General features: G+C 37.6%; 1 protein-coding gene and 1 pseudogene across 2 annotated transcripts; both read right to left on the bottom strand.

The window, feature by feature from the left end:
- Nucleotides 1-33,403: 33,403 nt before the first annotated feature.
- On the bottom strand, nucleotides 33,404-35,945 carry LOC113756589 (WAT1-related protein At2g39510-like). Of its 2 annotated transcripts, XM_027300223.1 has the most exons (7): nucleotides 35,703-35,945; nucleotides 35,554-35,616; nucleotides 35,343-35,459; nucleotides 34,966-35,203; nucleotides 34,162-34,323; nucleotides 33,914-34,065; nucleotides 33,404-33,822 (listed from the first exon to the last, which is right to left on the bottom strand). In XM_027300223.1, exons 1-7 carry the CDS (start codon nucleotides 35,882-35,884, stop codon nucleotides 33,609-33,611), a joined length of 1,128 nt encoding a protein of 375 aa, XP_027156024.1. In that variant the 5' UTR covers nucleotides 35,885-35,945; the 3' UTR covers nucleotides 33,404-33,608. The 2 variants fall into 2 exon arrangements, with proteins under 2 accessions (XP_027156024.1, XP_027156025.1); XM_027300224.1 differs by lacking the exon at nucleotides 34,162-34,323.
- A 24,165-nt stretch (nucleotides 35,946-60,110) lies between these two features.
- On the bottom strand, nucleotides 60,111-60,971 carry LOC113756558 (annotated as a pseudogene).
- Nucleotides 60,972-72,089: the final 11,118 nt, after the last annotated feature.

The raw sequence follows: 72,089 nt of genomic DNA, 5'->3' as shown, positions 1-72,089 counted from the left end.
CCAATTAACTATAATAAAAAGTTACAGCAATACTTATCTCTAGATGAATTATCTCTTGTCCCTCATGATTAGTCCCATTAATTTTCTTGTTTGGAACATAAGGGGCGCTACCCGGGCAAATTCTCAACATTATCTTCATAAACTATGTTACCAAAATCATATTCGTCTACTAGTATTGTTGGAGCCTATGGCGAATATTGATACATTGCCGTTACTTGGAAGAAAGTTGAATTACTCTAATGCTCAGTCATTCCTAGAAGGCAAAATCTGGGTCTTCTGGAATGATGATTTATCATTGGTATTTCACGAGCTTGGTGACCAGCTGGTTCATATGGTGATGTCATGGGTGGGTTTCTCTCTACATGTGTCGGCAATTTATGCCAAGTGTACAAGAGTGGATCAACGGGATTTATGGCAAGCAATAGAGGAAGTCCAGGGGAGGTTTTCCGGTCCATGGCTAGTAGCGGGAGACTTTAATGTGGTTTCCAATACTAGTGAACGATTTGGTGGGGCCCCGTCAAACGGGCGTAATATGGAAGAATTTAATGAGGCCATTTTCGCTTGTGAGCTTTGGGATGTTGGCTTTGATGGCCCGCTTTTCACCTAGACTAATGGAGTTGTGTTAGCAATATTTGGATAGGGTTTTAGCAAATAAAGCTTGGGCAGACATATTTGAGCTGACAAAGGTGTCCCATCTGTTACGGGGTAGATCTGATCATGCTCTGTTGTTAATCAAATGCGGATTGAATACGGTGCGAAGTTCATCGTTCCGCTTCCTCAATGGCTGGACTAAACACTCGAACTTCATGGGAGTGGTGCAAGACGCTTGGCTCTTACCTGTCCATGCAAGGGGCATGCTCAATTTCTTTCAACGATTGATGCATGTTAAAAGTAAACTTTGGGACTGGAGCAGGCAGTCGTTTGGAGATATCTTCCAGGTAGTGAAAGATACTGAGGAAAACTTACGGCAACGATAAGAGGAGTTTGACGCGGCCCGTGATGACTTGTCCAGGATGAAGCTCAGGAAGGCTCTGGCAAAATATGCACATGCACTAGGCGTCGAATGTGATTCCTGGAAGTAAAAATCAGCAATTAAATGGATTCAGTAGGGAGATGCCAATACCAAATTCTTCCACTCGTTCGTTAAGCAACGGCGAAGTGTCAATTTTATATCGAGGATTAAGGATGATGTGGATCACTGGCTTGAAGATGAGAAGGAGATCAAAGCGTCGGCAGAGCAGTTCTTTGCAAAGTTGTTTATGGCGGAACAGGAGGGCCGGGCTGCTCCATGCTTGGACTTCTCGCTCCCCTCACTGACTACTGAGGACAATATGAAGCTCCAACAGTTGCCATTCCTACAGGAATTGAAAGAGGTGGTTTTCTCAATGTCCAAAGATAGTACTCCAAGACCGGATGGATTTGAGGCGGGTTTCTACCAAGCCTGTTGGCCAACAATTCAAAATGAGTTATTAGAAGCGGTTCAAGAATTCTTCAAGGGGGCTCCTCAACCCAGGGGCTTTTCCAGTGCACTACTAGTGTTAATCCCAAAGGTGCTAGGGGCGACCAAATGGCAAGAGTTTAGACCGATCAGCTTGTGTAACCAAAGCTCCAAATTTATTGCTAAAATTCTGATGAATCGACTCAATCATCTGCTCCCCAAACTGATCTCGCCTTGGCAATCAGCCTTTGTCCCGGGCAGGAGTATTGCTGACAACATTCTCGTAGCATAGGAACTGGAAATGGATATTGATAGGAAGTTGCGATACCCGAACTTGATGTTGAAGTTGGACATAGAGAAGGCATATGACAGGGTAGAATGGAATTTTCTTATTTTTATGCTCCGACAATTTGGGTTTTAGGAGTGGGTGGTGGATCTAATCTTCCGAACTTTGTCAAACAATTGGTTTTTGATGCTAATCAATGGTTCTCCAACGGATTCTTCAAATCTTCAATGGGGGTTCGCCAAGGCGAACCGCTTTCTCCAACTTTGTTTCTACTAGTGGCAGAATTCTTGGGTCGGGGACTGCATCATTTGTTTGTCAAGATGAGAGTCGGTTCTTTGTCTTCTCTGGGCCGCGTATTCCTTATTTGGCATTTGTGGATGATACCTTAATCTTCACTCGCTGCTCCGAGGATGGGTTGGCCTCTTTGAAGTTGTTCTTCGACTCCTACCAGACTTTTTCGAGTCAGAAAATCAATACTCACAAAAGCTCCTTCATTTTGTCTACTCGAGCTTCTGCTGAACATAGGCCAGTGGTGGTCTCGAAGTTACACTCCAATCCAATTGCCCTTCTAAACATAGATGGTCTAACAATAGATTGCCCTTCTAAAAGTAAAGCAATATTGGTTGCCATATTGACTTCTAAATCGATTGAGATTAATTTCTAGGAAACCAAACTCTGATACCAATTGTAAAATTCAAAGACAACTTAAGAGGAGTGTAACAGCCCCACCTCCCCCTAAGGCGAACCAAAGGGTTCGGCGGACCACCTGCCCAGCTCTCGCCGGGACTCAGTCAGTCACTATAAGAAAAGACAATAAAACCCACAAAACAATCGAAATAACAATAATTCCAAACTTAAACGTAAACTTATATACATATCCATCCCAAAAGCAATACAACTTATGTACAAAGGTTCTCCATTCTCCATACAACCAGCCCACCAAACATTGGGGCGAGAACCATAACAAAAGAATCAAAAGTACTAGATCGGCTAGTCTATACGTAGCTTCCGTCCTTGCACGACTTCCCCTGCTAAGGAAAACAAAAAAACTAAAGGAATGAGCTGGAAAGCTCAGTGAGGTTCCGTACACATAGGCAACAAGAGAATCAATGCATTCAATACATATAAACAACAATTCAAGATACAAGTACCAATAAAGCGATAAACACATTCATTAAAAGGATACGGGCTCACAAGGAGCCATTCGTTCATTCGTTCATTCATTCATTCTCCTTTCATTCCCCTACCTTCAATCATTTGAAAATGCATTTTGTATAAATAAAATCCCTTGTTCATTCATTCATTCATTCATTCACCCCGTCCCTGGCTTTTGGCCAGGCTCCACCAACCTACAAGGTAATACTCGAGTATACCGAAACGTTCACCCAGGGCCCTAATCGCCCGATCGAGTCCGCTTCTGGCTCGAGAATACCGGTAACAAGGGGCAATGGCCAGTTCAGCCCAAAAGTCTTACATTCATGCACAAGTAACATTTCAATCGCCCAATCAATAAAATTTCACAATCATTTAGGCTAAGTGCGATAAAGTACACACTCACCTCGAAAACTCGTTTTAGCAATCACTGAAAGCATTTAACATGTTATCAATCATTCATACAAGCCATATAATCATGAAACATAACAAACAAGGAACACTCACCTATACACGCAAAATAACGTCCACTTCTCAATCACCAATGAAACCTAAAATTAAACAAAGAACACATTACAATCCATCTAGCATGATTTGAATGAAATTAAGAATTACCCGACTACTCACGAGTAAACGTATAAATGACTTTTAAAGTGTAAAGGGAACATTTGGATCCGTGGATGGGAATAACTAGGGTTCATAAACCAACCGTGAAACCAAACTCAAAAAGGTTATGAAATTTCCGGCAGAAAACACTTTAACCAACGACAAATCGAAATCCAATAAGTTAAGCTAAGAAGTATTGTTTCCGGAATCGTTTATGTAGCTCAAAATCAATAGACCATATGCCTTGATGAAAATCATGAAACGGTGGCAAAACTATCTCACTTTCACTCTTAAAACTTCACTTAAAAGTTATTCCCTTGTGGCCAAGATATTTTGGTATTAGGTTTTCGAATGGTAAAATAATCATTTTATTTGTCAAGCGGAAATATACAGGTTCAAATAGAAATTTAACCCTCGGCCACTCGTTGAAAGAGTCGGTAACATTTTCAGTAAATACGTCCAATTTGACACAAAATACATTCGCAAAATCACTTTAACTTGCTCACATTACAAGAAGATAAACGGACGGCATGTCCCTTGTGTTTACCTATTTTCCAGCCATTAACGGCTTCATTATTTTCTCAAATCAGTCCCAACAGCTCATATAGAATAATCTCATTTCCAAAAGCCGTTCACTAGGCTTAAAGTCATATAAATACAAAATAAATACGAAAAGCAAGCTAGAAACATTTTCGGATAAAAACAGTTTTGACATCATTTTGCGGTTTTGGCACCATTGGCGCTACGATTATCGGATGAAGGTGTAAGATATACCGTTTTGAAGCTAAGAGACAGGGCTACAACAATGTAGAAGGTCACTCAGTCCATCTTTGAGTGCAAATAGGTCAAAACTACAAGATACTTCATCAACAACATAAAACAGATTCACCAAAACGCATTCTAGCGGAAACATCATAACTCAGACTCTACAAGTCCAAATCCAGAAATTCCAAAACCAGATGAAAGCTAAGAAACAGAGCTAAATTTCACCAGAAGGCCTCAACATCCAATTGGGAAGCAATTCCAGCCAAAACAATCAATTTCAGACGCAGTTCTTACATTCGGAAGAATCCAGAACAGCAACAGTAAGTTCGACTTATCTCATTCTACACTACTCAGATTGACCTGAAATTTACAAGCACCTCTAACACATCAATACCTACAACTTTCATGTTTTAATCCAAGGCTAATTTGGCCTCTAACCATGAGATAAAAAACCGGCCAGAATTGGGGATATAAAACCCTAACTTTCTCAAATTCCTTCCAAACCAGAAATTGGTTACAATTATCTATCATATACACCTACTAGAGTCATTACCCTACATTTCCAACTATCATAGATAGCCACAACATCATGATCACATTAAACCAGAAAAATCATAATTAAATATAAAACTTCACCATAAATCAACCCAAATCAAGATATAACTCACTAAATGACATATCCAACCCTTACAATTCACAATTTAACCATTATCAATGCAAGAGAGAACTTTCTTAATCATCTTACCTCACAACTCAAGAAGACTAGCAATTCAAAGCTTCCCTTTAAAAATCACTCCACCCAAAAGCTTTAACCTTCCAAGAAGCTCACTTGTACGGAGTGGTTTCAAAATCTATCGGTGAAATTCCAAGATTGAAGCAAAAATCAAAGATGAAGATTGAAGGGTTTTTTCTCTCTTTGCTCTCAAAGCTCACGGCTGAACAAGAAGAGGAAATGAAGATATTTTGGTGATCAAAAGTGATAAGAAGGAAGAAAAAATGCTGGTCAAACCAGCTGTCCTGTCACAATCCGGCCGGATTCCTGGCCGGATATGAGGCAGAGACCAATCACATTTTTTTTCAAAACTGCACCACAATCCGACCAACAATCCGGCCAAGAACTGGCCGGATTTCCGGCCGGATTCGGCCCCTTCAGCATTTTCGAAAATTTTTTCCTCTTTTCCAAGTTTGATTGCCACGCTCAATTGTACTTCTAACACGTACACATACATACATATCTCATACATAATTGCACATAACAACAAGGCCTTCCTGTTTTTGAAACGATTAGTGAACAATACTTCAATTAAACGGGAAACGGGAATAAACCAAAACTCTTAGAAAGTATGAAAGGTTTAGGGTTCTCACAAGGAGGGTGGATTAATTTGATCACACAAACCAAGCAAATAAAATCAGTTTTCACCCAATAAAAGTACTCCAATTATTTGCAAAAAATTACAATTATAAAACAAATGTAAATCAAAAAAGATTGAACAATTAAGTACACAAAATCAAAAAGAAAGAGGTAGAAATCCAAACCAAAACTTTCAAATTGTTTTCAAATTTGAAGTCAACTCCAATCCAATTGCCTTTTCAATTAATGATATTGCAAACCACCTTGTACATAAGAAGAATCACTCTTTACTCATCCTAAACACTCTTTAGTTGAGTCAAAGAGTTTTACAACTCTCTTAGTTAACCCTTACTATGTTATAATTGATTGCCAACTAACCAACCAATCAAGAGCTATTATACAAGTGAGACTCACCTTCACAAGGTTTTAGTTCTCCTCATCAGAAACTTCACAAACCCAACTTTTTCACACCTATACAATAATCAAAGTATTTTTCTTTCCAAATATAACTCTTGAAAGCTTGTATTTTGTGTAGGCAAAAGTCTCTTTCTTCTCAAATTTGGGGGTATTTATAGATGGTGAAACTTTGCCTCAAAAGCTTCTCCAATGGTCAAAAAACTAACTGTTAAAAAACTAGCTGTTAGGAGTATCAGATGTCTGATCCTCCGATGCGTGCGTCCAATAGTATGCTCTCAGTTATTATCGGACGGCTGATGAAATTTTTGTGTTCGACAGGTCTTGCATCCAATAGAGATCATAATGTTGAGACATTCCCTTAAAATTTATCGGCTGGTCAATCCAAGAAATTTGCGTCGGATATGACTGTCCAAAATGTTCTCATTGATTATCGGATGTCCAGTACTTCCGCTACAAGTATCTGATAGCCTCAACAATTTTTGATCCATTTGATTCAAATATTTTCTTCATTCTTTTGGACTTGTCACCTGCCCTAGACACTTTCTCATATGAAACCATTAGCCTATATCATTATTTTGTTTTGTTATCATCAAAATCAATGATTGATTAACCTAAATCTTCACTTCCAATGAAATTCTTTTCAACAGAATCATACAGTTTATAGCCTAAATCTTCAAATCTATAACCCAAGAAAATACACTATTTTGATTTCACATCAAGTTTTGACCTCACATCTTGAGGAATAGGAACAAATGTATAGCAATAAAAAAAACTTTCAAGTGTTTAAAGGACACGTCTTTCTTTGTCCATACTGTCTTTGGGTTATTAACATCCAAAGGAGCTGACGAAGAAAGATTAATCAAATTGACTATAGTCCTCATTGCCTCACTCCAAAAGGATTTTGGCAGCTTAACTGATACGAGCGTCGCCAACCTGTGACGAAACCCGCACGAGACTAGTGCTCAGGATCTAGAGAGACGGAACATGCTTGGAGGTTGATGGAACCTTGACCCGTTAATCACGTGGCTAACGAACCTTGGTATGGTGTAGAAGACGCCACAATCTAGTGTGATTCTAGATTGATAAGTCAACTTGAAGATCCTAGGGAATTAATCTAAGAACTTCAAGAAAAGCTCACAAGAAGCCAATGAGAGAACTCTCAAGTTTTGTATTAAACGAAATCTGTCCCCAATTACCAATAATTGCCCTACTTATAATAATACTACTAGATGGCCGAAAATCCACAAAGGGCTAGGCCCATGCTCCTAGCTAAGATTGGCCAAATGGGCTTCCAAAGAGCCTTCTACTCGGTCCAAGGCTCAACATGAGCTTTATTGTTCTAAACTAATACTACCAACGAAATATGAAAAAAACTCTAATAACTATATGATTGATCACAATACTCCAAGAGGTGTCATGGCCTTCAAGCAAGGCCCTCTTCATCGTCCAAGGCCTCCACCAAGGTGATTTGTCTTTCATCCTCACATGCAAGGCCTTCTATGGTCCGCGGCCTCCCAACATGGGCTTGGACAGCCTGGACTAGGAGTTGGAGCGCTTCCTTCATTCCCTTGGCACGCACTCGTGTGACAGGGCCGAGAGGGACCTTCACTTGTTCGATTTGCACGGTTTGCTCGCTATCCTCCTTTGCATCATTCTCCTCCTCTTGAAAAGGATTTGCCCTCAAATCTGGTTCATCATCTGCAAGAAAAGGACTAAGGTCAGTGACATTGAATGTAGCACTTATAGCTCCATACTCGCCTAGGAGGTCCAATTTGTAAGCGTTGCTGTTCACACGCTCGAGAATCTGGAAGGGACCATCGCTTGAAGGGAGTAGCTTATTGCGCCGTTGGACGGGAAACCTTTCCTTGCGAAGGTGCAACCAAACCCAATCACCCGGTTCGAAGATCATCTGGCGCCTTCCTTTGTTTGCCTGCTTCTCATATTGACTCGTACGTTGCTCAATGTTGAGTCGTACCTTGTCATGAAGTGCTTTTACAAAATCGGCCTTTTTCTTCCCATCTAGGTTCACACGCTCAGACAAAAGTAAAGGTGACAAATCCAAGGGAGTTAAAGGATTAAAACCATACACAACTTCAAAAGGTGAGAATTGTGTAGCACTATGCACTGTTCGGTTATAGGCAAACTCGACATGAGGAAGACATTCCTCCCAAGACTTGATATTCTTTTTAATGATGGCATGCAACAAGATGGATAATGTCCTGTTAACAACCTCCGTTTGGCCATCAGTTTGTGGGTGACTAGAAGTAGAAAATAACAGCTTAGTACCCAATTTACCCCACAAAGTTTTTCAAAAATAGCTAAGAAACTTAACATCCCTGTCAGAAACAATGGTCCTAGGCATGCCATGTAATCTAACTATTTCACGAAAAAACAAATCAGCAATATAAGATGCATCATTCATTTTGTGACAAGCAATGAAGTGAGTCATTTTAGAAAATTTGTCAACTACAACGAATATGCTATCATGACCTTTCCTAGACCTAGGCAAACCAAGTACAAAATCCATGGAAATATCGATCCAAGGTGTCGTAGGAATAGGTAAGGGGGTATACAAACCGAATAGTTGAGTCTTAGACTTAGCTTTGTGGCACACAATGCATCGACTAACCACGCGTTCCATATCTCTCCGCATCTTTGGCCAATAGAAATGTTCCTGCAAAACAGCCAAAGTCTTTGTAACGCCAAAGTGCCCCATTAAACCTCCTGAATGTGCTTCGTTAACGAGCAATAGTCGAATGGAAGACTGAGGGATGCAAAGTTTATCAACTCAAAACAAGTAACCATCGTGTATGAAGAAGTGACCCAGCTTACATTTTAAGCATTATGCGTAGCATTCATTAAAGTCTGGATCTCATGCATATAACTCTTTGATGGTTGCAAAACCAAGTAGCTTAGTATCGAGTGAGGTAACTAAGGAGTACCTGCGTGACAAAGCATCAGCTACAACGTTGGTTTTACCTGTCTTATACTTGATCACGTAGGGGAAGGTCTCAACAAAAGCAATCCAGCGTGCATGCCTTTTATTCAACTTTTGTTGTGACTTCAAGTGCTTGAGGGACTCGTGATCAGTATGAATGACGAACTCCCTTGCTCGCAGATAATGTTGCCATGTCTCGACAGCCCTAATGAGGGAGTATAGCTCTTTGTCGTAGGTGGAGTAGTTCAAGGCTGCTCCACTCAATTTCTCGCTAAAATAAGCAATTGGCCTACCCTCTTGCATTAACACAGCTCCAATGCCAATACCTGATGCATCACATTCGATTTCAAACTTTTTATCAAAGCTAGGTAAAGAAAGTACAGGTGTGTGTGTGTGAGCCTATGTTTAAGCAATTGAAACACCTTATCTTGGTCGGCCCGCCATTGAAAAGCGACATTCTTCTTGATTACGGTAGTCAAGGGGGCGGCAATTGTGCTGAAGTCTCGCACAAACCTCCGGTAGAAGCTAGCCAATCCATGAAAGCTCCTTACTTCGCTCACCGTCTTTGGTGTAGGCCATTCTTGGATGGTTTTCACCTTGCTTTCATCTACCTGTATTCCCTGCGCACTAATAACGTATCCTAGAAAGACCAACTGATTAGTGCAAAAGGAACACTTTTTCAAATTAGCATACAAGCTGGCTTGGCGTAAGGCATTTAAAACAGCTCATAAATGCTCCATATGCTCATCAAGATTGCGACTATAGACCAAGATATCATCAAAATAGACTACCATGAATTTACCAAGAAAAGGGCATAACACATGATTCATTAGCCTCATGAATGTGCTAGGGGCATTAGATAGACCAAAGGGCATGACTAGCCATTCATACAATCCATAAGTAGTCTTAAAGGCCGTTTTCCATTCATCACCCTCTTTCATTCGAATTTGGTGGTATCCACTTTTTAAATCAATTTTTGTGAAAATCACAGCTCCATCTAGTTCATCTAGCATGTCATCTAACCTAGGTATAGGATGGCGATATGTGACAGCCCCACCTCCCCCTAAGGCGAACCAGAGGGTTCGGCGGGCCGCCTGCCCAGCTCTCGCCGGGACTCAGTCGTTCACTAAAGTCCTCAAACGAATTACAAGAATAAACCTCAAATATACATCACATGGTCCACAAATATACATCCAAGTCTCCAATAATTACATGTCACAATTGCAGCGGAAACAATTCCCAACTATACATAAAATGATTCCAAATCCAAATTGTACAACATAAAGGCCATCCATTCATGTGAATAAGCACAACAAGCCCTTCCTTCGCCTTGAGCCCTGTGGAGGGGAATAAAATATTTTTGGGGTGAGCTAGAAGCTCAGCGAGTAACCAGCAAAATCATTAAGCAAATATATTTCACAATGTTGCATTTCGATGATTTCGATGATGTCATGATTCAGAGATCAAATGTCCGTTTAGTGCTCTCGTGAGCCAGGGAAATCATAGCACTTGAACACCCAACGCTCAAATAGATCATTTAACATTAACAGAGAGGGAGCCCCTTTTTGAGCTCCAGATAAACATGAACATGAACCATAAACAAGGTGGAGACGTTGGTGTCCAGCACAAGACTTTCCCAGAACTCATTGAAGCCAAAATCATGTCATGAATTCACATGCAAGCACGCATGATATGCAATCGAATAAATAATGCAAGAAACATTTCACAAGTACTTTGGAAATAGTTTGGGGTCACTCACCTCAATGGCTCAGAAATCATCCATCATATAACATTGCCTTGCTCAAACCCAAGTCTTAGATCACAAACTCAATGCAATCAAGTCCTTTCAAAGTTCGGACAGCACTTCCCCTGAATTTGCTTACTTTTCCAGCCATCATGGCTTCATTATATCCTCAGCCAGTCCCAAAGGTACACACACAACAACAAGTTCATCCAATAGCCATTCAGCAAGCTCCAAGTAGTACTAGTACAAGTCAAGCTAGGGAAAAGTCTGGAAATGAAAGTTTAGCTCAAAATCAGAAAAACAGTTTTGACGTCATTTTACGGTAATGGTGCCAAAAGCACTACGATGGTCGGATGAAGGTACAAGATCCACCGTTTCGAAGCTAAGAGATAGGGCTACAATATTACAGAAGGTCACTCAACCCAGTTTCGAGTGTAACCAGGTCAAAAATGCAAGATACTACACCAGAATCACAAAAACAGATTCACAGAACGCATTCTAGCGGAAACATCATAACTCAGGCTCTCCAAGTCCAAATCCAGAAATTCCAAAACCAGCTGAAAGGTAAGAAACAGGGATAAATGTCATCAGAAGGTCTCAACAACCAATTCGGAAGAAATTCCAGCCAAAACAACCAATTACAGTCGCAAATCCCAATTTCGGGTAAACCAGAACAACAATAGTAATTTCGACTTATCTCACTCTACACAACTCCGATTGACCTGAAATTTTGTAGACACCTTTAAAATGTCATTCCATACAACTTTTATGTTTTAAGTAAAGGCCAATTCGCCCTCTATCTAGGACCTAAAAATTCGGACAGAATGAAGAACCAAGAACCCTAATTTTCCAGATTTCTTCCAAAACAGAAATTAATTGCAATCTTCAACTTTTTCCACCTCATAGAGTCCTTAAACATCATTTTCAATCATCATAGATAGCCACACAATCATGCTTATATTAAAACAGAAAATTCCCCAAAAATAATAAAACTTCATTATTTCAACCACAAATCAAGAATCAATCCATAAACTTGCATCTTATACAACCACTAAGCATGCTTTAAGCATCAATTAAAGGAGGAGGGTGGTTCTTCACAACTTACCTTTAAAACAAGAGAGAGAGAGAGCTATGGGTCACCTTAACTTTCCAAACAACTTCACACACCAACTCACAATCACTACTTGAAGAGGTTTTATGGAAGGAATTCAAGATTAAACGGTTAATTTGTGAGATTGGACAAGATTGGAGCAAGAAACTTGGAAGCTTTTCTTTCTTTTCTTGTAAGAAGAGGTTCAGCCAAGCTTGAAGGAAAAATGGAAGATTTTTGGTCAATTTTGATATTAATTTGGTAAAGGCATGAATAGTGGTCAAATGGCAAGACTAACTCTTATGGTGACACTTGTCACCTTTAGGTTTAAAACTTATCTTTTTGTCTCTCCAATACAAATATCTTAACACTTTGTAAAATAATATCACTTAATACAAAATTCCAACAAGTTGTCAAAAATATAATGCATTTACCGCACTTGCGGGTCCCATGTTCAAAATACGCTTTTAATTTCTCAAAAACTAACCGATACTAGAAAAATCATTTTCAAACTATCTTTGCTCATAAACTTTATCTGGGGAATTTTTCTAATAAAGAAAATGTAGAAAGGCGGGCAAGTAAATAAAATAAACCCTAGAAAATTAGAAAATTTCCGGGTTCTCAAACTCATTTTTTTCTTCGGGGCGTCACACGATACTTTACCGTTATCGAATTGATGGCTCTGCAACCTACACACATGCTTGAGCTCCCATCCTTCTTTGGCACCAAGATGACGGGGACGGCACAAGGACTTAAGCTTTCACGCGCCCAACCTTTCTTGAGTAATTCGTCCACTTGCCTTTGAAGTTCCTTTGTTTCTTCGGGACTCATACGATATGCGACTTTATTGGGCAACGGTGCACCTAGAACGAGGTCTATTTGGTGTTTAATTCCACGGATGGGGGGTAGCCCGTCCGGGATCTCCTCGGGAAATACATCTTCAAATTCCTGCAACAATGATAGCACATGAGGGTGTAAAGAGTTAGTAGAATCATTAGAAGGGAGCATTACCTCTTTACATACTAACATAAGCAGAGGTTGGTGAGAAAGTAAAGCTCGTTTTACTTCCCTAGCTTTCGCAAACATGCTTTGCTTCCTCTCGACTTTTTTCTCAAGGGCCGACTCATTTAAGGCCATTTTTCCTTCCTTCTTCTTGGCTCCTTTCACCCTTCTTTGCTCTTCACTTTCTTGATGTAGCCGCATTTGATCCTCATGCACTTGTTTGGGAGTGAGAGGAACAAGTGTAACCTTCCTATTGTCGTGCATGAATGAGTATTTATTGGTGAAACCATCATGACTAGTTCTTTTGTCATATTGCCATGGTCTCTCCAACAGCACATGTGTAGCTTGCATTGGCACTACATCACAGAGGACTTCATCCTCATAGCGACCAATGCGGAAAGGGATCATGACTTGCTTCGTGACCCGCATATCTACACTATCGTTCAACCACTGAAGCCTATAGGGTGAGGATGCCTGATTGTAGGAAGGGCGATCTTCTCCACTAGTGTCACACTTGCCATGTTTGTGCAACTCCCGGGGTCAATAATGAGACTACATACCTTGCCTTTTATGTGACAACGTGTGTAAAAGATGTTTTCCCTTTGTTGGCCATCCTCCTCCTTAACTTGCGTATTTAGCACCCTTCAAACTACCAAGCCGAGTTGTTCATTCGTTGGTAGTTCCTCACTAGAATCGGCATCGTTCTCCACTAAGGAAGGCATTCCTTCATAGTTATCCTCTTCGTCGTCCGTAACAACCTCCCCATTGTCAAGTAAGAGCATGGTTCGTCGGTTTGGACACTGAGATGCAATGTGACCAAACCCTTGGCATTTGAAGCATTTGGTCTCACGGTTACGGGTCTTAGAAATGTCATGCACCGCCTTGGGGTCCTTTTTGAAGCCTTCGGCCTTAGCTTCAGTTCGTTGGGCTCCACTTGAGACTCCCGTAGTCGGTTTCTCCTCTTTCCTAGGGCCATAAGACCTCCAATTTGATCCACTGGTGTGCTAGTTGGCCGTGTAAAACCCCTCCTCTTGAGGCGGCGTTCCACTTTTGAAGCTTTGTCCACTAACTCGCGAAGATCCACATAAGTCTGTAGCTCTACCACTTCGGCTATCTTGGGTCTCAACCCACTAAGAAACCGGGCCATGGTTGTCTCACGATCCTCAACAATGTCCGCACGAAGCATGATAATCTCAAGCCCCTTGTAATAATCATCTACGCTCCGGTTGCCTTGGGTGAAGGTTTGTAACTTTTGATAGAGATCGCGGTAGTAGTGACTAGGCACGAATCTCTTGCTCATGACAGCCTTCAACTCATCCCAAGAACCAATTTGCCTCTCTCTATTCCTCCTACGGCTGGTCTTATCCTGCTCCCCACCATACGATTGCCTAATCAGTGAACTCAAGGGTAGCAAGCTTAACCTTTTGTTCCTCTGTGTAGCTTTGGCAGTCAAATACCATCTCAAGACGTTCCCACTCCAAGTACCCCCCCCGGGTCTGATTTACCTTGAAAGGAAGGTATTTTGATCTTTACTCCCTTGAACGAGTCATCGGGCCTCTTGGTCTCATATCGGGGGCGTCAAACAACTACCTCCTCATCACTATTCGAGTCATACTCTTCATGTAACGGAGTTCTTCCCCGAACAGATTTGGAGCGACTTTGAGCACTTGAATTGGTCAATCCGTTCATGAACGGCCTCCAAAGATTGTGTCAACATGCGCTGGAATTGTCCAATCAGATCAGCGTTGTTAAGTTTTGGGTCCAAATGTGATGATTCGCCTCCGTTTGACATGCTTGGGTAACCTACAATAGTTAGTGTAGAAAAGAAAAAAAAAAGAAAGGTATATGTAACCTCACACGCTCCTCACGTGTTTTCACTCACTCTCGTGTATCACTCAAGATTGCTCACTCTAATGATCTCACGAATAGCTCTTATTGGCCTTTGTTTGCCTCCCTTGAAGAAATCAGAAAATTTCCTCCAAGAAGCTCCAATGTCGACGTTCAACCACGAATCAAGAAATGAATGAGGCAACAGTAAACTGGAATAATTTCAGATTTATGACACACCTGAGATGCTGGTAAGGACCCAAGTAATGTAGGAAAACAGTCCTAAGATCTTTGACACTAGACGCGACTCAAATCTCAAAGCTGAAATTTGGAATCCTAGAAAACTCCTACCCGCAAGACTGGAATTTTGAGCTGCTGTTGTGCCGAATTCTGGTCAGTGTTTTGGAGAGAGAAAGGTGCTTTTAGGATGTTCAATTAATGTCAGAAAGGGTCCCTGAAATTCAGTCCAATCGGTTTACAATAATCAGTCCAACCGTCCTTGGAGATCAATGAATCCTAACGCAACTTGGACAAGGACTTGTGGCGGTTTTAGGAGACTGATTTGGGGCTGTTCAATGTCGGTTGGGTATTGGCAATCAATCAAGAATCAAAACTCAAGATATGGAAGCCAATTGGGATTAGAAGCCAACCGTGAATTGGAATCTCAAATTTGGAAACCAATCAATGTTAGGAAACCTGATTGCCTTTGGAGAGCCGAATCCTTTCTTCCTTTTTTTTTTGTTTTTTTGTTTTTTTTTTTGTTCCTTTTCGTTTCTTTCCCTTTTTTTTGTGCTTTTGATCAAGATTTCAGTTCTTCAAGGGACACAAATTCAGGTTGCTCCAATCAGATCAATAAACGACGGCAAGTTATGCAAGCTGTCAAGAACCCCTACTTCTTGATTTATGCCTTCAAGAACTTTCAAAACAAGTTTTCATTTTTTGTGGTCCAAGAACGTGAAGAATCTGGTTCAAGAAATTCAAGAACTTCCCCAATTATGTTATGGCATCCAAGGTTTGCACTAACATCAACCAAAACTCACGACAATAGGCGAACAGAAATTCAACAATACACAAAGCGAAATTCCAGCAACTTGACACGGAAACAAAACTAAGGTGCGTGACTTTTTTTTTTTACTCTGATGATTGGAACACAACACCAACAGACTTATGGACGAAACTTGGACAGAAACAACTCACGAAAATACTGAAACAATTCTGGAAACTTGCGGACAGGAATCGAACAAGACAAAATAGAATTTGCGACTTCACAAGCACCTACCAACGAGTTGACGCAAACCCTAGGACCTAGAACGAATTTTGATGTATAAAACTGACTCGAAACAATAAGAACAAGGGATATAACGTGATACCTCTAACTAGCTCTGATACCAACTGATACGAACGTCACCAACCTGTGACGAAACCCGCACGAGACTAGTGCTCAGGATCTAGAGGGACGGAACACGCTTGGAGGTTGATGGAACCTTGACCCGTTAATCACGTGGCTAACGAACCTTGGTGCCGCGCCCCATTTTTGATAAGAAAAATAAAAAGACGAGTTTAGAAAAATGGCTTTTGATTCAATTTTTTGATTGAAAATGAATTTTTGATTTAAAAAGAAAATGAAAAAATATGGGTCTAAATGGGACTTGAAAATGCGACGATTTGACCCAAAATATAGTTTAAAAAGGGTTTTTCGAATGAAAAATGGAGTCGCCACTTGGTATAGAGTTAAGGTGTACCAAATCACTTAAAAATGAATTTTCAAAGAAAAAAGTAGAAAACCCTTTTTAAACGACTCCAAGTCTACGAAAATCAGAGAAAAAGATTCGGGAGTCACATTTGAAGAAAGGGAAGGCAAGGATAAGAATCCAAGGCACCCTTTCAACCTAGCCAAAGCTAGTTGCGCGATTTAGTCAAAGATTTTCTTATTTTAACCTAAAGATTTATCACATTTGGATGTACTATATGAATGCAAACCCTAGACCTAAGAGGGTATCGAGGGTCGAAATTTCTCTTCAAAGCTCAATTGATGCCAATCACATTAATTGTGATGCCTAATGTGGACTCTTCGAAAAAGTCACGAATAATGCAGGAATATGAGACTCTAAGAAAAGAAATAAAATAATTATACAAATATACATGTCTTAAAGGAGTGCATCATGTCAGGTACGGGGGGCTAATGTTCGTGATGTTCGTGACTCAATTTTTCCTTTAATAGAGGGAATACGAGCGTGCTAAGACTAGGAGGCCAAACTCGTCCATATCGCATATGCCAAACTCGTCCATATCCCATATTCAGGGGGTTATCCCTAATCTAATCAAACAAATGTACTATCCTAATTCTAATTCTTAAATGAAATGCAAATCTAATGTTATGTATCACACATAGGGGGAAGGAATATACATATAAGGGAAAATATGGGATAAGGGCTATACATATAAGCGGAATGTCATGCAAAAATGATAAAAAACCCTAAAAGTAGAAAAACATGCATGAGATGAAGTGATTTTATCACACAATCATGATCTAACGCTCGAAGGGCTCCTAAGGGCCTAGTGTTGGACTAGCCCTTATTTCTATTTTCTCGCTAGCGTTGGACTAGTGAGAAATCGGACAAGGGAACCACAACTAGCGTTGGACTAGTGTAGTATCGAGAAATGGATCACAACTAGCGTAGGACTAGTGTGATAACGTCACACATGAATTAAAACTAACTAATCATGTGAAATATAATAAAAGCATGTAAACACAAAAAACACATAGCAAATAGGCATGATATCTAGATGCACGTCCTAAGAAAGCGGTAACACATAGCACATAAGCATGCAAATCACATCAAACAAAGAAAGCAAACAAAACCTATCTATTACATTAGGGGGACGCCCTACTACAATCTAATGGGAGATGAATAAAAAGAAAATAATAAGTGAATAAACCCCTAACTATTACAACTTGGCAGCGAAATGCCTTTCAAATAATTACATTAGAAGGCAATGAAAATTAAAGGAAAGCAAAGTAAATAACTAAATCAAATCAAGAAAAAATAAAAACAAAATAAAATATAATAAACAAAAACGAAGTAAAACATATAAAATTCACGAAAAACACATAGGAGCACGTTGGAAAAATAAAATCAAGAAGATAGAGGGTTACCTCCCTTGAGTTGTGACTCTAATGGAATGAGATACACTTATTTCCCCTCCAAAATCAAAGAAAAGGTCAAGGCCTCACAGATAGTTATGAAATTGAACCATTAAAACATTGAAACAACTAAACAGTTCATGTTCACTAAATAAAGACCCAATTGGAAGCATTAACCAATCGTTCAAGTCCAATTAAAACACTTAGGAAGCCTCAAAGGTCCATAAGTAATGAAAAAGTCAAGCAATGATTCAAAATGCAATTACTTTAGGACCTAATTGCAAGAAATCAACATATAATTGGGCCTTTGTAAGATAAAGGGAAACTTAGAGGGTTAAAGTGTAATTTTTAGAATTACTTTCCATGCATGCTACGAAGAAACAAATTCTCATCTCTGGTTTCCCTTTCTCTGCAGCCTACTGTGTTTCATTACCAACCCAAACATTACCAACAAACATCAACTTTTGAATCAAACGATCACAAGACACTCCCCCAATCATCAACCAAGCCAAATATTACATTTTTGTTGCAAGATCAAATAAGAAAAATCTGGTTCGGTGACTGCTGGCAAAACAAAGTGCAGCAGTGGTTTTCATAACAGTAAAACAAAGGTGCAGCCAAATATTTTTATGCCCTTGAAAAACTAGAATCTGATCATGATGAAACAATCATCCGCCAACTGATAAACTTTGATGCTATAAATGCGAGACATGAAAGCATGAAGAACAGAAATGTGGACATACATGTATCGGGAAAAATGAGAGACATATCAGCGAATTCAAATGTGAATGAGCAGCTTTTGCTGTAGGCACTTTGGACCTGACTCTCATTCATCCAATACAGATAACACTACTTTCATCAAAACAGATCAGCTTGTCTCAAATTAATGCTTGAATGGTTTTGTGCTAACATGACTTGAGAAAACAACGGAACCGCAGGTTCCTTTCAAATTTTCTGGTTAAACTTTTGCAAGCCAAGAAAAAATCATATTTTGACATTATAAACTTGTTCAAAGCTGAAACATTAGCCGAACACAGATGCACATATAGAGCAAGGATCAACCAATCATGCTCACAAATTTCAGCAAATGCATACAATTGCCGAACCATGACAATAAACCAGATTCGTTCAACAAGATTTCCACCCATTTTATTATCAAACATGCGTATCCAAAGAATCAAACTCCAAGCAGACAGCCAAAACTTACCATTTACTTCATTTAACATTGAAACCCAAACACAAACAACAAGAAACAAAGAAGCAACAGCCAAAGAAACATCAAAACAGACCTGTCTGCAATTTTAAGCCATTTTTCTGGGTTTGCCTATTCAAATTCGCAAAGACTGATTGTAAACATTGAGCAGAAACTCATGGATTCATCGGGTGACTACTATAAAAAAACTCTAAACCCTTGTTCTTGATCATACCCATCTTATAGACTCCTACTGAATCATATCTTAGCAAATGAGCAACATGGCAGAATCACAGAATCAGCGAGAGCTTGAACCAGTAGCAAACATCAGAAAAATGACATCCGATGGCTTCATCTTTTGTGAAAACATGTTAAAATCCACAAAATAAGAAAACATCTTTACCTGAAAATGTTAGCACGTTTGATTGACCTTGAAGTCTGCCCAGATACGCATAAGGGTTCCAAGAAAACACGCTCGGACACTTTTGCTGCAGAAATGGGTGATTTGTCGAGCGATCCTCCTCCTCCCGTTCTCAGCTTCGAAGTCTTTCTCAAAATTTTTCCAGATTTCCTTTGCTTGTTCTCAGATCCTCCCTTTCTCTCTTCTTTTCTTTGCCGAGCCTGAAACTCCTTCCTTTTCTAGCCGTTAGCTCACTCATTTTTCTCAGCTCCCCGCTGTGTTTCTTTCTGCGTTGTCACCCATCTGTTCCCTTTTCTCTGTTTCTGGCTTTTTCATCTCCGGTCCTCTGTTTTCCTTTCCTCTCTAGCCGCCAGAGCCTAAAACCCTCTTTAGCCTTCACCCTTCTTGTTTGTGGTCTCAGCCCGTTCACTCTATTCTCTCTCCTCTCTCGGATCCCAACTCTGTCCAAAAACCCTAGCCGTCCCTCGAAGCTCCCTTCCAAGAACCCTAGCCGCCGTTTCCTCCCTCTTTTCCCTCTTGATCAAAAACCCTCAGCCCCCTTTTTAGATTTTTTCTCCCCGTTTCTCTTAGCTCTCACGTAGCTTGCTTTTTCTTCCCCCTTGTTCCAGCCACGCCATTCATTTCCCAATCCTTTTCTTTTTTGATTTTTCTTTTCCTAAAAATTCCTTAAGCCACCAAGTGTTTAGACACCTAATCCCTTAGGTGTTGTGTTGTCCAAAATACAAAGGGACACTTGTCCCAATGCATGCCCCCCACTTGCCATTTTTATTGTTTTTCCCTTTTTCTTTTTTTCTTCTTTTTCTTTTAAAATTTAGTATGAAGGCAAAATAAAATAAAATAAAGTAAAATAAACCTAAAATTGAAACAAATAAAGTTAAAATTAAATTAATTAAATAAATAAAGTTTAAAATCAAAAATTTGGTGTCTACAGTTTGTCCCTCTTTGTCTGAGTTTTGGAATTTGTTTCTTCGTAGCATGCATGGAAAGTAATTCTAAACATTACACTTTAACCCTCTAAGTTTCCCTTTATCTTACAAAGGCCCAATTATATGTTGATTTCTTGCAATTAGGTCCTAAAGTAATTGCATTTTGAATCATTGCTTGACTTTTTCATTACTTATGGACCTTTGAGGTTTCCTAAGTGTTTTAATTGGACTTGAACGATTGGTTAATGCTTCCAATTGGGTCTTTATTTAGTGAACATGAACTGTTTAGTTGTTTCAACGTTTTAATGGTTCAATTTCATAACTATCTGTGAGGCCTTGACCTTTTCTTTGATTTTGGAGGGGAAATAAGTGTATCTCATTCCATTAGAGTCACAACTCAAGGGAGGTAACCCTCTATCTTCTTGATTTTATTTTTCCAACGTGCTCCTATGTGTTTTTCGTGAATTTTATATGTTTTACTTCGTTTTTGTTTATTATATTTTATTTTGTTTTTATTTTTCTTGATTTGATTTAGTTATTTACTTTGCTTTCCTTTAATTTTCATTGCCTTCTAATGTAATTATTTGAAAGGCATTTCGCTGCCAAGTTGTAATAGTTAGGGGTTTATTCGCTTATTATTTTCTTTTTATTCATCCCCCATTAGATTGTAGTAGGGTGTCCCCCTAATGTAATAGATAGGTTTTGTTTGCTTTCTTTGTTTGATGTGATTTGCATGCTTATGTGCTATGTGTTACCGCTTTCTTAGGACGTGCATCTAGATATCATGCCTATGTGCTATGTGTTTTTTGTGTTTACATGCTTTTATTATATTTCACATGATTAGTTAGTTATGATTCATGTGTGACGTTATCACACTAGTCCAACGCTAGTTGTGATCCATTTCTCGATACTACACTAGTCCAACGCTAGTTGTGGTTCCCTTGTCCGATTTCTCACTAGTCCAACGGCAGAAAAAGCACGAAAACTATGGGACTGACCCCATAGTTTTATCACGGCAGGCTCGGGTTTCATCCCACTGACCGATTGTCAAAGCATTTCATTTACACCGCCACTAGCCGTTGGGTCAGTCCCACTAGTGAGCCTTTCATTTACACTGCCACTAGCCGTTGGGTCAGTCCCACTAGTGAGCCTTTCATTTACATTGCATTTCATGTTTTATTGCCGCTAAACATGGGTCAATCCCACTAGCGTGCATTTTATTTTTCACCGCCACTGAACATGGGTTAGTCCCACCAGTGTGCATTTCATTTTCATTGCCGCTAAACATGGGTCAGTCCCACTAGCGTGCATTTCATTTACACCGCCACTGAACATGGGTTAGTCCCACCAGTGTACATTTCATTTACATTGCCACTAAACATGGGTCAATCCCATTAGTGTGCATTTCATTTTCATTGCCACTAAATATGGGTCAGTCCTACTAGTGAGCATTTCATTTACATCGACACTAAACATGAGTGAGCCCCATTTTAAAATTTCTTGTTGGGGTCAGTCCCCTTTTAAATAAAACAAAATAAAAACCCTAGAATTGAAACAAATAAAGCAAAAAATTAAATTAATTAAACCAATAAAGTTAAAAAATCAAAAATTTGGTGTCTACGTCTTTGTCTCAAGTTTCTTCGAAACTCAGACAAAGAGGGGCAAACTGTAGACACCAAATTTTTTATTTTTTAACTTTATTGGTTTAATTAATTTAATTTTTTGCTTTATTTGTTTCAATTCTAGGGTTTTTATTTTGTTTTATTTTATTTTATTTAGTTCTAGTTCATTTTATTTTATTATTTATTTTTGTCTTCATACTAAATTTAAAAAAAAAAGAGAAAAAGAAAAAAGCAAAAAATGACAAGTGGAGGGGGCATGCATGGGGACAAGTGTCCCCTTGAGTATTAGACAACAAAACACCTAAGGGCTTAGGTGTTAGAGACACTTGGAGGCCCAAGATTTTGTGGAATGAAAAACAAAAAATCAGAAAAAAAAAGAAAGGGGAGATAGAGTGAGCCGACAGAAGAGAGAACGGAGGGGAAAAAGAAAAAAGAAGGAAAAAGAGGAGCGGCGGTCTGAGAGTGGAGGAAAAAAAACAAAAAACAGAACAAAGGAGAGAAAAACAGAGGAGGCGGACGGATGAAAATGGACAGAGGACAAGAGAGCAAAGGGAGCTACCGGGGAAAAAGAAAATCAGAGCGGAGAACCAAAGAAAAGCAGAGGGGGGGAAGGAAAAACAGAGAGAGTAGGAACGGCTGGGGTTTGGAGGGGAGTAAGGTAGCAACGGGTAAAAGAAAAAGAGAAGAAAAAGAGATAGAGTGAGCTTGGGAGGCAACGGCGGAGGAAGAAAACCAAAGGGTGACGGCTGATGAAGCAAGATTGAGGGGCTGGCGGCTGGGAGAATGTTGGCAGCTGAGAGTTTTGTGACGGCTGAAGAGATACAACGGCAGGGCTAGAGAGAAAAAAAAACAACAGAGAGAGTAAGGAAGTTGGATGGCGGCTAGGTTTTGAGGGAAAAAAGAAACAGAGGAAAACCGAGAGCTGGAAGGAGAAGAGCAGAGGAGCGGCTGGAAAAGGCTGGAGCTGGCAGGAATCAACGACCATCGTCGCCGTCAATCATCACCTGCATAGCTTTGTAAGTTATCTTCTTCCTTCAAATTTCAGTTTTTAAGCATGGACGCTTGAAGCTCTGTTGTTTTTTTTGTCACAATTTCTTGGTGGATTTGCCTACGTTTTCTGAAAGATTACTGCTTGATTTGTTAACTGGGTTGAAATTTCTGGTTTTGCTGTCAGTTTTGGGGCCAACCGAGACCTCATTTGAGTAGGGAATTGCTGAAATTTTCATGCCCATTTAGTGTTTGATAAAATGCCAATTGAGAATTCCACGTGAAGATGATTTTGCCTATGTTTTACGTGTGAGAAAATGAACATTCGGTTGGCTCATTGTTTGTCCGAACATAATAGCTAATTTTTCCTAATAAAAAAATAGTGTTTTGAGAGGCTTTGACGCGTTGGTTCTTTGTACCTTTTCTGTCTTTATTTTCTCTCTATGCTTCTCTATGTTTGAATCCGAATTGATGTCATGAGAGGGAGTGTTGTGAGTTCATTGTCTGTTGGGAATTGTTGGAATTGAAACCAAATTCCTGGTATTGTCGATCGAAAGAAAGCTGAGATAATAACTGATGTTTAGCTCGGTGGAGAAGATGATTATTTGTCCACATTGCCAAAATTTTTTGCTGCTTTCGTTCTTGTTTTTGCATCCTTTCGATGGGTCTCTGTAGCTTGCATCTTGGTTAAATTTCAATGATTAGAGTTGTAAGGTCTTGTTGTTTTGGTTTGAATGTTTGATGTGTGCTTGGATGTTGTTTGCGTCTGGCATGAATATCATAAGAAGTATTGTTGCAGAAAACGTCCTGACTGCATGCTCTTCCATTTTTGTTCTTTGATTGACCTTCAAGGGTTTGTCACCTGCCTGTCGTGTTGTGTTTTGGAGCTTAATGGAATGGGTTAATGAATTTGATGATTTGGTTTGAGATGGCCTAAGTTGCCTTGGTTGTATATGCTGCAAAAATTATAGAAATCAGTGATGAAGAAGAGTTTTTGTGGAAAAATGCTTTCCGCGAAGAGCATGCATGAATAAATCTGAAAAATTGCACTTTGGTCCCCCAAGCCTCCCCTTGTTTCGCTATAGCCCAAACAATTGGAAAAATCAATCAAATTGACCCCTCAAATTTCTTTAGTTTTTGCAATCAAGTCACTACTTGTTTTAATTTTTACATGGGTTGTTCACCTTCCTTTAAATGCCTTGGATTGATTCAATTTCATGCTCATCCCCATTCCATGTGATTATTTCTTGATTAAAGTGATGCCTTGACTCTTTTATTATTTTGGAGGGTAAATAAGTGATTTCACTCCATTAGGGCTCCATCTCCAGGGAGGTACACTCTATCCCTTATTTTGGTCTTTTCATGATCCTACGTGCCCTATGTGACTTTACGTGTTTAATTGCATGCCTCTTAAATGTTTATTTATTTATTTCATTTATTTATTTGCTTTATTGGCTTTAGTTTTGTATATTTATCTTAGTTCAATTTTGATCATTTGAAAGGCACTTGAATGCCAGATTTGTAATAGTTAGGTATTTATTTTAATTATTTATTTTCACTTCCCCCTTTAGATTGTAGTAGGGCTCCCCGAATGTAATAGTTAGGGCTTATTGGTTTTATTTTGTTTTGTGTGGTTTGCATGCTTACGTGTTATGTGTTACCGCTTTCTTAGGGTCTTGCATCTAGATACCATGCTTATGTGTTATGTGCTATATGTGATTTATGTGTTTATTTGCTTTATTATGCTTTACATGATTTACTTGATTGTAATGAACGTGTGACGTCACCATGCTAGTCCAACGCTAGTTGTGGTCCATTTCCCGAATCCACGCTAGTCCAACGCTAGTTGTGGCCTTTTGCCTCGATTTCCCACTAGTCCAATGCTAGTGAGAATTCATAGACATGGGTAAGTCGAACGCTAGACCCTTAAGACTTCCCGCACGTTAGACCATGATTGTGTGATAAAATCATTACATGTCATGCATATTTTTCCATTTTTTAGGATCCTTATCATTTTCACATAATATTCCCTCTAATAAAATATCCTTTACCCCTATGTATATAGCATTTAGATTTTCATCTCATTTAGGAAATTAGGGGTAGATTAGTGCATTTTGCTTGATTAGATTAGGGATAACCCCTTGAATATGGGATATGGACGAGTTTGGCTTTCTAGCCTTAGCACGCTCGTATTCCCTCTATTAAAAGGAAAATTGAGTCACGAACATTAGTCTCCCGTGCCCGACATGATGCACTCCTTTAAGACATGTATATTTGTATAATTATTTTATTCCTTTTTCTTTTCTTAGAGTCTCATATTTTTGCATTATTCGTGGCTTCTTCGAAGAGTCTTCATTGGGCGTCACAATTAATGTGATTGGTACCAAATAAGTTTTGAAGATACATTTCGACTCCCCGACACCCTCCTAGGTCTAGGGTTTCCATTCATACAGTACATCCAAATGTGATAAATTTTTAGGTTAAGAATAAGAAAATCTTTGACTAAATCACGCAACTAGCCTTGGCTAGGTCGAAAGGGTGCCTCGGATTTTTATCCTTGCCTTCCCTTTCTTCAAATGTCACTCCCAAACCTTTTTCTTTGATTTACGTAGACTTGGAGTCGTTTAAAAAGGGTTTTTCTATTTTTTTCTTTAAAAAATTCATTTTTAGGTGACTTGGTACACCTTAACTCAATATCAAGTGGCGACTCCGATTTTTATTTCAAAAACCCTTTTTAAACTATAATTTGGGCCCAAATCGTCGCATTACAAACCCCATTTAGGCCCATTTTCTTTTTAAATCAAAAATTCATTTTTCAATCAAAAAATCAATCAAAAATCCATTTTCCTAAACTACTTTATTTTTCTTATAAAAAATGGGGCGCGACAGTTGGCGACTCCACTGGTGATCAATTGATAGCTGTTGCGCCCCATTTTTGATAAGAAAAATAAAAAGACGAGTTTAGAAAAATGGCTTTTGATTCAATTTTTTAATTGAAAATGAATTTTTGATTTAAAAAGAAAATGAAAAAACATGGGTCTAAATGGGACTTGAAAATGCGACGATTTGACCCAAAATATAGTTTAAAAAGGGTTTTTCGAATGTAAAATGGAGTCGCCATTTGGTATAGAGTTAAGGTGTACCAAGTCACTTAAAAATGAATTTTTAAAGAAAAAAGTAGAAAACCCTTTTTAAACGACTCCAAGTCTACGAAAATCAGAGAAAAAGATTCGGGAGTCACATTTGAAGAAAGGGAAGGCAAGGATAAGAATCCAATGCACCCTTTCAACCTAACCAAGGCTAGTTGCGCGATTTAGTCAAAGATTTTCTTATTTTAACCTAAAGATTTATCACATTTGGATGTACTATATGAATGCAAACCCTAGACCTAAGAGAGTATCTGGGGTCGAAATTTCTCTTCAAAGCTCAATTGATGCCAATCACATTAATTGTGACGCCCAATGTGGACTCTTCGAAGAAGTCACGAATAATGCAGGAATATGAGACTCTAAGAAAAGAAATAAAATAATTATACAAATATACATGTCTTAAAGGAGTGCATCATATCGGGTACGGGAGGCTAATGTTCGTGACTCAATTTTCCCTTTAATAGAGGGAATACGAGCGTGCTAAGGCTAGGAGGCCAAACTCGTCCATATCCCATATTCAAGGGGTTATCCCTAATCTAATCAAACAAATGTACTATCCTAATTCTAATTCTTAAATGAAATGCAAATCTAATGTTATGTATCACACATAGGGGGAAGGAATATACATATAAGGGAAAATATGGGATAAGGGCTATACATATAAGGGGAATGTCATGCAAAAATGATAAAAAAAACCCTAAAAGTAGAAAAACATGCATGAGATAAAGTGATTTTATCACACAATCATGATCTAACGCTCGAAGGGCTCCTAAGGGTCTAGTGTTGGACTAGCCCTTATTTCTATTTTCTCGCTAGCGTTGGACTAGTGAGAAATCGGACAAGGGAACCACAACTAGCGTTGGACTAGCGTAATATCGAGAAATGGATCACAACTAGCGTTGGACTAGTGTGATAACGTCACACATGAATTAAAACTAACTAATCATGTGAAATATAATAAAAGCATGTAAACACATAAAACACATAGCACATAGGCATGATATCTAGATGCACGTCCTAAGAAAGCGGTAACACATAGCACATAAGCATGCAAATCACATATCTATTACATTAGGGGGACGCCCTACTACAATTTAATGGGGGATGAATAAAAAGAAAATAATAAACGAATAAACCCCTAACTATTACAACTTGGCAGTGAAATGCCTTTCAACTAATTACATTAGAAGGCAATGAAAATTAAAGGAAAGCAAAGTAAATAACTAAATCAAATCAAGAAAAAATAAAAACAAAACAAAATATAATAAACAAAAACGAAGTAAAACATATAAAATTCACGAAAAACACATAGGAGCACGTTGGAAAAATAAAATCAAGAAGATAGAGGGTTACCTCCCTTGAGTTGTGACTCTAATGGAATGAGATACACTTATTTCCCCTCCAAAATCAAAGAAAAGGTCAAGGCCTCACAGATAGTTATGAAATTGAACCATTAAAACATTGAAACAACTAAACAGTTCATGTTCACTAAATAAAGACCCAATTGGAAGCATTAACCAATCGTTCAAGTCCAATTAAAACACTTAGGAAGCCTCAAAGGTCCATAAGTAATGAAAAAGTCAAGCAATGATTCAAAATGCAATTACTTTAGGACCTAATTGCAAGAAATCAACATATAATTGGGCCTTTGTAAGATAAAGGGAAACTTAGAGGGTTAAAGTGTAATTTTTAGAATTACTTTCCATGCATGCTACGAAGAAACAAATTCTCATCTCTGGTTTCCCTTTCTCTGCAGCCTACTGTGTTTCATTACCAAACCAAACATTACCAACAAACATCAACTTTTGAATCAAACGATCACAAGACACTCCCCCAATCATCAACCAAGCCAAATATTACATTTTTGTTGCAAGATCAAATAAGAAAAATCTGGTTCGGTGACTGCTGGCAAAACAAAGTGCAGCAGTGGTTTTCATAACAGCAAAACAAAGGTGCAGCCAAATATTTTTATGCCCTTGAAAAACTAGAATCTGATCATGATGAAACAATCATCCGCCAACTGATAAACTTTGATGCTATAAATGCGAGACATGAAAGCATGAAGAACAGAAATGTGGACATACATGTATCGGGAAAAATGAGAGACATATCAGCGAATTCAAATGTGAATGAGCAGCTTTTGCCGTAGGCACTTTGGACCTGAGTCTCATTCATCCAATACAGATAACACTACTTTCATCAAAACAGATCAGCTTGTCTCAAATTAATGCTTGAATGGTTTTGTGCTAACATGACTTGAGAAAACAACGGAACCGCAGGTTCCTTTCAAATTTTCTGGTTAAACTTTTGCAAGCCAAGAAAAAATCATTTTTTGACATTATAAACTTGTTCAAAGCTGAAACATTAGCCGAACACAGATGCACATATAGAGCAAGGATCAACCAATCATGCTCACAAATTTCAGCAAATGCATACAATTGCCGAACCATGACAATAAACCAGATTCGTTCAACAAGATTTCCACCCATTTTATTATCAAACATGCGTATCCAAAGAATCAAACTCCAAGCAGACAGCCAAAACTTACCATTTACTTCGTTTAACATTGAAACCCAAACACAAACAACAAGAAACAAAGAAGCAACAGCCAAAGAAACATCAAAACAGACCTGTCTGCAATTTTAAGCCATTTTTCTGGGTTTGCCTATTCAAATTCGCAAAGACTGATTGTAAACATTGAGCAGAAACTCATGGATTCATCGGGTGACTACTATAAAAAAACTCTAAACCCTTGTTCTTGATCATACCCATCTTATAGACTCCTACTGAAACATATCTTAGCAAATGAGCAACATGGCAGAATCACAGAATCAGCGAGAGCTTGAACTAGTAGCAAACATCAGAAAAATGACATCCGATGGCTTCATCTTTTGTGAAAACATGTTAAAATCCACAAAATAAGAAAACATCTTTACCTGAAAATGTTAGCACGTTTGATTGACCTTGAAGTCTGCCCAGATACGCATAAGGGTTCCAAGAAAACACGCTCGGACATTTTTGTTGCAGAAATGGCTGATTTGTCGAGCGATCCTCCTCCTCCCGTTCTCAGCTTCGAAGTCTTTCTCAAAATTTTTGCAGATTTCCTTTGCTTTTTCTCAGATCCTCCCTTTCTCTCTTCTTTTCTTTTCCGAGCCTGAAACTCCTTCATTTTTCTCAGCTTCCCGCTGTGTTTCTTTCTGCGTCGTCACCCATTTGTTCCCTTTTCTCTGTTTCTGGCTTTTTCGTCTCCGGTCCTCTGCTTTCCTTTCCTCTCCAGCCGCCAGAGCCTAAAACCCTCTTTAGCCTTCACCCTCCTTGTTTGTGGTCTCAGCCCGTTCACTCTATTCTCTCCCCTCTCTCGGATCCCAACTCTGTCCAAAAACCCTAGCCGTCCCTCGAAGCTCCCTTCCGAGAACCCTAGCCGCCGTTTCTTCCCTCTTTGCCCTCCTGATGAAAAACCCTCAGCCCCTTTTTTAGATTTTTTCTCCCCGTTTCTCTTAGCTCTCACGTAGCTTGCTTTTTCTTCTCCCTTGTTCCAGCCGCGCCATTCATTTCCCAATCCTTTTCTTTTTTGATTTTTCTTTTTCTAAAAATTCCTTAAGCCACCAAGTGTTTAGACACCTAATCCCTTAGGTGTTGTGTTGTCCAAAATACAAAGGGACACTTGTCCCAATGCATGCCCCCCACTTGCCATTTTTATTGTTTTTTCCTTTTTCTTTTTTTCTTCTTTTTCTTTTAAAATTTAGTATGAAGGCAAAATAAAATAAAATAAAGTAAAATAAACCTAAAATTGAAACAAATAAAGCTAAAATTAAATTAATTAATTAAATAAAGTTTAAAATCAAAAATTTGGTGTCTACACTTGGTATGGTGTAGAAGACGCCACAATCTAGTGTGATTCTAGATTGATAAGTCAACTTGAAGATCCTAGGGAATTAATCTAAGAACTTCAAGAAAAGCTCACAAGAAGCCAATGAGAGAACTCTCAAGTTTTGTATTAAACGAAATCTGTCCCCAATTACCAATAATTGCCCTACTTATAATAATACTACTAGATGGCCGAAAATCCACAAAGGGCTAGGCCCGTGCTCCTAGCTAAGGTCGGCCAAATGGGCTTCCAAAGAGCCTTCTACTCGGTCCAAGGCTCAACATGAGCTTTATTGTTCTAAACTAATACTACCAACGAAATATGAAAAAAACTCTAATAACTATATGATTGATCACGATACTCCAAGAGGTGTCGTGGCCTTCAAGCAAGGCCCTCTTCATCGTCCAAGGCCTCCACCAAGGTGATTTGTCTTTCATCCTCACATGCAAGGCCTTCTATGGTCCGCGGCCTCCCAACTTGGGCTTGGATAGCCTGGACTAGGAGTTGGAGCGCTTCCTTCATTCCCTTGGCACGCGCTCGTGTGACAGGGCCGAGAGGGACCTTCACTTGTTCGATTTGCACGGTTTGCTCGCTATCCTCCTTCGCATCATTAACATTAGAGAGCATACATCTAACCTACTCAGTGATGGATCTATTCACCCTCTCTGCTATTCAATTCTCTTGAAGAGTTTTTCATATTGTCTTCTCTAGTCTAATCCCATGGGACTTGCAGTAACTTTCAAATGATCTCCTGTACTCACCATCATTGTCAGTACGAGCACATTTTAGCTACTTGCCAATCTCTCTGTTAACTTTGCTATGAAAGTCTTCAAACACCTCCAAAACTTGATCTTTAGATTTCAAAGCAAAACACTAAACTTTTCTAACAAAGTCATCAATAAAAGTTACAAAGTAAACAACACCATCAATAAACTTATCTTTCATATAGCAAACATCAGTGTGCACTAACTCTAATGGATTCAATTTTCTAGATGGAGAAATATTTTGAAATGCAACTTTGTATTGTTTCTCATAAATGCAGTTAACACAAGATTTAAGTGCATTACCTCTAAAGTCAAGTAGGAACTGCTTGCGAACAAATGTCTAAAGGGAGGAATCATGAACTGCATTCACATCTTCCTTCCCCAATTTGGCTTGCATCAAGTAAAGGGTACTCTACTTCTTTCCTCTGGCAATAATAAGATTCCCTTTACTGTGCTTCCATTTGCCTTCACCTTGCAAGTTTTGATAACCCTTATCATCAAGCATTCCTGTGGAAACAAGATTATGACGAATAATAAGAACATGTTGAGCATTTCTCAAGTCTAGCTGGCACCTAATATATGTGTCCAAATATATGTGTCTCATGCCAACAATTTTGCATGAGACATCATTTTCCATCCTAACATAGTTAGAGTCTCCTTCAGTGTAGGTTGAAAAGAGATGCCTATGAGGGGTAACATGGTAGAATGCACCCAAGTCAACTACTCAATCACTGACATGATAGGTAATTCACATAACCATCATCAAGAACATGAACATGTCATCATGGACTGTCACAACTACTATAGTCTCCTTTTCGTCTCATTGTTCTCGTTTCAAGATTCCGCACTCCTTCATGTAATGCCCCCTTCTTTTTGCAATAGTAGCATGCATCATTTTTCTACGACTCAGACTTACCTCTAGATTTGTCATTCTTGTTATGGAGTCCTCCACTTTTGCTTCTCCCCCTTTCTTCTTTCTTTTCTGTCACGAGGGTCTAGGATTCATTTACAACTTTTTGTTCATTCCTCCTAAACTCTTCATTCATTACAATCTCTTTTGTTATATCCATGGTCAACACATGATTTGAAATTGAATTACTAACAAAATCCATCATTGTCTCCCAATTATCTAACAGCGAACTGAACAACAACAAAGCCTACACCTCATCATCCAACTTCAAATTCAACATAGCTGCTTGATTTATCAAGCCCTGAAAATTACTCAAGTATTCAATCATATCTACACCATCTTTATATCTCATACGAGTAATTTGCTTCGGACAAAAGGCCTTATTTAAACCAGTTTACCTTTCTTACATACTTTCTAGCTTTCTTCACATTACATACTTTCTAACTTTTTTCACAGTACATCACCTATAGTTTCATCAGCAAAGTGTTGGAAAATACTCTAACCAATCTACTTTTTAAATTTTCAGTAGTTTTTTTGTGCATAACAACCTATTTTTCATAACTCATATCACTTGGTCTACTATTATCCCATAAAACAAGTTCAAACAAATCTCTACAATACAAGTAATTTTTCATTCTAAACTTTCAAATCGAAAAATTAGTTACATTCAATTTTATCATACAATCACTATCTGAGTCATCTATTTTAACTAGCACAAATGAGCACTTGGAAAAAGGGTACCAGTGCGTGCACACAATATCAGAATTAATCCAGATTAAACTACACTTTTTTCAAGTACCAATTAAAATAGGAACAAACCAAAACACCAAGCAATGATATCAACAAAAATAATAAAATGCAGAAAAGTAAAAGGCACAAGATACCAAGATTTTTAACATGAAAAATCCAAATTGAGAAAAATCACGGAACCTAGTCCAGTTAAAATCTCAGAACATCCGAATTATACAAGTCTACTCAGAAGATTCGGATGACAACAACATCATTAACATCAATCAAGTGAAATTGCTATAAATTTATCTCCCAAAAACTATAATGGTCAAAAAAATGGGTTTGGAAGGAGTGTTACTGAGTAAAGAGGAATCTAAAATCGGGATGAGTAGATAGGTAGAGTTTGACGAGAGGATCGCATGGTTAAATTTTGGTTTCAATCAGGTTTCAAATCACCATCCAATCAACTTGGCCTTGTTTGGCAGGCAAGTTTTTTGCCAAGTTTGTCTGCTACAAGTTTTTTAAAAACTTTAACTACAGTAATCTCAAAAAGTTTTTCAAAATTTTTAAACTATATACTTCAAAATATTCAAAAATTTACACACTTCAAAATTTTTTTAAAAAACTTCTGTAGTAAATTACAGTAAAGTTTTAAATACATATCTAAAAAATTCACGTGCCAAATGGGACCCTAGTTTTGAAGCTACAAACTTCTCTTTCTCTCTCTAGCTTCTTTTTCTCCCAAACACTCTTTTTTCTCTCTCCTCATTTCACACAAGGTTGGCGGCTGAAGCTTTTAACTTATTTCACAGTTGAAACCATCAAGTCATGAGACTTGGAAATCATTTGGTCAATTTGACCTACTTAAATGTGTGGGCTTTGGGTTTGTGATTTGGCCCAACAAATGGGCTAAACACAAGCCCAATGTAATCGACTTATGGTTCCGGTGGTATATTCTACACCGCATATAACGGCGACAGGGATCGAAACTCACACAAATTTTTGTTTACCAAAAAAGAAAGAAAAGAAAAGAAAAAGCTAGCTCAAGCACGATAACAGTGATTTACGCTTGTGTACTAATGCTCCCTCTTCTTTTTGAAGCCAATACGAAAGTATTAACAAAGGACGGAATTGCAATTAAGTACAAGCTCCAAATCAGCTAGATTAAAAATATTGTAGAAGAATATTCCCCTTCGTTTGCTACACTTAATCCTTGTTCCAAATTCCCAGCATTAATTTATTCATCACTTGCCTAACTTTATTTATATTGCTCTGCATATCATACAGCATTGTCTCCTCCAGCAATATCTCCTTTGGTTGCATCATTTTTCTCATCATTTGAGGATTTTGTTGTGAGATTTTTGTCGGGTAATTGTTCATCAATGGGGTCTGTCTCATCAACATTGGTCGATTTAGATGGTGAAATTTGGTCCTTGCACTTGCCCCATATCACCAAGTATAGCCCTGTTACGATGCTAATGGCACCAAAAACCCTACAAGAAGCAAATATACGTGCGATTCCATTAGATAATGCACCTAAATTTTGCTTATTTGAAGACATAGGACGGGTTTCAAGTTGTCAACCTTCCGAAAGTTAATCGCTCAGCTAAAATGAATGTGCTCATGAAAGCCACAATAACCATGCTTAGAGGACTAAATGCAGTGACAAAAACAGGCCCTTTAGCCCTCATTATGATTCCAGAAATACAATAACCAACTCCTGAAGTGACCACTCCCTGAAATGCGTAACAAAGAAATTCAGTAAGAAGCATCAATTTTCAACTTAGACGAAATAAAGAATTATTGTAGATTAGAAAAAATAATCATCTTACAGAGTAAACATAAGACAAGAGGATAGTGTCAAAATGGATAGACCAGACGCTGGGATTGCCCCTTTCGGCAACTAAGGTTACTATAGTGCCCTGAAGAGCTCCTGCCGTGCATATCATACTCGTGAGTGAGAGGCAAGCAGGGTATGATTTCACTGTCATGGCCTAGACAAATTTAGTAGCAAAACCGTTAATCAATGTAAGATGTGGCAAGAACTTAAATCGATGGAGGCGGGAAGGAGTGGACAAGGCAGTCTTTATATCAAGGCTTCGTGAAATTGCGCTTTTTTTTAAGGGTAGACTCCAAATATTAAGGAAGAAGGGTGAAAGGAATGGCATGTTTCTTTTTCCAATGAAATTGGAAATGTTTTCATCAATGATTTTAAACTCAAACGATTAAGTCAGTCAGATGAATTTAGTTCAATCCAGTTCAAATTTTTTTCTTTTTTTATTCTTTTATTTATTACATAAATTGGATGACTCAATACTTGAGAGAGAGAGAGAATTTAGCATGAACTGGTTGAAGAATCCGATTTTTTATTGATTATCATCAATTCGACCAATTCTTGATTCAATTCGACTAATTCAATTGATTTTCTGAATTTATCAGTGAACTGGACCGAAGTCATGACCGGTGGTCAGTCCAGACCAATTTTCATCTCATGGAAAACAGACTCCGTTCAAAGTATTGTATAAAGGTATACATTGCTGGTCCCCAGCGAGACCTTAATATGAATTAATTTTCTCTCAACGGTACAATTCTTGTCTATTTATACGCGGACACCGTAAAATGCATCTTACTCTTACCTGAAGGATGTGAAAGCTAGCCCAACAAAAGCAACCTGCTGATATCATGAGAGCCCCTTTGATGGGATCCTGTGGGTTCGCAGCAGCTGGAGATTGGACGTTTGCATCGGCTCTGGTCCACGGCAAATTAATGGCGGGCCCTCTGACCAGGGTCATGATCATAGCTCCCCCAACAGTGATTATTGTTCCAGCAATTTTTATCTGGCTGTGTAGTCTTCTTGTGCTCACCTCCTCAAGCCTACAGTACAATAAGGATTGAAACAGTTGGTATGGTAGCAATGAATATAAATCTCGAATATATCTGAAACTGTATATTAGATGTAAGTTGATGGAAAGATATCCCTACAGATACACACAAAAAGATAATCCAGTGGAACCTTAAAATCCAAGCCAATAAAAAGGTCAGGGCGGGAAGCATGTTTGTCATGGAGACGGCAAATGTTGCTGTTGTGTATTTCATTGCTGCATAGTACAAGTTCTGGTCAATAACGGGCCTGTAGATCCAAAGTTTACCAGTTAGTTGGATTTGAAAACAAAATTATGATAGACAGGTGATAGTAGTACTACTTGATATATTAGCAAGCTTACTCCAACAATCCCAGTAATATTATCTTCCATAGAACAGAGATCGTCATTCTTGGCCTCACTTTCCTGTTGAATCTCATTATTGTTTTGGATGAAAGCCAAAAAATTATTATCAAGACAGGGAGTGAAGAGAAAGATTAAAGACTACGAACCTCTCTAAGACAACGGCAAAAGGAGCAAATACAGCTGCAGCAAAGAGGTTTCTATAAATAGCAAATGCATAGTGGCTCATTCCTTTGTTTAGAGCAGACTTGGAAATAATAGCGGAACCTGCATAGCCAAACTGCATGAATATGACTGCTAAGTATGGTTTTGCTTGCTTGAACAACTCCATTACCTAGTTCTACCACGAAATATCCTGTTTTTATCTGTTCTTTGTTCCTGTATTACTGATATTAAAAATGGACATATCAGAGGCAGTGATGAGTATTTGAATGGTTTTTCTCGCAATCATGCATATATATATATATGTATATATAGATATAGATGTGGATATAGATTCTTCTCACGAAGGAATATCCTTTTAAAGTTTAAACACGTCAAACCTACGGTCTCCACCGTATGCAACAACTTTGATGCAACAACGTTGATGCATTTACGCAAATGTTCAATTGAAGCAGGCTTTTTGGATTCCAGGACGGTACGTGCTCATATATAAAAGGTTGGCGCCAAAATAAAATTTATACTCCCTCCGTCCTACTTTGATAGTCCTGTTTTCCTTAAAATTTATACTCCTACATCCCACTTTGATAGTCCTGTTTTCCTTTTTCATCTGTCCCAAATTGTAGTCCACTTTCCAATTGAAGAATGTAGTTGTATTTTAATTTTCCTAAAATACCCTTATTCAATGTAAACTGTTGTTACTATAAACCTACCCCATTTAATGAGAGTTGATTCTTTTTTTACCATCAATTCAAGTTCCCATAAAGTTGTACTCTATTTAATGTGAGGGTATTTGAGGAAAATAGCAATCTAAATTTACTTTTCTAACAAAGTTAACTACTTTTTCTTAAACTATGTGAAAAAAGAAACAGGACTATCAAAGTGGGATGGAGGGAGTATATACTAAAAGTCTAAAACTTATAAAGTTAACTACTACGACATATACGCTTTTTTTTTTTTTTTGCACTGGCCTTATATTAGTACGTGAACTTTGTAAGTCATTGCCTAAAAAAAAAGAGTAAAACTTATATATACTGACGGTGCATACACTATCATCATTGGATCCATGACACATGTGCAAAAATTGAATTTTAAATTCAAATTTTGTATAGTTGTCATTCATCCAACGCTGACAATATATACAATGTCGGTTTAGAAAATATTAATTCAAAAAAAAAATTATAAGTCTTTAATTTAATATTTATGGCATGTTACTGGTTAATGATGGCAAGAGACTTGAACAGTCATAAAACCAAAATAATTTTTCCATTGAAGATAGATTTATGTGTGGCATTTTCAACATAAAAAAACTGGGATTACTGTTATGGACCTAGGATGTTGAAGAAAAAGGCACTCCACTAATAATACGTTTTTACAAATGTGGAGTCCAGGTCGGGCTGAGCTCTCATTGGAAAACAATACAATTGTTGTTGGCTAATGACCAAATTGTAATACTGAGCACTTTCCTGTTTTAGCTAGCGTACTGATTTTAGTTTCTATGATACAATTTTTTCATGTCATTTTGCGTGGATATGCGCTTAGGTAAAGTCCACCGGGAATGAACTTTAATTCGTGAAGTGTACAATGTACTCCACTTCGCCCCTTTTTCTCAAGTGGGTGAAAAATAGTGAAGGACAAGTGCAAACTCTAGGCCGTTTTGTAGTTTGAAGAGGGTAAAAAGTAGTGGAGGGCGTCTCTTGTTAACAGTCACTGAGCTTTGCCTCAGTGGCTCCCAAAAATCGACTAAGTTCTTTTTTGGATGGTAGGTCAAGGGATTCAAATCTCACAAACAGTGAAAAAGATTTAAAAGAAGTGTTAGAGTACTTATTTGATTTAGTCAAATCTACATACCTGCTAACACTATATAATAAATTAAGTTATACGAATGTTATCATTGCGAGAAAAAAAAAAGTGTCACCTGCTTGACACTTAAAGCAACGGGTGTACATCAACCATAATGGAAATGGTATAAATATTAAATCCTACTAATGGTAAAGAATCTTTTTTGGGATACCTTATTCACTCAAACTCATTGAGAAAATATTTACCTCCTTCATTTCAGTTCTTCCTGAATAGACTGTTGGAGCTTCTTTTGGAGGAATTAGCCCCGTTCTATTTTTTTTCTTTAGGTAAAAACTGGAGAAGCTTCCAGGAGTCGACTGGAAACCTACTCCAGCCAATATTCAGACTTAATTGCTGATTCTAGCCTCTGCATAGTTTATTTTCCCATGATGTTAAAAAAATTTGACAAATTTTGGTTTGAATCATTAGTGCAGAATAAATAATCGCCCGGAGCCATTTCGGACAAGTAAATTGCATAGATATCACATTTTGGAAATTTTGAAAAAAAACATGAACCGGCTTGCATCATGTATTTCAGAAAGTTTTTCTACTATTATGTGTATTTTATATAATGTGATTTGTGTGAGATAAAAAAATAAAAATGTATTAAAGAAAAATTCATTCATCCTTTTAGTTATCATCCCAAAAATAAGTCATGATTTCACATGTCAGTTTACATTTTTAAGGTAATAGATAATCCCAATGAATGCCCTGATTTCGAAGGTACAGTCAAAGGCAACACGCAACCACATATTACAGAGCAAAATCTGTTAATAAGGAATTAAATTTCTTTATTGAAAGAACAAGTGTGTCTGAACTGAAGACTATTTTTTAAAAAAATTAAAATAATATTATAGTACTTTTGTGATATGATATATGTAAAATAATAAGGTATTTAAAAAATAAAAAATAATAATTAAAGAACATATTTTTATGCAATCAACAATTTTCCCAAAAAAAAAAAACCTATCAAAAAATGACATACGTCCGCTATTAAGAGCTCAAAACACCTAACAATGTGAAAATGGAGAACGACAATATATAAGTCGTATTGAGTGCAAGGGCACTTACACGTGATACATCATAATATGTGATAAAATAACAAATTAAACGCTAGAAACTTTAAATTAAGTTTGTGTTCTGAGATTGGAACTTGTTATTTGATTACTAATGTTCGTTTATTTCATTCGACAACAACGTGCACATTTTTTAAAATTTTTTCATCTAGCGATAAATGAAATTTAAGAAGTGTGGAGCAGACAGGGAATTGGACACCAAGATCTCTAATTCCTCCGCATTTAAACCACAGCAGGGGAGCCGTGACCTATGACCAGCAGGAGCAATATTGTACACCTAAATGATGTTATTGTGGAAAGAAAATTATGGGGTTATTGTGAGGTTTTTGTGTTGTGAATGTATTGAAGTTATTTCTTATTCAAGTAGTAATCAATTTTATTCAGTAGCTTTAAAATATTTGTACCGTAAAAGAGACTGTTTGAAAGAAATTGGTTGTTTAGGGAGACCATGTAAGGAGAATGAGGATTTGTTGTAATTTACAGGGCAATGTAAAGGAAAAAGGATAGTTTTCAAAATTGAGGGGATGCAACTACGATAAAAGCATAAAAAAAATTTAAATAGTTTCAAGGTTATATTTTTAATTTTGTAAAGTTGAAGGGGGCAAGTGCCCATCTTCAGCCTCACGTGGCTCCGCCACTAACCAATCTATTCTCTGGAGCAGGACATTATACGCAAGTTCGGCGCGAAATGATTAAGCATGTGAATAAATTTTTTGAGCAGTCGTCAATGGTATCGTGTGATAAGCACATGAATAAAACTAAAGAAACATCTGTAAGTTTTGGCTGGCCTAATCTTATTTCAGTAACGTCATTAGGATTTCGTTAAATTAATAATCAACCCACGGTAATTATTCAAGACATCAATTAGCACCAGTTAGAAATAAAACCTTGTTTGAAAAGCTATTTTACTCTAAAAAAAATTTATATTTTTTATAAATATATTTTTAAATTATTATTTTATTTCACATATATTAAATTATTAATGTATTTTTTTTTTACAGAAACTCCGAAAAATGGTAATCCACAAGGACTATAGTTTGTGCGCTGACTCGTTAAAGTACGAATGACAAATGCCATCCAGAAATTATGACTTTTGGGTTTTGACGTCTAAGCTTTTTCTGGTGGCAGGTGGAGTTGAGTCATCCGATTTAATATTGGAGATTGAGCAACATACTCAGATAGGCAGAAGCAATTATCATTTAAAAAAAAAAGGAAGCAATTATTATGGATAATTGGTGGCCAAAAATTAAAGTTGAGAAAAAAACGGGAGAAAAAGATAGAAGCCATATGGGTTGAGTATTTGATTTTCTTAGCCACTAATGACTTCCATCTCATACTTCACAAAATCATTCTTATCCTCCGATTCGTCAAGCTCCTTTTCTGACGTTGCTTGATTTGTTAGGCACAAGTCCATATCCAAAAAGAAACGGACAGAAAATAATTTTTAAAAAAATGGAGATAGATTCGGGGTGGGTAGTTAAATTAATCCGTTTGCAGGTGTGTATTTTCGGAGTTTATATAAAATTCTACTATAACTTACTGCAGAATTGGTATTGTAAACCGTGCTATGCACGGATTTACGTTTAATGTAATAATAATAGTAAATGAATTATTTAAATTAGTTACATGAAAAAAATGTTTAAATTTTTTTTTTAAAATGCCATTTTAATATCTAGTTTATATTATATTTATGTATCTTATCTAGAACCTTAAAGCATATTAAAAAATGAGTAAATTTTATATATATTGACGGTATATACACTATCACGGTTGAATATATGACATATGCAAAATTTGAGTTTCAAATTCAAATTTGGATTATGTGTCATGCATCTAATAGTGAAAATGTATACTGATGCGAGACGCGGAAGCTACTTCGGATCTAGAGGAACACGATGAAGATTTGATAGAGTTGAACCCGAACTTGGACCACTCAAGAACAGATTTAACGGTAGAGGACGCCACAATCAAGTGTGTGTGCTTGATTGATAAGTCAAGAACAGCCTAGGATCAACTCTAGGATGTTCAACTTAACTTTCACAAGCTAAGGGAATTTGCCACAACGAATGGACGAAATTCTGGAAATTTTATTCAATACTCTCAAAAACTGACCCGTACGGCTCAGCGAGGGTACTTAACTGCGGCTCAGCCCGCCGTTTGGAGCTTGAACACTTGCATCTTCAATTGTAAGCAGCATTTTAGTAGTCGTGCAAGGATATTCCAACTCAATTCCTTCAATGGCCGGTTTTTCTTAGGCTTGGACGGCACGGACCAAGGCTTGGAGGGACTCCTTGAATCTCTTAACTCGTGCTCGTGTCACTGGGCCTTGAGCCACCTTCACAGGGTCTACTTGAACACTTTGGGCCTCGTGCTCAACCGCATCATATACACTGTCAGTGTATAGAAGATTAATTTTTAAAAGATATGAACAAAGATCACAAACATACCTAAAGAAATACTAAAAGCACACCAAATACAACATTATTATCGTTCCCTTCCACATTATCTCTTTTTGCACCACTTCCCCTCAACATTGCTCTACTATTCATTGCTCTCTTCTTCACCTTCCTAACCCAAACTTTCCACATCTCTCCAACTCTTTTCCCTCTCACAACCTCTACCTTTCTTTCACCTACTTTACTTCTATCAAATTGCGCAATCTCTTACTCAATTTCGCAACTTATTTATCTTCTATTCTACTACTCTTTCAACCCATTTATAGTTGTAAATAATGACCAATTTTCAACTCGTTCTTTAACAAATGAGTATGGATATGCAATTTTATTAATTTCAAATAGGTAACCCAATTAAATCTATTAATTAGTGGCTATTAAATGGACGTAGAGTCAAATTCATTAGTAAGTAAATTTAAATCACTGCCAATACAATAATCATATTCTACTTTTAGCAAAGGCATATTTAACGTTCTTTTCCTATTCTTTAATTTTCATTTTTTTTAATTTTTGTTAAAGTTCATTGTACTTCTTCCCTCTCTTCCATCAAAGTTTTCATTAACTCATGGACTATTAATTGAATTATTGCATTCATACCTAAATTATTTTGAGATTCTTGTAGAATGTAAAATTTGAAACTCACCATTATTGGTTCTCTGTGTAATTTTTTTAGGTAAAAATTCATTTATCAATATAATGTGTTTTTATTTTTTGTTGATTACAATGATATCTTATTTTGTTGCTCAAAGAATATGGGAGAAAAAATAAATAAATTTTGTAGTGAATCATCAGTGGGTAAGATAACCAAAACCATGTAAAACTATATTCATTTAACCCACATAAATCCACGTCCTTAGTGTCCAGAACTGCACCCCGAGGGTATTCATCTCCAAATAACTCTGAGTGCAAAGCACGAGTGTCCAGAATAGCTTTGAAGTCTCAGAGCTGCCCCATGTCGACATCCACATCGCGAAGATCAGAAGTCGAAAGCCGCCTGCGGAAGCAAGCATCCTGCTTATGTGGAGACTAGGCTAGGGTTGCCCCCGCAGAGTGACTAAGCCTTTTTCCTGTCGTGAGAACAACGTCATTGCCCGCTGCAGCCAAACTTCCCAGAGTAGCAAAAGAACTAACGAGGACCAGCGCGCCAGCTCCCAGCCCAGAGCTGGAAGAAGCGATCCCACCTTGATCTCCCTTGCTGCTGCCGAGGTCCAATTCGGCCAGTTGTCCAGAATGCACAGCCGAAGAGGAGAGCATGGGCGGATCTAGCATTGCCTCCAACGACCTGGAGCACTGCATCGATGGGTCGACGCGGCTCCTTCCTTCCGAGGGGACCCCTTTGATGAACTTGTCTTGGCTGGGTTCTATTGGGTCGGGATCGCTGAATCACATTCGTACGGTTATGCCAGCGATTGTCGTTTGGTTTCTCTGGAAAGCGCGTAATTGTGCGCGGCATGAGTGTAGACACCAAATTTTTGGTGTAATTTCATTTTTAGTTTTTTTATTTGTCGTGTTCGTTTTTTAGTTTTAGTTTCTAGTTTTATTTTTATTTTTAAGTTTTATCATAGAATTTCTTGGAAAAAGGGAAAGAGAGAAAGAAAAGCATTCAAAAATATGTTCAGTTGTTTGGGATTTAATTTCAATGTTTTCTTGAAAAAAGAAGGGAAAAAGAAAAATAAAGAAAAAGAAAGAAAATTAGCATTTCGTTAGCATTTCTGCGTTTATTTTTTTTAGTAGGTAATTAGTTATCTATATTAATTAGTTATTATTAAAAAAAAAATGGTGCGGCATGCACGCTGCAATTTTTTTGCAGCGTGCAAAGGACAGCCACGAAGCTACTTTGGAGGGCTGGATTTTGAGACCAAGCAGGCCTTTCATCCTCACCATTGGGGTGAGGGTTTAGAAGGTTGAGAGCTGGATATAAAAGGCAAAGGAAGGAGTAGCCGCAAAAAAGAAAAAAAGGCGGAGAGAGTTTCTGGGAGAAGGGGAGAGAGGATTAAGAGATGACGGCTGCTGGAGGAAGAAAAGACTGAGAAGCAAGAAAGAAGAGGGTCGGGGGGGAGTGAAATAACAGCAAAGGAAAAGAAAACAAGAGGGAGAGCTGGGGTTTTGACAAAGGGCAGGGGATAGAGAGATTGAAAGGGACGGCTAGAATCTTTGAAGGAGAGAGGTTTTGGTGTGAGCCGAGAGCAAGAAGGAGAGACCGAGAGAACCAGGAAGTCAGGGAAAGTGAAGCCACGTGAAAAAGAAATCAAGCGAGAAGGAACCAAGGACAGAAGAGGCCACTTCATCAGCGCAAAGGGCATCTAGTGGGCTCTCGATTCCAGGGACAGTGCGATAATCCTGAGGTAAATCCAGTTTAGCTTCATGAAGGTTTGAGTTCATCACATCTGTCTTGCATCTGTTAGTTCATCTTTTTCTGTAGTTACTGAAGCTTTCTAAAGCTTTAGGGCAAGTAGATGTTCAATGATTGCATGATCTGGCTAAAAGGCAGCAACTTTTGATGAACCTAGCTTTTGTTTACCACAAGTTTCTTTCTTTTCTGCATTTCTGTGATTGGCACCATGGTTAGACCTTCAGGAATTAGACAATGTTATGAGGGTTGTGTGATTTTAAATGGGCTGAGATCATTACGGTGGGATTTGTCTATTGTGAAGCTTGTCTGAGCTTTCTCTCTTTCTTCGCACGAGTAGATTTAGTTTTGGTTGAAATGGCTGCAGAAGATTCCCAGGTTATGCGTGTCCTCTGTTCTGTTTTTTCATGCTGAGATCCCAAAGTTTCACATTGGCAAAATTGGAAGAATGTTTGAGGGTCTTGTTGCCTGAGTTTGGATGGTTTCTACTGAGGTTGTTTGCGTATAAATTTGCTGCAGCAAGTTCAGAAATGTTCAGCTTGTTGCGCTGATATGTGTTGACTGATTTTTCTGGAATGGCTAAAATTTTGTTTTGGTTGGGTTTCTTCCTTTGGGTCTGTTTTATCTAAGTCTTTATCATACCGCAAGCTGGCTGCCGATTCCTTTTGCATAAAATTCATGTTCCCAGATATGCATGCCAACACATTTGAACTAAGATAAGAGAAGTAAAGGCTGCTGCATCCGGTCTTACTCTTTGCTGTTTTCTTTCCTGCAAATTGTTCACCAAATTTCGGCCATCCAACTTGATGTCTGATCTTATGTGGAAAGAAGAATTGGCTGGGTGAGGATTGTTTTAAGTTGGCATGTTTGGGTTCTTAAAACCTTTGAATCATGTTCCAATGCTTTGCTGCAAAATGAACAACCAATTGCTGAACCACCCTTGTATATTTTCCAGAATTTTTGCATGATCTTGTCCTAAGTCTTTTGCTTGTTTTTATAGTGGTGGTTATGTGTTTTGCTTAGCTTAAAGTTGTAGGTTTGTTTTTTTGAAATGTATAATCTCAGTTGTGATTAGGAAAGCTGCATTTGGAAACGTAAATTGCAGCAAGTTTGTTTTGATTGCAGCAGTCTTCTTCCTTCTTGCATAAAGGCTTCATAAGTATTTGCATAATTTCTTTTCAATTTCTTTTTGCTTGTTAGAGGTGGAGCTGGTTTGTTTAGTTGCTTATCCAAAGTTGGGATAGATGAAAGGGTTAGTCAAAGCTGCTTAGAATTTGTTTAGGAGATGGAAATGCAGCCAGCAGTTGTTCTAATTTCAAAAGATGTTCATTGCAGAAAATTGTGTTTCCTACGTATGCATGCATGGAAAAATTCTGAGTATTGCACTTTGATCCTCCAAGTCCTCCTTTGTTTCACTATGACCCAACAATTGAATAATTTCCTCAATTTGGTCCTTGACAATTTTAATTCTACAACTTCATTGCTTGTTTGCTTTAAGTAATTACTATGTGTTGTTTCAATTGCATTTAATTCATGACTTTAGGGGCTTTATGACCAATGAGCTTGTGTTTGCCTATTTTCTTTAAATTTCCCAAATAAATTGGTACCTTGACCATTTCTTTTATTTTGGAGGATAAATAAGTGATTTCACTTCATTGGGGCCCAATTGCAAGGGAGGTAACCTCTATCTCCTTAACTTTCATTTCTCCTACGTGCTCCTACGTGTTATGTGAATATGCATGTCTACTTCGCTTTCCTTGCCCTTCTTTAATTCCTTTCATTTATTTCATTTACTTTTGCTTTTTATTTAAGTTATTCATTATGGGGTATGTGTACACCTCTTGGCTTGTAATAGATAGGGCTTGGAGGAGCATTCAATGAAGACCTATCGAAGTCATGTGCCTAGCTAGCAAATGTAATAGTTAGGGCTTTAATCGTCTTATGTGTCTTGCATGCTTAGTTGCTACGTGTTAATTTGCTTTGTTAGGGCCTTGCATCTAGTCGAGCATGCTAAATGTTATGTGCTATGTGTTTATGAGTGTTTGGCATGTCTACTCGCTTTCCATAGCCATGAATGAATGTGATGGATGAATGTACGTTTCCGCTAGCCCAACGCTAGTCGGAATTCATAGAAAGGGCTAGTCCAACGCTAGACCCAATAGGATTTTTCCTTTGTTTTTCATTAATGCATTATTTGCCTGTTCACTACATATCATGCATTTTTCCTTAGTTTTATCATTTGGCATGCTCCTCGAACCCCTTTTCCCTTCATTTTAGGATTCTTGCATCTCATGCTAGTTAGGGTACATTTGCCTGAAGAGTCCCCTTCTGATAAGGGAAACGAGCGAGTGTGGCTACTCGATAGCCTTAGCACGCTAGTTTTGCTTTCTAATCAAAGGGAAAATCGAAGTCGAAAAGTTAGGAGTCATTCCCATACCCGACCTGATGCATTCCTTTAGGTTCATTCATTCTCATTTATCACTTACTCATTTTTTCAATTCACATTTCCTCATCACTTTTCTTTTCCTTATTGTTCATTTTGGTTTCTACTTCACAAAATTGCACTTAATTACACCTATATGCACTTATCACTATATTTCATACACTTGCACACAAACACTTGGATTTTTCATACAATTTCACACATGCACCTTTTCATACACTTGCACACAAACACTTGGATTTTTCATACAATTTCACACGTGCACCTTTTATACACTTGCACACTTGCACTTTAGCCATCATTTGCATTAATCGACCTCTATAAGGTTTTCCTTTATTGGCCGCCACAATTCATGTGGTTGGGACCAAAAACCTTACAAGAGACATTTTAGAATTTAGGTTTGCATTTTTTCTTTCTTTTTGCATTCATATAGACATATCCAACACACGATACATACCTTGGGTAGAAAAGTTAGGAAGAGTAGGGCTAAATCACGCAACTAGCCTTGGATAGGTCGAAGGGGTGCCTTGGATTTTTATCCTTGCCTTCCCCTTCGTCAAATGTGACTCCCGAACCTTTTTCGTTGGTTTACGTGGACTAGGAGTCGTTCAAAAGGGGTTTCTTTCTATCTTTCCTTTAGAAAATTTCTTTTTGGGTGACTTGGTACACCCTAACTCTATACCAAGTGGCGACTCCATTTTTCATTAAAAACCCCCTTTTGAACTTTGTTTGGCCAAATCGTCGCATTCTCAAGTCCCATAGCCTTTTACTTTTCATTTACACACGTTCACATTCCACTACACATTTTCACACCACACATCATCATCAAAAAGTGGGGCGCGACAGTTGGCGACTCCACTGGGGACTTCCTAAGTGGGTCCGAGCATTTGATTTAGCTACTCTTTTCCTTTTTCTACCCTTTTTATGCATAGCATTTGGATATTAGGGTACATTTTTCCTTTTTAGGACTTTTTGCCTCGCGCACGTATCAAACTACTCCCTCACTCACGTACGTGTGATTGGTTGATTGGATGTATGTTTACTTGTTTATCTCGCGCTTGCATTGCATTTGGGAGGGGGTGTGTCACCTTTAGAGCCTCGCGTTGGTTCTCAACCCCTTCCCTCAAAATAGGGGAACACTTCATACGTGCACGTTTACTTGCTTTTATCCCATTTTATTTTGTTTTTCGTGGGCGTTATCCCACACCGCCTTGTAGGATTAGGATTGATTGCCTTGGGTAGGCGGATGGTGTGCACTGCGCCCATAGCGCTACTTAAGGGATCACTCGAGCCACCGATCGAAGGCCTTGGGAGTGATGACCCTTTGCCTTTAGGTCTGAAGGCTTGGGAGCCGAAACCTTATCGAGTCTAGTTGCATTAGTGAGCCCCAGCCTCATGCATCCATTATAGAATTTTCCTAGGTTAGAGTCGGCCTCACCCTTTTTTAAGCACATTAGGCACGAGGGAAGGGGTTCTACCCCTTTTACTTGTTTTTATTGTATCTCTTTTCTTAAATTGCTCCCAATGTGTTATGTGTACTATCAACTGCACTAACCATTTCATTGTTTTCTTGGTCTGCATTCATGTGCCTTAGCAATAAGAGGCCTTTTTGGCACTCTTTTAGTGACTCACCCATTAGATAACTCACATGTTTAAATTTCAGTCATTATACTTAATAAATACATTTCATTTTAGACCTTTTCCCCCTCGATGCATTATTTATGTCCTTTAGGCCATATTTGTCACATATTTACATCGCTTTAATAAATGGCATCATGCATAAACCATAGAAAGGGAATGCCACATAGGGAATCCTGTGTTTAGGAATAAGCCACCTTGTGTCTCGGATACTTAATCCAAAGAGACTTGCACGTTTACATTTTGTACCATCCAAAGGGGTAGTGCACAAGGTAAGGTAGGATCCGATCGTTTTCATAGAGTGATCTTTGGAATATGAGCATCTAATAATCACTTTTTGGCCATTTTATCAAAATTGGTAAAAATCCCTTGCTTGAAGGACATTAATTTGAAGAAATTCACAAATGATTCCTCCTATTGAGACGATAAATAAATTGAGGCCAAAATTTGATTTTTAGAAGGTCATAGACTAATGCACCTCAATAATTTTGAAATAACCAATGGCCGGACAATTCAATCCCTTTTGCCAATTCATTCAATAAATCGTCAATCCATTTGACCATTTTACCCTTTTTAGGGTCACCTGGTCGATTTTCGAATAAATCATCAATTCATTTGATCAATTTACCCTTTTTAGGGTCACCTGGTCGATTTTGAATAAATCGTCAATTCATTTGACCAATTTACCCTTTTTAGGGTCATTCGGCCGATTTTTGAATAAATCACTAATTCAATTTCATTCATTTGTCCAATTTACCCATTTTTAAGGCAACCGAGCCGATTTTGAATAAATCAAGTTTCGTTCAATCTATTTGATCAATTTACCCTTTTTAGGGTGATCTGGTTAATTTTGGATAAATTAAATTTCATTCAATTCATTTGACCTGTTTCCCTTTCTAGGGTAATCCGGTCGATTTTTAATAAATTGTCAATTTCATTTGACCAATTAGGATTTCAATGTCGAATTTCAAAATGGAAAACCTAGTCGATTTTGAGAAAAGCATCCACTACTATTTGATCAGTTGGAGTTTTGACCCGTGCATCCCTGAGAAAATTGTCAAGACGAATTCCAATCTCTTCGATAGGAAGTTCGTCAAGGTCAAACCCGTGCGTTTTTGCAAGTTCTTTTATCGATCAAAAGTGATCAGTCCCTTCGGACGAGGTCCTCATTTTGACAAACGTCTCTTCTCATTCCAATGGGCCAAATTTTTCAAATTATTTTTCACTCCATAAGCTGATTGGATCCATCAGGTATTGTATAGTGCCTGCTCTGGAGGATTGCATTTTCATGCTAGGCCTACCCTTGGCACAAAAAGGGTTCCCCCATAAGACATGCATATCGATTTTATATTCTTGCTTACTAACTCAGGGTATTTTTCTTTTGTTTTCCCCCTTCCCCTGCATTCGTAAAAATACTCCAATAAAGGGAAAATATTTTTCTATATCTGATGACACTTCTGATCTAATAAAGTGTCAAAATTGCAAGTATTGTGTGATTCTTGAGCAGATCCTACAATGAAAACATAACTGATCTATCTGAAAGCTCTACGCTAAAGCCTCTGAGAGATTTTGTAATTATTTTTCAAAGGAAAATTCTGTTTATTTGATTTGTTAATACATTTTGTTCCAAAAGAAAATGAGATGAAAAGTGTATATGTGGAGCTCTTCACAAGTTCCTCTCTTCGCATTGTATTATGATTGAACGACAAATTTTGTTTTAATCTTGTTAGTAATAAAGTTTTGGACAAATATTGTTTTGTGTATATTCATGTACATTTCATTCTTTAGCTCATTAAGAGATTTCATGATGAATTTTAAGAAATAAGACCGAATTGAGAGTTTTTTCAACCTGCAACCTGAAAATTCGCAAGTGTATGCTTTCAAAAATCCTTGTGTACACTAGATTGCTGATCCAAGCTACACAATAAGAGTGTTCAAAAATTAAAAGAGGTCACTCAGAAGGCCCATGAGATACCTTTCTCCTGCACTTAATCCCAAAATAAAGTCAGTCACGTTGATTGATAAATTGGGGCAACTTTTGCTTGAAAATGTTCGAGGTGTCTAATCCGATTCATTCACATCTAAGTGAAAGCAAAAATGAGCATTATTCTTGTTTGTTTTGAAAATTTGGAATGATACTTTGAGCATTCGTTTCTCTACCTATACAGATTTTATCATTTGCTCTTCCATTTGAGCCTTAAAAGAATAATTTCGTTTCAAATAAGAGCCTTAATGATCACTACCCTACATTGGGAAGATTTTCAAAAAGGAATGAATTCTCAACGAGCCAATTCGTTTACTTGGTTAACATGAGGCGTAAGAATGATACATTGGCCATCGTTTCTACAACCTAAACACCATTTATCCCTTGCATCCTCATTTGAGCCAAAAATTGGTGGTTTTTTCGAGTGCACATATGATCGTACCCCACATTGGGGAAGGAGATTGGGGAATTTTGAAAAAGAAAAAAGGAAAAAGGAAAGGGAACCGCGAATTGGGGAAATTTGATTCTACCAGGGTTTCAATTTTTGAAAAGAAAAGAAAAGAAAAAAAGACAAGTTCTGTCCGGTGGATCGCCTATGTTTCACAAATATGGATGAACAAGGGTCTTCCTCAGTCAGTTAAGTCAGATACATGCCAGAAATTTCGCATTAATGAAAGTTTGCTTTCAGAGTTATTGTAAGGAACGGAATACAAGTCAGGCCATCTTCTTTTTCAATTAAACATTCTATCCCTAGTTATCCCTTTTGAGCCTTCAGAATAAATTATTTCGTTTGGCAACCCCTGAGAATCGCAAACCCCACACTGGGGCAAGTTTGAGTTGGAAAAGAAAAATTTCAAGAAGTGAAAAAGTGAAAAGTAACAAAATCAAAAACAAAAGAAGAAAAGAGAACCTCAGTTCAAAAAATAAACTGGGGCAAATTTCAAAGAATGGCAAAAGGCCGAAAAGTCAAAAGGAAAAATGAAAGAGAAAAGCCTCAAGTGAGCATAAACTGGGGCAAATTTTGGTTTAGCCCTAAAATAGGGCTGGCGCAACAATGCGATCTCAGATTCTTCAAACCACTTTTGAAATCTGCCTTCAAGCCTTAACTTTCCTAAGCACCCCACCTGACCCCATTACAAAAGCCGAAAGTCCTGACTTCTGTTCTTTGCAATGGCCCCGTCAAGGAAATTTCTGATGCCGAAAGTTTTAGCTGTATTTCTGAATTGCCTGAGTATGGGTTTGACGCTACTCACCATGTGAAAACCCGCCAAGTTGAGGGAAAGGGGGAAAGAGACAAAAGCAAAGCAAGAAGAGTAAATGCAAGAAAATGCAGAAAATTCGACGCTGAAATCCCTGGTGAATGATGAAAAGAATACGAACAAATTCTGAGATTTTTGAGTTCAAAATAGGGGTAATTTTGAGGAAAAATGCGATCTTCGGTGCAATGTCCTTGAAAATTATTTCTTTAACTATCGTCTTCAAGCCACATTACAAGCTAATAAAGTCCATCGTTGACTTATTCCTTCATGACAATCCAAAGTGACGATTATGCTCGTAAGAAATCCATCAATCATTTGTGATCATGGGAGTATAACCAGTTTTCACAGGTTTAGCTATCGCTTCTACCCATTTTGTTGCAAGCCTATAAAGCTTGTATGTTGACTAAGTTTTCTTAAGAAATAAGGGTGACAAATTCTTTGCTTTCACTAAGATGTGGTATAGAAAGGATTACACACAATTTGGGCACAAAATAAGACAAGTCTTGACCTTCCATTTCCTTTAGCCATTTCCAAATCAGAAATAACACCCCATTCGATTAGCCCTGAAAGATGAGCCAACAAGAAGTGGTGACCCGCCACTCTGGGCACCGATGCTAAAAGTGAGGATGAAAATTTGGTGTTATTCTGAGAGATTCATCATGAAATTTCGCCATGAGTTCAAAACTCAACGTTCAAATTTCTTCACGTTGTATATATGATTACTTTCTAAGTTTTGGAAAGTGTGATTTCTCTTGGTTCAAATAAATGGAGAGACATCCAAACCAATTTCTTGCAATCAAATGGGCCATACTGGGGCAAAATTTTTATTTCCAAGATTTCACAAAATAAGCCCACACTGGGGCAAATTTTTTATAGTCCATTTGAGGATTTCGTCAAAGACTCAAGCAAGACTTTCAAATCAATCACGCTGCCTTTTTCATGAAAATTTGAGTGCATGTAAGCCCCCTGTGCAGGTATTCATAGTTGAAATCGACGAAGGAGCATTCGGTGATGTGGAAGGCCGATGCCGAAGAAAGAGAAGAAAGAGGGGAAAAAGGGCCCTACACTGGGGGCAAATTATTTTTGAAAAAGATTCTCTCAAAAAATCAGAAAAATTCAAAAGTCAGAAATCAAAAATCGAGTTCAAATTCTTGTTTCTTGGAAAATCAAATTTAATTTCTTGTTTCTTGACAAATCAAATTCAATTTCCCGCCAACCTCGGCAGAACTGGGTTTTATCCCACTGACCATTCACAAACTTCACAAAAATCACGTTGGAGCCGGGTTTTATCCCGGCAACCTCGGCAGGCTCGGGTTTGGTCCCACTGTCCGATTGTCAAGACATTTTCACAGCCACTAGAGCAGAGGTTAGTCCCGCCAGTGTGCATTTCATTTACACAGCCACTGGAGCAGAGGTTAGTCCCGCCAGTGTGCATTTCATTTTCACAGCCACTGGAGCGTGAGGTGAGTCCCGCCAGTGAGCATTTCATTTTGTATCGCCACTAGCCGTTGGTTCAGTCCCACTAGTGCGCCTTTCATTTTACCCTGCCGCTAGCCGTGGGTCAGTCCCACTAGCGTGCATTCCATGATTTTAACTTTATTCGGGTCAGTCCCATGATTAAAAGCTTGTTCGGGTCAGTACCATGATTAAAAGCTTATTCGGGTTAGTCCCATGATTAAAAGCTTGTTCGGGTCAGTCCCATGATTAAAAGCTTATTCGGGTCAGTCCCATGACTTTAAGTTTATTCGGGTCAGTCCCATGATTTTAAGGTTGTTCGGGTCAGTCCCATGATTTTAAACCTCTTATTCAGGTCAGTCCCATGATTTTAAGTTTATTCGGGTCAGTCCCATGATTTTAATTTTGTTCGGGTCAGTCCCATGATTTTAAATTTTGTTCGGGCCAGTCCCATGATTTTCAATTTTATTCGGGCCAGTCCCATGACTTTTAAAGCTTATTCGGGTCAGTCCCATGATTTTAAATTTTGTTCGGGCCAGTCCCATGATTTTCAATCTTATTCGGGTCAGTCCCATGATCTTCAATTTTGTTCGGGTCAGTCCCATGATTTTAATTTTGTTCGGGTCAGTCTCATGATTTTAAATTTTGTTCGGGTCAGTCCCATGTTTTAATTTTGTTCGGGTCAGTCCCACGATTTAAATTTTCTTGTTGGGGTCAGTCCCATTTTAAACTCTTGTTTCGGGTCAGTCCCGTTTTGAATTTTCTGTTCGGGTCAGTCCCGTGTTAATTTCATGTTTGGGTCAGATCATTTTTGCAGCCGAATAACACAGGTAAGTATTTGGTGTTTACTTCTTTGTCTCAAGTTTTTTCAAAACTCAGACAAAGAGGGGCAAACTGTAGACACCAAATTTTTGGTGTAATTTCATTTTTAGTTTTTTTATTTGTCGTGTTCGTTTTTTAGTTTTAGTTTCTAGTTTTATTTTTATTTTTAAGTTTTATCATAGAATTTCTTGGAAAAAGGGAAAGAGAGAAAGAAAAGCATTCAAAAATATGTTCAGTTGTTTGGGATTTAATTTCAATGTTTTCTTGAAAAAAGAAGGGAAAAAGAAAAATAAAGAAAAAGAAAGAAAATTAGCATTTCGTTAGCATTTCTGCGTTTATTTTTTTTAGTAGGTAATTAGTTATCTATATTAATTAGTTATTATTAAAAAAAAAATGGTGCGGCATGCACGCTGCAATTTTTTTGCAGCGTGCAAAGGACAGCCACGAAGCTACTTTGGAGGGCTGGATTTTGAGACCAAGCAGGCCTTTCATCCTCACCATTGGGGTGAGGGTTTAGAAGGTTGAGAGCTGGATATAAAAGGCAAAGGAAGGAGTAGCCGCAAAAAAGAAAAAAAGGCGGAGAGAGTTTCTGGGAGAAGGGGAGAGAGGATTAAGAGATGACGGCTGCTGGAGGAAGAAAAGACTGAGAAGCAAGAAAGAAGAGGGTCGGGGGGGAGTGAAATAACAGCAAAGGAAAAGAAAACAAGAGGGAGAGCTGGGGTTTTGACAAAGGGCAGGGGATAGAGAGATTGAAAGGGACGGCTAGAATCTTTGAAGGAGAGAGGTTTTGGTGTGAGCCGAGAGCAAGAAGGAGAGACCGAGAGAACCAGGAAGTCAGGGAAAGTGAAGCCACGTGAAAAAGAAATCAAGCGAGAAGGAACCAAGGACAGAAGAGGCCACTTCATCAGCGCAAAGGGCATCTAGTGGGCTCTCGATTCCAGGGACAGTGCGATAATCCTGAGGTAAATCCAGTTTAGCTTCATGAAGGTTTGAGTTCATCACATCTGTCTTGCATCTGTTAGTTCATCTTTTTCTGTAGTTACTGAAGCTTTCTAAAGCTTTAGGGCAAGTAGATGTTCAATGATTGCATGATCTGGCTAAAAGGCAGCAACTTTTGATGAACCTAGCTTTTGTTTACCACAAGTTTCTTTCTTTTCTGCATTTCTGTGATTGGCACCATGGTTAGACCTTCAGGAATTAGACAATGTTATGAGGGTTGTGTGATTTTAAATGGGCTGAGATCATTACGGTGGGATTTGTCTATTGTGAAGCTTGTCTGAGCTTTCTCTCTTTCTTCGCACGAGTAGATTTAGTTTTGGTTGAAATGGCTGCAGAAGATTCCCAGGTTATGCGTGTCCTCTGTTCTGTTTTTTCATGCTGAGATCCCAAAGTTTCACATTGGCAAAATTGGAAGAATGTTTGAGGGTCTTGTTGCCTGAGTTTGGATGGTTTCTACTGAGGTTGTTTGCGTATAAATTTGCTGCAGCAAGTTCAGAAATGTTCAGCTTGTTGCGCTGATATGTGTTGACTGATTTTTCTGGAATGGCTAAAATTTTGTTTTGGTTGGGTTTCTTCCTTTGGGTCTGTTTTATCTAAGTCTTTATCATACCGCAAGCTGGCTGCCGATTCCTTTTGCATAAAATTCATGTTCCCAGATATGCATGCCAACACATTTGAACTAAGATAAGAGAAGTAAAGGCTGCTGCATCCGGTCTTACTCTTTGCTGTTTTCTTTCCTGCAAATTGTTCACCAAATTTCGGCCATCCAACTTGATGTCTGATCTTATGTGGAAAGAAGAATTGGCTGGGTGAGGATTGTTTTAAGTTGGCATGTTTGGGTTCTTAAAACCTTTGAATCATGTTCCAATGCTTTGCTGCAAAATGAACAACCAATTGCTGAACCACCCTTGTATATTTTCCAGAATTTTTGCATGATCTTGTCCTAAGTCTTTTGCTTGTTTTTATAGTGGTGGTTATGTGTTTTGCTTAGCTTAAAGTTGTAGGTTTGTTTTTTTGAAATGTATAATCTCAGTTGTGATTAGGAAAGCTGCATTTGGAAACGTAAATTGCAGCAAGTTTGTTTTGATTGCAGCAGTCTTCTTCCTTCTTGCATAAAGGCTTCATAAGTATTTGCATAATTTCTTTTCAATTTCTTTTTGCTTGTTAGAGGTGGAGCTGGTTTGTTTAGTTGCTTATCCAAAGTTGGGATAGATGAAAGGGTTAGTCAAAGCTGCTTAGAATTTGTTTAGGAGATGGAAATGCAGCCAGCAGTTGTTCTAATTTCAAAAGATGTTCATTGCAGAAAATTGTGTTTCCTACGTATGCATGCATGGAAAAATTCTGAGTATTGCACTTTGATCCTCCAAGTCCTCCTTTGTTTCACTATGACCCAACAATTGAATAATTTCCTCAATTTGGTCCTTGACAATTTTAATTCTACAACTTCATTGCTTGTTTGCTTTAAGTAATTACTATGTGTTGTTTCAATTGCATTTAATTCATGACTTTAGGGGCTTTATGACCAATGAGCTTGTGTTTGCCTATTTTCTTTAAATTTCCCAAATAAATTGGTACCTTGACCATTTCTTTTATTTTGGAGGATAAATAAGTGATTTCACTTCATTGGGGCCCAATTGCAAGGGAGGTAACCTCTATCTCCTTAACTTTCATTTCTCCTACGTGCTCCTACGTGTTATGTGAATATGCATGTCTACTTCGCTTTCCTTGCCCTTCTTTAATTCCTTTCATTTATTTCATTTACTTTTGCTTTTTATTTAAGTTATTCATTATGGGGTATGTGTACACCTCTTGGCTTGTAATAGATAGGGCTTGGAGGAGCATTCAATGAAGACCTATCGAAGTCATGTGCCTAGCTAGCAAATGTAATAGTTAGGGCTTTAATCGTCTTATGTGTCTTGCATGCTTAGTTGCTACGTGTTAATTTGCTTTGTTAGGGCCTTGCATCTAGTCGAGCATGCTAAATGTTATGTGCTATGTGTTTATGAGTGTTTGGCATGTCTACTCGCTTTCCATAGCCATGAATGAATGTGATGGATGAATGTACGTTTCCGCTAGCCCAACGCTAGTCGGAATTCATAGAAAGGGCTAGTCCAACGCTAGACCCAATAGGATTTTTCCTTTGTTTTTCATTAATGCATTATTTGCCTGTTCACTACATATCATGCATTTTTCCTTAGTTTTATCATTTGGCATGCTCCTCGAACCCCTTTTCCCTTCATTTTAGGATTCTTGCATCTCATGCTAGTTAGGGTACATTTGCCTGAAGAGTCCCCTTCTGATAAGGGAAACGAGCGAGTGTGGCTACTCGATAGCCTTAGCACGCTAGTTTTGCTTTCTAATCAAAGGGAAAATCGAAGTCGAAAAGTTAGGAGTCATTCCCATACCCGACCTGATGCATTCCTTTAGGTTCATTCATTCTCATTTATCACTTACTCATTTTTTCAATTCACATTTCCTCATCACTTTTCTTTTCCTTATTGTTCATTTTGGTTTCTACTTCACAAAATTGCACTTAATTACACCTATATGCACTTATCACTATATTTCATACACTTGCACACAAACACTTGGATTTTTCATACAATTTCACACATGCACCTTTTCATACACTTGCACACAAACACTTGGATTTTTCATACAATTTCACACGTGCACCTTTTATACACTTGCACACTTGCACTTTAGCCATCATTTGCATTAATCGACCTCTATAAGGTTTTCCTTTATTGGCCGCCACAATTCATGTGGTTGGGACCAAAAACCTTACAAGAGACATTTTAGAATTTAGGTTTGCATTTTTTCTTTCTTTTTGCATTCATATAGACATATCCAACACGCGATACATACCTTGGGTAGAAAAGTTAGGAAGAGTAGGGCTAAATCACGCAACTAGCCTTGGATAGGTCGAAGGGGTGCCTTGGATTTTTATCCTTGCCTTCCCCTTCGTCAAATGTGACTCCCGAACCTTTTTCGTTGGTTTACGTGGACTAGGAGTCGTTCAAAAGGGGTTTCTTTCTATCTTTCCTTTAGAAAATTTCTTTTTGGGTGACTTGGTACACCCTAACTCTATACCAAGTGGCGACTCCATTTTTCATTAAAAACCCCCTTTTGAACTTTGTTTGGCCAAATCGTCGCATTCTCAAGTCCCATGGCCTTTTACTTTTCATTTACACACGTTCACATTCCACTACACATTTTCACACCACACATCATCATCAAAAAGTGGGGCGCGACAATGAGGATGCGTCCTTCCAGGCCTTTCAGGTCATTCAGGACATTCATAGCTTTGTAGTGCAGCTGGGTCGGGCCGGAGTCCTTTTGCCCAAGCATTTCATTGGGGACCTGGAGCACCCATGGGCTCCAGATGCAGGTATTTGGCCCAAGCGGTTCAAGGTTTGTGCTGTGGCCTGGTCGAGACCTCCGCTCCACAGACTGAAACTCAATACGGACGCTAGTGTCTCTGGTGCAAGAGCTTCAGGTGGAGGGCTAGTTCGCAATCACACGGGGCTTTTGGTGTTTGCCTTTTATAAGGAGTTTGGGGAGGTAAACACTCTGACTGCCGAGGTTCTCTCAATATGGCATGGACTTTTGCATTGTAAGGATAGAAACCTTTCCGGTCTTCTCGTCGAGATCAACTCGGAGGCCTTGGTTCGTTTGTTGCAGTCTGGTGCCACAGCCAAATGGCCTTTGTGCAATACCTTGCGTAGAGCTCGGGGCTTATTAGCTGATTTGTCATCCACGGTGCGGCATGTCCTCCGAGTGGCTAATAGTTGCGCAGACAAAATAGCAGGGGGAAAGTTTCAAGCTCACTCTATCTTCTCCTCGGCCCAGCAGCTTCCGCCAACTGTTCAGGTAGCCATGCAAATGGACCGCTGGGAGGTCCCTTGTACTCGATCCTGGGTTGTAAAGTAGTCCTTCCTTATTGCTCTATGGCTATAGGCCTTTCTTCCACCCAGGCATTGTAATGTTCCTACTCGCTCTAATAAAGTAGGGGGTTGGCATCCCCACCCGCTGTCGGGTTTTGCCACATAAAAAAAAAAACCCACATAAATCGTCCATTTTGATAATTTCATCCAACTCACAACTACAGCCCCCTTTACTTTACTGCCTCCAACCCTATACTCCTGTCTTTATATTCCTTTTATTATTTAGGATTCGTTACTTCACTTTTACTCTTTCTAACCCTATATTCCTATCTTTCAAATTATTTAAGATTTGTTACCTCACTTTTCAAGTGTTTTTTTTCAAATAAAAAGTTAGAATTATAGCCATCAAGGAAAGTAATTAGGTATTACTTTGGTGGAATACTATTATTTTTTGTGACGACCACCCAAGATATTTGTTTTAAAATTTTTAATAAAAACTCCAAAAAAAACCATCTAAATGCCCCTTTTATTAATTTAAAATTCATATAAAAATTTTATCTAAATGCCCCTTTTTGATATACGTGTTATATGAAAAATTTTCAAAATAGATTTTTACTCATATCAAAAATTATCTAGATGATGTTGTATGTCAGAATGTTTATTTCATTGGTTGGAATAATCGTTTAATAGGATAAGTTTAAGGCTAAAAAAAATTGATTTAGTAGCAATAGGTTAATTGGTTAAAGAATGATATAATTGGACATGTCATCTCTGAATGTAGATGGCTCCTCCCTCGGCAATCCTGGGCACTCCGGGGTTGGGGGCATTATACGAGACCACAACGGCCACGTGAAGTGGACCTACTCTTCTTTCCATGGTTTCCATACCAATATGGAGTTGGAAGCTATGGCCCTGTTGGAAGGCCTCCAGCTATGCCTAGCACTAGGTTTCCTCAAAGTGGTAGTACACATGGACTCAGAACAATTACTCCGTTCGGTGCGGCAAATCTCCCCTACTCCTTGGAGGATAGATGGCATCATCAGACGAATACAATGGACGATGACAAAAGCAGATTTCATCTTGGAGCATTGCTATAGGGAAGTCAACTCAGCAGCGGACGCTCTGGCGAAACACGCGGCCTCAACTCACACATCTACCACTTACGATGCTACCACGCTGCCCAAGGATGTGAAAGGCATCTCCTCTCTAGATGTTAGGCATTTCCCTTACATACGCTTCCTGAAATCCCGTGTACCGGAGTAGTACTCCAAACCACTCGATCTTTTTAATAATAATAACAATAGTCTTTAAAAAAAAAGGATATGTCATCTGAATGTTTGACAAATCTATGTATATATCCGGAAGGAAAGTACTAAAAATGTTACTATGTAAATGATTAAAAAATGGGACTAATCACATTATTCTTCAGATTTGACAAATCAATCTTTATTAATCAAGGAGTAAAATGGGTTAAAGTGATAAAATTGTAAGGGCAAATTATCCAATTGGCCCTTGAACTCTTTGTCTAGGTAAAAATAAGCCCCTCATCTATTTTTTGCTGACTTTAAGCCCTCAAACTTGTAAAATTGGACACCCGTGACTCTTTTAGCCAGTTTCTCCGGTTTTGCAATCGGAAGGATAATTCACACGAATGCCAGTGTGTTTCTTCAAAGGGCATTTTTGTCCGCATTTTCTAAGCAAAAAGGGAATAATTCCTCCTTCTTCCCTCCATTTTTGCAAAACTCTCATTGCCGCCGCTTTCTCTCTCCACATTCTCTGCAGGAGAGTGATACCATTGCTCTTAGGAATCTCCCCACTAGCAGAGTCATAGCTATTCCTTCGACTGCCCAATTCTCCCCCATTCTGGACACCAGTCCTATCAAAATTAGCCGCTAAAACACTATTCTCGTCCAAACCTTCCAGTGGAAATGCCATTGCAGGCGCTGTTCTCGGCGAGACCACCATAGTTGTCTCCGGGGGACAATTCTGCAGTCAGCACCGTCACAATCATCGCCACTAAAATTTACTACTACAGCTAATCTATTACCAATACTAACACCATCTCCCTAAACATACCTGTAAGTTCCACCCAATCCTATCCAGCCATTGATTCTTAGTGGCAGCTCCATTAATAATATATTTTTAAAAAAAAAAAGAAGAATTCAAGAAAGAACAAAAAAAGAGGTTGAATCAGTAATCCGACATGAGTTGACTAATTTTGCCTTCTTCAGTAGCCATTTTCTGCTCCGAAATTTTCAACCATACGCAAATAGCTGTAAAGCTCAGCACCAGACTCAACAACCCACTTCCCAATCCGATCCCCACAATGGCTAGAACCGAAAGCCCTTTGCTGTTTGCTCCTCATCGGCGGCAATGGGTACCCGTACAGATCCTTATTCCTCTCGTAGGAGCTCGCATTAAACCTCGGCAGGTTCCCACTCCTATTTCCTAAGGACGAGGGTATCGGACCCGACAACTTGTTATTCGAAACATCGAAAACCGAGAGGCGGGCCGGCAATCCTTGCTGCTGAGGGATGAGCCCGGAAGGTTGGTTATCGTGGAGATCGATCACATTAAGATAGGCGCAGAGAGTGAGCTGTTGAGGGTTGGGCCGGAAAGGCGGTTAGAGGAGAGGTTCAGGACAGCAAGATTGACGAGGTATTGGAGGTCAGGGGGGATGGGGCCGGAGATGGCGTTGGAGGAGAGGTCGAGTGCTTGGAGATTAGTACAGTTGGAGATATTGGGGGAGATGGAGCCCTTTAGGGAGAGGTTGGAGAGGGAGAGTTTGTAAATCCGGCCGTTGTTGCAGGTAGCGCCTTGGAGGAAGGAGGTGAAGCCTTGGCAAGAGTTACCGAAGGTAGCTTTGATCCAGTTTTGGAGGTTCTTTAATGAGTCTTGAAGGGATTCACTGAGGCAGGTTCAGCATAACTCATCGTTTGGATCTGGCTCTGATGGCGGGAGTAGGGAGTAGGATCTCCGGGTTAAGCATGGTTGTTCCCTTTTGCTTAGAAAATGCGGACAAAAAAGCCCTTTGAAGAAGCACACTGGCATTCGTGTGAATTGGTCTTCCGGTTGCAAAACCGGAGAAACTGGCTAAAAGGGTCACGGGTGTCCAATTTTACAAGTTCGAGGGCTTAAAGTCAGCAAAAAATAGATGAGGGGCTTATTTTTACTTAGACAAAGAGTTCAAGGGCCAATTGGATAATTTGCCCAAATTGTAATGGGGTGAATGATTTCAATATGGGACTAATCAAATTATCCAAATTTATTTTCTTTAATTATAGCAGAAAAAAGGGTTAAAGTCTGAAAACAAACTATAAACGATTATTAAGCACTCATTTGAAGTGAGAAAGTTCTAAATTTTAAATTTGAATTGACATAGGATTAGTTGCAAATCACTATTTCAAACTTTTTAATTGAATTTATGTATTAAAATAAATAAAAAATTTAGAAAAAAAGTATGGGAGATTTAGAAGCCATCGAGAGGCCTTTACTAAAACCTCCCCTTGCAATACATACATACATACATACATATATACATATATATATATATAGATTTTTACAAAATTTTTCTTATTTTTCCTTTTCTTTTTCTTTCATTATTTCCCCTTTCTTTGCTCTCTTCTTCTTTAAAAATTTTGCGGTATTTTTAGAGGATTCCTGTTGACAAAGGTTCTCTGTGAATTAATTATTTTTAGAGGTATTTTTCAAAAACTATAGTGTAACATTATAAATGAAAAATATTCACTGCAAATGTATTTTGGGGATGTTTTTAAAGTTTAAAATTTTATTAGAATAGTTTAAAATTTTTGTTAGGTGCCTTTAGATATGTCAATAGATAGGGTCTGGATTAGAACCCTTTGATCTAGATCCAGATCCAGACCCATTAATTTTAGTTAAAGCCAAATATTATAGATCTAAAAAGTAAACCCAAACCAGAAATCACATGAATTTGGGTATGCAATGAGTATCCATTGGTTTGGGTATCCATGGGTATTTTTTTTCTCAACATATAGTAAAGAACTGCAGTAAAAATATTGTAAAAATATATAGAGTTTAAAAATAACATAAATACCATTCAGTTTTTGTTTTCAAATAATAAAATCAACATTCACAATGCTAAATACAATATTAGGTGAGATTAGGTGGCATTTTCTTAGATTAAGAGCGTATCCTTTTATCTAATAGTTATGAAATCCTATTATATTCAATCTAATGGCAACAGAATATTAGATTATTTTATAAATTTACTTATATGTGTGCGTGTACAATTTATACTTGGATCTAGGTAGGATTTCGTTGGATTTAGATTTGGATATGGATCATAGAAAATCAAACCCTACCCAAATCTATAACTCTCTTACAAAGTTTGGGTCTAGATAGAGTTTAGATTTGAGAAATTAAACCCAAACCCTACCCCAAATATATTGGATTTGAATTGGATTAGGATAAAATCCGACCCATTGACATGTGCCTTACCATAACCTCCCACTACCACAACCAACACTACCGCCCATCTCTCTCCCTCATCCCCTCTCCTCCCATTAGTTTCCCGGGAGGCCAAATCTAGTCACAGAAGATTAGCGGGAGGGGAGGGGTGGAAGAGGTTAGGGTATTTGATTGCAGACCAAATCTGGGCATGATAGACTAGTGGGAAGGGAGGGGATGCGGGAGAGGTGAGGGTATTTGGTTGTGGGAGACTAATCAGGGGATGGAGGGGAAGGGAGGTGTGCAAGGAAGGGGAGGGGAAGAGGGAGAGAAAGTAGGAAGGACAGGGAGGGAAAGGGAATAGAGATGGGGAGGGCAGGAGAGGAGGAGGGAGAATAAGGGAGGGTGGTGGTGGTGGTGGTAGGTAGTGAGTAGAAGAAAAATCAGATGGTAGGAATTATTTTATTTTATTATTTTTAGTAGGTATATTTGAGATCTTATGGATTAGGTGGTTAGGAAGTGTTTTTGGAATGCATTATCATAGACTCCAAAAATAAAAACAAATAAATCTAAGTAGAGTTAAAGTTATTAAAAAACTTGTCCATTGAAAATACTCCTAAAAGCCTTTAATCTGCACAATCAGTTTGATTTCTTACATTCTTTTGTAGAATCACCCATATCTTCTTCAAATTTTCTAGTTTAGTTAAGAAGAACGGATGGATTAGTTTCTACAGTACTTAATCTTTTTTTTTTCCAGAAACGATAGAGATTTATTCTACAGTAGTTAATCAAGTAGCTCATTTGAAGTGATATGCAAAACAAGCACAATATTGTACAGGGCAAGTGAATGAGGTTCCAACTTTCTTTGCGAACATTAATTTGTAAAGACTCGTCAGTTTGATGAAATGAAATCTCATTTCTTCTGTGATGAATAAAAAAGTGGCCTGCGTAATTAGCAGAAATAATCTAATCTAGCTAGGCATAAGGTTTCAAATTCACAACTATACACTGCTAATTAAAAAGGATTAATCTTATATACACTATCAGTATGTATGCTATCATCATTAGATATATGACACATGTGCAAAATTTAAATTTGAAATTCAAAATTTGCTCATATATCATCCATCCAGCTGTAATAGTGTATATACTAACCGTGTATATAAAATTTACTCAATTGAAAAACCAATTAATAAGTTTGGTACATGTCGATCTAAAGAATTTATTGATTGCTCTTCTTCTTTTTTTTTGGTTTAAAGTATTGAGTGCCAGCGACGAGCATCAGATTCAAACTCTGACTGTTCGTAAAAATATATGTATATTCCTTCTGTTTGAGTTAATTTCTGAAATAATGTTACAAGTAACCAAAGCCGTCATTGGCTTCAGTTCCTCTACCTATCTTTCACACGAACAATCTTTTCCACTTCTCTCTTAGTTGGATTTAACCATTCAAAATTTTTGAGATTTTTCTCGTTGGGAAAGATTCATCAAGCAAATCTTCGTAAGAAAATTAATTTACGGTCTTTGAAAACTCTTCTATTGGACATTGATCCAACACCCTTAAAAACAATTAATTTTTCCAAAACTCAAATCAAAGCTTGTATTCATGTAAATCCCCAATATTAAAATCCTTCAAATCTCACTTCTCCATTATTGCAATCACCTTGAGTATGCCCTACTTTAACAATAAAATAGTGTAATAATAATGTTAGTAATTATGTCAATAAAAACTTATGCATTTTGCCGGTAACTAGTACTTCAGCTAGGGGCATAACCAATTGAGAATGGACTTCGTTTGAGTTAGAGTAAACAAAGTGAGAGATATTCAAAAGCGGTGGACAAGAAATATTCAAGAGTTGTGGATAGTGGTAATGTTACAAAGATCAGAGGTTAGACAACAAGGTAAATAAAATGGGAAAAGTTAGAGGAAATGTTGTGTCAACATGTCCCTTTAATTACAAACTTGTGAAATATAGTTTGTAATTTTTGTTCACTTGCTGCAAGTCTGCAACACACAAAGAGTTTTAAATCGAGGAATAGTTTTGAAAAGGGAAAATCGTTTAAAACGTCCCTCATATTTTACAAGATGACTTTTTTCGTCCCTCACTTTTAAAAGTATAATTTTACGTCTCTTACAAATTCACATTAACCAAATTTGGTCCCTACCTAGGTTTCCGATCGACTAGTTTTTTTGCTGGAATCCACCACGTGACTTGCATGTGATCATTTTTTAAGGGTAAAATTGTCAAATCAAATTTTTACATAATCTGATTCATAGTCCCTCACATTTCACAAAATGAATTTTTTCGTCCCTGATATTTTACAAAATGAATTGTTTCGTTCCTCATATTTCAAAATGAATTTTTCCATCTCTCACATTTTTCAAAATGAATTTTTTCATCCCTCATTGATCATGTGTATGAATAGCTTTTTTTCTATAAACTCACGTATATGTCTATTTGATTTTACCTGAACAGTACGAATAACATGTAATTTATCTCTATTGGATTTCATCTAAACATGCTAATCGTAGTTATACACATGCTATTCAATAGATATATATAGGGGCCGGTTTTAAGCTAATAATTTTGTTTGAAACCCATGTATATATTTATATGATTTCACCATTTGAACCTATTCAATGTTTGTGACCTTTCTCTTTTGGTAATAATTTATTTATTGAGTTGTATAATAAGGTCATCTAATTAATGGGTCCTAACTTGAATTCTATAATTGTGCTAACAAATTTCAATTTAAATCTGAATTTCTACTCGACACTTTTAAGACCAACAATTGAATTACTTGCCTTGTGATTGTCTTAAAATTTGAAAGTGCCAATCACTTATTTCTTTTTGTCATACTTTTCTTTTGCTTATTTTTTCTATCCTAATTTAATTCGATATAAACACTCGATAATATTTAGGATTAAATGTCTTCTTTATTTTCAAATTTTTAGTAAAAGAAAATGAATATAAGTGAAAAACTAACAATTTTTTTAAACCCATGTATATATCTATTTGATTTCACATGCTATCCGTACTGTTCAGGTGAAATCAAATAGATATTTACATGGATTTAAAAAAAAATTATTCACACACATGATCAATAAAAGATGAAAAAATTCATTTTGAAAAATTTGAAGGATGAAAAAAATTCATTTTGTGAAATGTAAGGGACGAAAAAATTTATTTTTTGAAATGTGAGGGATTATGAACCGAATTATATCCAATTTGATTTGACAATTCTGCCCTTAAAATATGATCACGTGCAAGACACGTGGTGAATTCCGACCAAAAACTAATCGGAAACCTAAGTAGGGATCAAATTTGACCAATGCGAATTTGTAAGGGACGTAAAATTACATTTTTAAAAGTGAGGGACGAAAAAAGTTATTTTGCAAAATGTGAGGGACATTTTAAATGATTTTCCCGTTTTGAAAAAATATTACATTGGGAAACAGTTTTGGTAATTATACTATTTTGGAAATTAACTCCCTTCCATTTCATTAAAATGTTTTATTCTATCTAATTTTTATTTTGGGATGTCCAAAAATGTTTATAATGTTAAGAAAGTCAAAACTATCTTTTATCTCTTTTTTCAAGGTTATCCCTTCTTTATTTCAATCCATGTTACTTTAAAAATTCAAATTTTGAATTTTTTGGGGTAAGATTGAAAAAAAGAAAGCATTAACATCATCATCACAACACACTATTTTTAAAAAAGTTAGATTCTCGAAAAATCACAAATAAATTGGGATGGAGGGAATAGATGTCTGCACCAAAAGCTTATGCATATGTACCTAACCAGATTCAAAATATCTATTAGCTAGATTTTACTTGGGGCCTCTCAACTATAAAAGTGCTTTGACTTTAGTTCTTAAACTTTATTTTGGTCACGTACTCCCTGAAGTGTGAAATCCATCTCACTTTAATCCTCAAGCTTCAATTTTGACCACTTTACCCCAAACTATGAAAATTATTCCACTTAAATTCTTAAGTTTTGATCATTACTTGCTTACATTCTGTTAGTTTTGATAATTTCTTGGAATGAATTACATAGTTTTGGAGGTAAAGTGTCCAAAAATTAAATTAAATGATTAAAGTGGGAATACGTCTATAATTTAACAGTCTAAAGTGAAATTCAGCCTTTTCTTTTTGTAGTAAACTTTCCTATTTCAATCAGAAGGTAATTTTTTAACATATGGAATCATTGATATGGCAATTTTCTGCTGCAAATTTGTTTTCAATTAGTTATTTTGATAGAAACAGGTCAAATTTTATTGACGAATCATCAAAGAAATCGGCCACTATGAAAGGTTGAACAAAGTTTGGTGTGTCATGCAGTAGAACATTCTGACGATCCGCTTCTACCTTCAAAGGCATGCCGAGCAAGAGCATGAGCAGTCTTGTTACCATTTCCACTTATCCAACTTAATTCAGAAGAGACTAAGTAATAATAAAGAAGCACGAAAATCATGCAACAAAGCTCCATGAGGTGATAGATATTTTCTGGGGATAGATATCGCTTGAGTATGACATCGCTAGACCTATTTTGAATATGGCTCCACGTAACTTAGCTGATACTGACTTAGTCAACTTGGACTCATTACATATTCGCTACAATTCGCCTAGTTACACTATCTTGAATCGAAAATCAAACAAAAAAACAATTGGGAGACAAAAACTGTAGTAAAAAATTTTTTGAAATTTCTTATATACTATAGTGTGCATATCGCTTGTCTTGCAACCGATGGCAAACCATGCTAGTGATTGCGGTTCTAGCATCACCTTAGAAGATGGGAGATTGGAAATTTAGCTGTGAAGCGAGTAACACCAGTTTCTTGAGTGCAAATGTATCTGGAACCATTGAGTCATGAACACCCGTAAATCTCTTAGACAAACATCCACTAAATTTCCCTCGATAATTACGAGCCAATAATCAGACTCCAACAACTCTCAAACCCCTGAAAACAGCTCCATCAAAGTTGACTTTAATTGAGCCAAATGGTGGGGAAAGCAACAGAAATTAGAGCTGGAATTGGTATTGGTCGCTTTAGTCGCCTATTGTGTGTGGATACACTGATTGTAGTTATATGTGGCTAATGATAGTTTACACCACCACAAGGTTACTAAATTCACCGGTTTCGATTGAACTTGAGAGAAATGTTGGATTGGCTGGGCCACTTATGGTATCCCTGATCCTATTGCATCTGCTAATTGGTATGGAACTTTAAGTGGGTGTGGAGTGGGCCTTTTGGACTTTTTGTTTAGTGCTGGGTTTGCTGGCAGCGTGATCCCCATTTTCGATGGAGCAATGTGGCAGTGGGGGCTGGGTATTTAATTGCAAAGATACTTTATCTCACTTTCTTTCTGTATCACTTCTTTTCTCAATATTCATTAAATTATTATATATAACCACTGGGCCAATGGCTCGGTGGCCACCAGAGAGGGACTTAAGTCCCTCCTTTGGCTGTTGGTGAGGGTTCAAACCTCACCAGCAGCGAAAAAAAAATCTAAGCGTTGTGCCATAGCACTCCCTTGGTCTAGTTGGATCTGTATACCCACTAGCCCCTACAACAGCCTCCTTAGGCTCCCCTTCCCCCTAGATTAGGATAGAGTAGGTTATACAAATATATCGTTGCTGACAAAAAAAAAAAATTATTATATATCCTTTGTAAACATTCTATATTAAATCACTATATATCCTTCATAAACATAATATTTAATTCTTTTTCTTGTTCATTTAACACTATTAACACTAACAGAGCAGAATATAGAAGATCATAGACTAAAAAAAAATACAAGTTAACTAGAAAATTATAAAAATAACAGAAAATTCATTAAAAACCCATTTTCAGTTAAATTTTAATTTTCTCGTTTATGATCTTTTATATTCTACTCTATTAGTAGTGTTAGAACTTAAAAAGGTATGAAAAAGAATTAACATAGGATGTTTATGAAGGATATATGACGATTTAATAGATGTTGGAAAAAGAAATGATACAAAAAGTGGGATAGAAGATCATGTGTGATATTTTATTGGACACGTGTAGTCTCATACAAGTTGGCCACCGGTAAAATCTCTCTTTGAGTTGTAAAAAAAGATTTCAAACCTCACGCCCTCCAGTTACAAAAATTCAAAGAGTGTGTCATAGTACCCCTTTAATCTAATTGCATCTGTCTTCCCTTTAACCCCTTATGTCACTTAGTTCAATTCTCCCTCCTTTGTAGAATAGGATAGTATAGATGTTGTGGATTGACCAAAAAAATAAAAAATGTAGTCTAGCAGTTCTTTTGTGCCCTTGGTCTCTCATTTGAGATGCTGGGTTTTGCAGTCATATGGCAGTGTTTCTTCCTCTTGGCATTGACAGGATTAAAATCAAATTTGGTGTATAACTAATGTTTTGGTGTTTATAGCTTTGTTGTTAGCTGTTGCATCTTCTTTTGGTATGGTTCATAAGTTTTTTTCAGTCTGAATTATTTTCTAAGATAATTAAAGGTCTAATTTGATTTATGTGCTTTTATCATGAAATAAGGATATTAGGAGCTCCAAATGGCTGGGAATTGAACATTTGGAACTATATGCGCTATATTGCAAATTGAGGAAACAAGAATATTCACAATCTGCAAAGAAAAAGGTATGGGCTGAAATTTGTATAATTAATGAGTTAACTAATTTCTGATTTTGATTTTTCTATTCATATATTTCAAATTTCTGAGCACAACATGGATTCTACCTGCATCTCATAGAATTTTAAGCGGAAAGTTTTCGTTTGGTGAAAGCATGATGTACGTTGAGAATTACGAGTGCATTACTTTACTTAGAAAAAGATGGACTTTTGGGTCTGAATACGTTACAATTGGAAAATGTATAGGCAAGTTGAATCCTTTTGGAGGTAGCATGCTTCATCCTGATTTGTTTTTGTATTACTAGAAAAAAAAAAATAAAGTTTCATGCTTGCAAGAAGTTATCCTGTTCCACCTAAAGATAATCCAATCAGCATCGAACATTGTAGACAAACAACGTGGGATATAATGCTTAAGCTCTTGAACAAAGATCTCTTGGAAGGAGTTCCCAGTTGTTCAGTCTCTTGATTTACATGGCATGTTTGGGATAATATTATTAGTCAAATTCGACAAAAAAAAAAAAGAAGGTTGTTTTGTTGGAAGTTTTGATATGGACTTCTATTTGAAATATTTCTGCTTTGTTCAATTTTTTTTTTTTGATAAGCGAATCCGCAACTGCTATCAAGTGCGCACTAGATAAATCCTGCCCCATGCAATAACTCACTAACTATACGGAGGGTAAGACGCACTAGTTTTCATGTTACTCTCTGCTATGCTTTCTTTCTTTCTTTCTTGTCTGAAATTCACGTTGTCTCTCTTTTACAAGTTTGGAATAAATTAAGTAAACTCCATAGTCTAATTGTGAACAGGACCTTAACATTTCTCGATTGCTGTTTTCAAGGATCACTGCTAGACTACTTGTATAGCTTAAAAGTTTTTGTTGATGACTGCTACATTTTAGAACTTGCTTGACACCTTAAATATGTAAAACTAGTTGATTATAGTGGTTAGTTGTTACAAAACTCCCTCCAATGGTGAATTTTACTATTATGTTAAAAGTTCCGTTTGGGATACAAAGATGTTTGGCATCAATGTCGGAGCCAAGGGAACTGAGGGGGCTCCTAAGTTTTAAAAATTTTAATTCATAGTATGTAAATATATATATATAAAACAAAGTTGTCCCCCCAATTTTTTATAATTTTAATTTATATTATGAAAGTTTATATATATATATATATATATATTAGCCACCTTTGAATTAAATTTTTTTCTCAGAAAAAGTTATTCATTTTTTATTATGCTAATTATTTAACTTTCAAAAATTAAACATATAACGGATGATCCATAGTAAATTGACCCAATTCATAATTATTAATGAGATAAAATAAAAATAATTATTTATTGGCCCACAGACAAATATACAGTTTAGCCCAATTGATTAGACTTGTTCTCACTCTTTCTGTATCAATTGCAATTAAAGAATGGGCATTTTCAATTATGAAGATAATTAAGACGAAGCTCCAAAACAAGTTGGAAGATAATTTCTTAAATGATTGCTTTAACTGTGTACATAGAAAGGGAAGTTGTTAGAAAATTTAGCATTGATTCAATCATAGATGAATTTAGTTCTATAAAAGAACATAAACCTCAATTTACTTTTAAGAAAAGAGATTGAAATTTCAAGATATGTTAATATAACTTTTATCTTTTTAAAATTGAAAATGGTTATATTTATATTGCATAGTTATATTTTTTTCTTCATAGATGACATATTGGAGCATCTTCTCATGATGTGCAACTTGAGTGGTCTATGATGTTATAAGATATTTAATCAAAGATTATTTCTTGTCTTAATTTTCATTATACTATGCTACATATTTATGAAATAGACATACCTTTATAATTAAAGTTAATATTTGATATTTTTAGATATCATATATTTAAATAGATGGAAATTATCTTGAACATAACATATTAAGATAGTTTTGTTAGGAAAAATTTTGCGCCCCCCCTCCCCCAACCAAAAGGAAAAAATCCCGGCTTCATCACTGTTTGGTATTGTTGGGGGTCTTCCTCAACGCGCTGACATATTTTTGTTGAGAAAATCCATACTTTTGAAGTTAAGATCTAGTACATAGTCCTTTAATTTTTTTTCTTGATTTTATCTCATAAATTGTGAAGCCTTGATTTGTGCGTGTGTTTATAGAGTACAGAGATGCAACAATAATATTGGTTTAGGATTAAGAATGTATGTAGCTTAGTTTTGATATATGATAATACTTCTTAGCTTTAGTTGTTGATTTTTAACTGTCACTCTTTCACTTTCAGACAAAATATGGATATTCTTTGTTAGTTTAAGGTTAATTCAGAAACTATGGCTATCATGTTGAACTATGTTACTCTTTCGCTTCCAGACAGATAATGAATCTGCAGTTATCAAGTTGAGGCCATCGGGAGATCAACCGGTGACTTTTCTCTGTGTTCTTCATATTGGCATGCTGGAAGATGGATTTTATCGTTTTTTTTTTTTTTCATTTAGGGTATCCCAACTTTTCGGCTAAACTAATCCCCTATGACTGCGTAGAGTCTTGCTTCAAGGATACACAACCAGGTAGCACACGGAGTCAATCATGGGACCTGTTGGTAAATACCAAATTACGGAACCATTTTGGACTACCCGTGGGGCTTGGATTTTATCGTATTTGGATTTCTGGATCTTTGTTGAATGTTTTACTCTAACAAAGAACAGACCGACAGCTTATTATGTGAGTCACGTCAGGGTACAAGAATTGGAACCTGAGATGAAGAAGGCATTGGTGTTGTGTGTTTTACCTCTACTTTTTGCACTTGGGAAATGTTCATTTTCCTTCTAAATTGCTTTTTACTCTTTGATGTTAATGCTGGAGAGAGAGCCTCAACATCTATTTCGATTTTAATGAATAAATTGACTGACTATTAGAGGCAGTCGGGATTTGGTTTGTCTATCTTCTTGGGGCTAATATTTTGACGTGCAGATCAAAGCACTATACTACTGTTTTATTTTCTTAGAAGCATGAGCATGTGCCATTGAGTTATTGGATTAAATGTTTGTTTTGCAATAATTCTGCTTATTGTGTATGTCATCATCAATCAATCAATCAGTAGAATTGTACCTCAACTTCTGAATGTTTATTGA

Source organism: Coffea eugenioides, unplaced genomic scaffold, assembly GCF_003713205.1.
Source record: "Coffea eugenioides isolate CCC68of unplaced genomic scaffold, Ceug_1.0 ScVebR1_23;HRSCAF=104, whole genome shotgun sequence".
Lineage (NCBI taxonomy): Eukaryota > Viridiplantae > Streptophyta > Magnoliopsida > Gentianales > Rubiaceae > Coffea > Coffea eugenioides.
Note: the sequence above shows the minus strand (reverse complement) of the source record. Positions and strands in the feature narration are given on the sequence as shown.

Excerpts from the sequence above, each read along its gene's own strand:
- LOC113756589 (XM_027300223.1), bottom strand. The coding sequence starts at position 35,884 with ATGGAGTTGTTCAAGCAAGCAAAACCATACTTAGCAGTCATATTCATG. Across the intron at positions 34,066-34,161 it reads TCTTGTCTTATGTTTACTCT|GGAGTGGTCACTTCAGGAGT; the intron begins GTAAGATGATTA and ends TACGCATTTCAG. Across the intron at positions 33,823-33,913 it reads GAGCGATTAACTTTCGGAAG|GGTTTTTGGTGCCATTAGCA; the intron begins GTTGACAACTTG and ends TGCTTCTTGTAG.